We start from the raw sequence: 64112 nt of genomic DNA on the forward strand, positions 1-64112 counted from the left end.
CTCTAAGGGTATGTCTACTTGCAGCATGAAGTGAGTCTCCCAGCCCCAGCAGACAGACATATGCTAGCAAGGCACACGCTAGCGTGCTATGATCTCACACACGTCTTTCTGTAAAGTTCCCCCTGCTGGGCCAATGAAAACAGGAGATAAGCAGGTGCTTAGGAAAGGACTCCTAAAATCAGGAGCCTCTCGGGCTGATCCAGGAGGCTGAAGCGTTTGGTGGAGGACCCTGACTCCACAGTAATGCCCTGACATTCCAGTGACGGCATCGCTCACCGTTTGAGGGGTACAAAAGAAGGAATGAGGTTTCTTGAAGACTGTGTAGGAGAGGACAGAAGTGATGACGTTCTCTCCTATGGCCTCAGATGTATAATTCATTTCTGGCAGTATCACAAAGTCCTCCGAAAGGGGTGGAATGGGGATCTTCTTCCCATTGTCGGCCAGGTATTCCATCTGAAAGCAGAGATCAGAAAAGCCACTTAACACAATGAAAAGCCCCTTAACTGTGACTCTAAAATAATTATTCTAACTGGCAAAGGCACAAAATGAGGGACAAAGAAATTACTCATGCAGTATTGAGGGGAGGGATTCATGCCTCCTGTGCATATAACACTCTCCGTAGCCTCAGGTCACGATCCTTCAGCACTGACATGAATAATTTCCAGCAATAGAAGTGGCAGGTGTGGGCACCAAATCTGTGCAGAGAGGAGCAAAGCCCCTCAAAGTGTGGGTCCTTTGGGAGGTGTGCCCTTGGCATACAGAGCAGAACGAGAGGATTCACCCTCCACCCTATGATCCAAAATCACTTGCCAGAAACCTGATTCACCTTTGCTAGTAAGGGAGGTACAAATTCCACAACCATAAGCCAGTGGAGGCCACTGCAGGAGGATGAGACACCCCCCCTTCCCCCCTCCAGGAGAGCAAAGTGTGTGCCTGGGAGTTCGGCTGTAAATTGCAGTTCAGACTGTATGGGGGAGGGGATTGTATAAGTAGGGGCATAGCGAGCAGATCAAGGGACGTGATCGTTCCCCTCTATTCGACATTGGTGAGGCCTCATCTGGAGTACTGTGTCCAGTTTTGGGCCCCACACTTCAAGAAGGATGTGGATAAATTGGAGAGAGTCCAGCGAAGGGCAACAAAAATGATTAGGGGACTGGAACACATGACTTATGAGGAGAGGCTGAGGGAGCTGGGATTGTTTAGCCTGCAGAAGAGAAGAATGAGGGGGGATTTGATAGCTGCTTTCAACTACCTGAAAGGGGGTTCCAAAGAGGATGGCTCTAGACTGTTCTCAATGGTAGCAGATGACAGAACGAGGAGTAATGGTCTCAAGTTGCAGTGGGGGAGGTTTAGATTGGATATTAGGAAAAACTTTTTCACTAAGAGGGTGGTGAAACACTGGAATGCGTTACCTAGGGAGGTGGTAGAATCTCCTTCCTTAGAGGTTTTTAAGGTCAGGCTTGACAAAGCCCTGGCTGGGATGATTTAACTGGGAATTGGTGCTGCTTCGAGCAGGGGGTTGGACTAGATGACCTTCTGGGGTCCCTTCCAACCCTGATATTCTATGATTGAAACTATGACCTTGGGATGGAAAAGCATGGGCCTCTACTGCCTGAACTCGAAGACCCAGGTCAGACTCATACACCTCTATGTGGCCCGGGCAGGAGAGGGGGACAGAGAGTCACCATGCGTAAGTGTGGGTTACAAGAGAGATGGCCATCGACCATGCCAAGTCCTGTATGGTTGGTTAAACCACGTCATCTGGCCTTGCAATCTATGAATCCATAAGGGACCATTGTGATAATCTATTCTGACCTCCTGCATTGCACAGGGCCGGATCATTTCACCTACTGTTTTTCTGCCTGGATGCCCATAACTTTTGGTTGAGCTACAGCATCTCTTAGAAAGACACCCAACTGAACATAAAGACTTCAAGTGACGAAGCATCGGCTACATCCCTTGGGAACCGGTTCCAGTGGTTAAGTATCCTCGCTGTTAACAAAATGTGCATTATCTCCTATCTACATAACTGTGAGCCGTGAATCGATTAGGTTTCTTTATCTGCAGAGAAACCCTCTCACTTTCACTCTGCTGGGCTGCCGTGGATTTGAGGATGGACTCTGCTGAGGAGGGGGAAGGTTGCTGGGTCTTAACGAGGAGCGGAAAGCCCTTGCTGTAAGAACGGGGCAGTTGGGCCAAGTCACCCTGCACTGTACAGGTTTCCTCACACAACCAATTAAATTGTTGCATACAAATTAGCTGCAGAGTGAGGGTGGGGATGGTGTGAGTGATTGAGTGATCTCTGCTGCCACAATGGTTTAGGTCTCTAGGTATGGCACAGATACCTGCCTTTCTGTCACATGGGTGTCATTTGTAAAGTCAAAATGGCTTAGAACTTAAAAATTGGATGGTTACAGACTGCAAAACCCAGGGACGAGTGAACCTGGTGACATTCTGAACAAAAAGCTCGCACAGTGGTTTCCGTCGGTTTACACTGACTCTCGCATTCTCAGGCTTCAGCGTGACATGCAGAGTGACAACGCTGGATCCTTATATAATTAGTACAGTATTGGTGTCAGGAAGCTACCAAGTCACTCAGCAGGTCCAAGGCTGTTCTTCGCTTTTTCTCCTGCTCAGTCTTTAGCCCCCTTCACGCCAGCTGACATCAGGAAACAAAAAAATTGCTGACAAAGGAAGCCCATTACCATAGTCCAGTGACAAGAACCTCGCAACAGGACAAGCCTCTTGCTTCTGTCGCTAAGTGGGTCTTTTATTTCACATCTTTATCCTGCCTCTTCAATTCCACTGAGTAATAAACTCATTGAGCCTGACTCTGCTCTGCTGACTCTCACTGAGTAGCACTTACTCACGGGAATTGCCCCATTGCTAGAGATCACATAATTCATTCAAGAAAAACAGCGGGAAAGCATAGGGCCCTGATCCTGCAAAGACGTATGGAGGCACTTAGCTTTATGCACTGGGAGGAGTTAAGGAAGTGAAAAGAACGAGGAGTCCTTGTGGCACCTTAGAAATGAACAAATTTATTTGGGCATAAGCTTTCGTGGCCTAAAACCCACTTCATCGGATGCATGCAGTGGAAAATACAGTAGGAAGATAGATATCTTTACACAGAGAACATGAGAAAATGGTTGCCATACCAACTCTAACAAGACTAATCAATTAAGGTGGGCTATTAAGTCTTTTCAGGATCAGGGTCTAGATGAATAAGTGCTAACTGACATGAATAAGGGCAGCAGAATGGATCCCTATGTGAGACTGTGGCTATACTGACAGCTGATGAGTTACCCTGAGGTTTTTCTGTCACTCATTTCTCTGACCAACATCACAGAAGGTAAGAAAGCTCTGACACCTTTCAGAGTTTCAGGGCTGATCCAGCGTAAGAAAGTTGTGAAATCTCAGTCTCAAACATTACCTAGAGTCTACACACTTACCTGTACAGGAATTTCAATGAACCGGTTATTTACTTTTGGAGTTTGAGCCACATACAAGAGCTTTCCCTTCTCAAATGGGAATACACCTGCGTGGAAAGGAAAAAAGTTTACAACATGAACCAGAAACATGGAGGAGAATCACTGCACATGGAAGATGCACAATGTTGAGCTGGGATTTCAGCAAAACTCCAGATAAATTTAAAGATAGGAGGTTGGTTCCAATCAATGGAACATCATCTCCAATAAACTTGTCAGAATTAGATATCAGTGACACCGAGACACAAGAACCCCCTCTTCCAAGAGAGAGTCACCTTGTTCTCATGCCCAGAACTGAGAGAACATGCATCACAGAGTCATTTTCAAACACAGGTAAAGATGCATTCCATGCCCAAAGAGCATGTGATTGAAGTTCGACAAAGCAGAAAACCAGACAAGCCAAGACACTGGTCAATGACTGAGGCAAGGGAGGCTGAGACGATAATTTGGGACAAAAAGCAGTATATAAATACATGTTATCTTCAAGCCCTTACATACTCTGCCACAAGCTGGACCTAAGCTCTGCAGCAAGGAGGTTGGATTGTGACGCAGTTTAGTGAAAAGTCTATGGCAGCTTGTGATAATGCTGTGAAAGCCTGTGTATCTTAAACTGAAATGTGAGGCTGAGAAGTCAAGTCACAACAGCAGGCCCTGTGTCATGTATTAGGTAGTTACTGAATTCAGTTTGTTTTATGATTTTCCTGCATATTCAGGTTTTGATATGTTGTCGATGATTGTCTTTAAGGCAACCACCCACTGAGATGAACAGGGCTGTTCAAAGCTCTCAGAGAGATTGTTTCAGGATGGCTGTAGACTCAGGCAGACACCACGGTATTGGTTACACTTGGTCACATGTTCAAGGTTCTCTCTACAAATATGAAGGATAGAAACTGGATTGTTCTCACTGTGAGCTGAAGATTCTGGAGTCTAGTTCTGCTGCAAGGGATGAATTCCACAGACTCCCGAGATACTCTGGGCCCTCATTACTACTCCAGTCAAACTGGAAAGGACTCCATTCAGTCTTGTGACAAAACGCGGCCTCCCCCACCAACACAGCCCCCCACCCATCCCTGAACAAAGCAGAGACATGACCACTCCACCAGACAACGTGGGAAGGCTGTGCAGACTGCGCTCAGATCCGGTAATGCCTCTCCGAGGCAACATTAGGGACAGCGAGGGGGGAACTCCATATAGGCCCCTATTCTAGCTTTACTACACCCGATAGACCTTAGAAGCTGCAGCGGAGCGGCCGAGTAGTTAGACCCGGAGCACATGTGCACGCTGCAGCTCGGTGTAAATTCCAGCTGGAGGAGACATACCTGCTGTAACTCGCATCACGCTAGCGTGTTAGGAATAGCAGCGTGGCTGCAGCCGTGGGAGCAGCAAAAGGAGCCGTCTGCCCCAAATACAGACCTGTCCGAGAGCACAGGTACATACACGGGGCAGCGAGCCCTTCTGCTGCTCATGCCGCCATGGCTACGCTTCTATTTTTAGCATGTGAGCCGGATGGGAGCCAGCGTGGGTCAGTCTCCTCCCGCTGGAATTTACGCCTTCCAGCTCCAGTGCAGACAGACCTTGAACTGTAGAGAGGGGAGGATCCTGTCCTGCCCCACACCCCCCCGAAACGCTTCTTGTATTCCCTGACAAAAGCTCCTTTACTCTTACTTTCCACCAGGCTGGTGCCGTGTTTAGGAAAAGGGTCAGCAAGTAACATTCATGTATGAATATTGGTGACATCACAGCAGAATGGTCGGAAGCTTTCCCAATCCATCACTAGCTTCGAACGCTTGGCAGCTGACCTCCCAGCGATGTGCCGCACGCCATCTGTCTGTCTCCTTGCTGGCCATCCCCTACAACCATGATCTGTTGTGATGGGCTGGTCACCCCACACTAGCCCGGGAAGCGTTCGTGTGGCTCAGCATGGACTAAGTAATCAGATAGGCCACACCTGAGGGAGGATTAGGCTGATAAACAATCCCTGACTGAGGATGGGAGCCCAGCTAAGCAGGAGCAAGCGGGGCATGGAGGGCAGAAAGGGGCTGCAGCATGGGAGCCAGCAGTCACTGTGTCGGCTTAGAGAGGGAAAGGAGGAGACCAGGGGAGAGGAGACGCCCTAGGATCCTGCCCTGAAGGAAGGGTTTACCCAGAAGGTGGCGGAGCGGAAGCCTGATGGGGTGGAGTAGGAACCGGCTCAGGGAAACAGCAGCAAGGTTGGGGACAGTGCATCCTTTGGCAGCTGATTTGAGGGTCCCTGAGCTGGAACCCAGAGTAGTGGGCAGGCCTGGGTTCCCCTGCCAGCCCCCGGGGAAGTGGCATTGCCTTGGATTGGACAGCTGCTGGAAACGATACCCAGTCAGCCAGTCCAGGGCGACTTTGATACCCCAGAAGGGGGAAAACCCAGTGACTGGCCAGAGGGCCCAGCCACAAAGAGGGAGCACGCTGCAACTGCTGAAAAGGAGAGGGGCTGCAGCGTGAGCGAGACACAGGACGGGGGGGTCAGACCGGGCGGAGCTATTCCTCAAATGCAGCCACAAGGAGGAGCCCAAGCCGTGAGCAGAGAACCCAGGACACCTGGGACCATTCCTTCCAAGGCAGCTTTTCTCACAGTTATTTCCAGCTCTGCGCTTGAGGAGGCCAAAGTTTGTGCCTGTCACTTTCCGACAAAAGGGTCTGCTTCTCTCCAGTAACCTTTCTAACATAAGCACGTGTCTGCTTTTTCATCCAGGACACACGCAGAAGCCTTCACCAGCACCGCACCTCAAAGGCACAGTATTCCTTTGAGAAGTCTAAGCTCTCTAGCTGTGCTCACTGGGCTCTGTTCTAGGAACTGCCACCCCAAGCAGCAGTGTGTATACGCAGGTAGGCTTTGCATGCTGTGTATGTTCAGTAAACAGCGTTATTTGGACCCTACTATGCCCATGTGGTTGCCTCGTATTCTGTTTGTTGTGTAAAAACAAAAGATACAACAGCTGCGGTCGTCTTACTCAAAGGCAGCAACGCCAGGAGCAGGTCTCTACACATGTAGAGCTTCTGAATGGGCTGGCAAAAGCCCAGAGCTTCCTGCATGGAGTTTACTGGACACAGAAAGAAAACCCAAAGGAAGATAATCCGTGGCACTTACAGTTAATATCATTCAGCATCTTTGAATGCCCGAAGGAAATACAAGCTGAAAGTATTGTAGGGGTCTGTAACACAAAGCAAGAGACCCAGTCAGGGAGGAGGAAATCGCTGCAATGGTCTGGGTGACTTTCACGAACAGGAGTATTTCTGTCCCTGAGATTTGTACGGAGGTTAGTGAAATCTTAGGATAGGATTTTATTTTATTTTTCTTAAGGAGGCAAGTAGGGGTTGGAGCCACACGACATTGCCTAGCATCATTATCATTGGGGACAGGGGTTCTGATACTCATTGAGCTCTGCACTGTGCTCAAGGCATGGAGGGGAAATCCCCCGGGGAGCTTACAGCCTCAGTGTTAACAAAGACCTTCCCACCCTTTACCCAGGAAGGGGAATAACTGGCTACAGGAATGTGTTTGCCATCTCACACCAAGGGCTGGTATGAGAGCTGCCATCCTGGTCCACAGTGAGGATTAGAAGCCTGAGTCTCTACAGCTCGAGCTACAGAGCCCGGTTTTGTAACCGGGGGTGTGATGGCCTCACCCCCGCTACAGATCGGGCACACGGGAAGATGTCTAACACACACCAACCAGCGGGTGACGCTAGAGCGAACCTCTGAGCCTGGAGTAAGAGGAAGCAACATCCTAAAACCGTCTCTGCTCCAGAGGGAGAGGTAACCTACTGCAGTCCTCACAAAGGCGGCAGTACAGCTGACTGCTCCGGGCCAGCGACTGGGGTGGAGGTCACAGCCAATGCTCTGCCCCAACAGCTCACAGTGGGGGGTCAGGGAGGTAGGAGAGGAGTCCTGCAAAGCCTCTCCCCTCCCTCGCCATGCCTGGACTAGCCATCCAGAGGCGCTGGGGGGGCATGCTTTACACCATCCTTACTCCTCCACACGCGAGCAACTGGCAGGGTTGGGTAGGAAACTTACCTTGACTTGTAACGCCAGTACGATGTTGTTCCCTAGGCTGGCTGTCACGCTCGCACGGATATCGCTGCATGCAAAATTACAGAAAGTAAACCAACAAAACCCAAAACTGGCATCACGAGAGAAATGAGAGACACACGATCAGCATGGAACAGTCCAAGGCACAGTTCATGTTTTTAAACGGTGCCTAAATGGGACCCTCCTTCAGGATAGAAAAGGTTGGAGTTCTGATGAGTTTGGGGCACTTACTGTAGACAAAGAACAAATAACTGGACAGCTCTAATTTCAGTCCTGTCCCCTGGCCAGCTGAGTTTTGTGAATTAAAGCTTAATCCATCAAGATTGTATTCTGTAGCCATTCCACTGTGTGCCAGGATCCTGGTTCTGCAGAGTCAATTATTTATCGTGTTTATTATGGGAGTGTCTAGAGGCTAACTGAGAACAGGCCCCGTTGTATTAGGCACTGCACAAGCACAGAATAAGAGAGAGTCCCCATTCCAAAGAGCTCCCACACGAATCTAAATCAATGGCACTGTGATATACTGGATCATGTGGGAATCTATTTCTCTGGCTACTTGAACTCAACAGAATTCAGCCATTCTGCTGATAAAGACTGATGTAAGACGTAAAGATGCTAGGTAGGAAATGGAAACGTATCCAGTGACGAGTGAAAGGTTGATATTGACAGACCCAGCACAGAATACCGGCACTCACAGCACGTTGATACTGATGTCCTTGAGAACCACAGCACACTGGCAATCCCTGACGACAACGCTGGTGGTAAGCGGCAAATACTTAGGCAGCAGAACAAGAGCACTACAGTCTACGCGCATGTTGATGGTGGTCAGGCCAGATAAGAGGACAGACCAGCTGCAGAGACAAACACACATTAAACGGACAGGTTTCAGAGTAACAGCCGTGTTAGTCTGTATTCGCAAAAAGAAAAGGAGTACTTGTGGCACCTTAGAGACTAACTCTACATGCTCAAATAAATTGGTTAGTCTCTAAGGTGCCACAAGTACTCCTTTTCATTAAACGGACAGATACTCACACACAGCACGGCAACCCTCTGATCTGCTCCGGGTAAATGGAGGCTTGTTTCCAAATACAGGGTGTGTACATTGAGCAAAACCCAGTTTCCTTCCATCCCTGCCACCGCTACTGCTCTTCCCACCAATCAACTCACTCACTGTCCACCCCTCAAGGGCTCCTCGGATTGCATTCTGCGGAGTCATAACCCAGGGCCAGATTCTGACACCCTGACTCGCAGTGCATATTACCTCACCGCCGTGGGTACCCCCCCGATAGCAGGGGGAACAGTCCATGTGAGCAAGGATGGCAGAATCTGGTCCTAAAGAGTGCAAGTATTCCGTGTGTAGATTTGCTTTGCAGTGAGGATGGGTAGTAAATACTTTGATCCCCCTGAGAGGATTCCACCCCTGGTTTTCCTTTAGACAACGTAGGGGACATTGTTTATAGGCTCCAGGCCGTGGCATTGTTGAGTTAGTGCACGCTGGCTCAAATCCACATTTACAGGAAATCACAAGTGGTCAGTGGAGAAATTAGAGACAAATGACATAGGCTATTTAGTCCATCGTCTGAGATCATGGCAGGATTGTTCCCAGCGGCGGATTCACCAGTGCTTTCAGGGATCCGGGTTTAAATGACTCATGAAATGGGGCCTCCACTCCAGTCCTTGGGAGCCTATCCCCAAATCTTACAAACCTGGTCTAGCCAGTCCAGAAGGAGAAGGAGAAAGACAACCATCTGAGAAAGCTCAAGCCGCAAGCCAAAGGGAGCAAGAGACACACAGGAAACAGGGAGAAGCTGGCGGCCAAGGGAGCAAGAGACACAGGAAATGGGGAGAAGCTGGCCAGCCAGCTCTGCAGATCAGAGACCTGCTTTAAATTGACTCCTGTCATGGAGAGATTCTGAAATGTTAAAAAAATAAATATTACCAAGCAAAAAATCTGAATCTGGAGCTAAAGTTGAGAGCGGGGAGTGGGAGTCACTATAGAAGTAAAAAGGAAGCGAATGTTGTAGGTTTTTTTAAACACAAACATTAGAAAGTGAGATATTCAAAGTTAAATTCCCATGTTAAAAAAACAAATGACCATTCTGAAGTATGGACATTTATTTTTGCCCACACAGCCAGAGTGTGACCTCCGATATCACTGTTCAGACAACCTCCGGAAGCTTGGATCCAATGCTCACAGCAAACACGAAGCAGGGGCATTTCAGCGGTGACTCCCCAAAGTACGCATGCAGTTAACTAGACTACCCTACTCTTACCTTTAGAGTAATGACAGACTGCTGTCCCACTGAAGGGAAAAGCTACACTTGTCTAAATCACAGACTCATGCGATTCCTGGCTTCTTTAGGACCATATGGTCAATGGAAATATGCATTTGGCCACTTTGTGCTGAACAAAAAGCATCCTGGGAACATCTCCTCTCCATGATCGCTAAAGGGACCCGGGCTTCCAATAAAAGCGTGGTTAGACACTAAGTACTGAATCAACAGTGCACATTTCCAAGGCCCAGGACCTGCACATTAAGAGGTTAGTGTAGTGATGAAAGGAAGAAACCTGCCTGAAGCCAATGCCTTAAAATACACAGGTGCTGACTCTCACGTGGGAAATGCATGAATCCTTTCAAATACCTAGAATTTCTGCAGCCTTCCAAAATTTCATTCCAGGCCCACTTCTGTTTAATCACATCTTACATACCCGGCATGCTGGCTAAAAGATGGGAGGCTGGAAAGAGCACAGAGGAAGATATAAGGTTATCAGGTGACTGTGGTATCCTTCTGACTGGTGGCCTGTTCTCAGCAGAGTCCTAGTTCAAAGACTACAATTCCCAGTAGCCACTGACGCTGCAGTATCCGAGAGCAAAGGGACCAGAAGTACCATACGTCATGAGACCTCCCACTGCCCTATTAGTGACTTGCAGAGCCACCAAATGGGCAGGGCACAGAGGTTGAGGGGGTTTGGGTTAAAGCCATCTGTTATTAGAGAGTCTAGTACCTTCAATTTTTTTTTTTTTTTTTGCTCTTTGTCTGATGTTCTCTGAGCCTTGTGGGCTACAGGGTCTGAGTCTCACCAAGTTTTCATCATGGAGAGGGATCCCAGGTGCAGAATTTTAATTTTTGCAAAGTTTTCTGAAGCAACATGATGTTTCCTGCCTCCCCACCCCCATCCACCCAGACAGCTTCCCTCATTCAATTCCCTTCTACCATGGAAACGAACTAAAAAAGAGTCTAGCTCCACTCACCAAGTGCCAAGGATTTTGAGTTTAGCAGAAAATCCCACCTTGACCCCAACTCCAGGAACGTACTCGGATTTCACTGGGAGCACAATGGCTTTAGCAACATGCAACCTGCAAAATGAAATCAGAGTGGATCAGAAAGAAAACTAGGCCCAGATGTTCAGGGAGGCTGCTTCAGAGCCCCGCTCATAAATATTATCTGCTGACCTGACCAAGAACACCCCGTAACACAGTGACTAGGGCGAAAAGTTTTAAGGGAGTCGTCTTTCTCCTCCTCTTCCCTCCCACCCCCAGCTCTAGTCCTGGTTGAAGAGTGGGGCCTCTACACACTACCATGATACAGATACAGAATATTAATAGTGCAGAAGCCTTGGTTCTATTTTTCGTTACTCACCCATTGATAGCGAATAAGGTAATTGTTAATCCTGGGAATTTGAGTCTCTCCATTTCAGACTGGAAGAGGCCCGTTACTGACTCTTCAAAAGCTGTAAAGAAAAACGTTCCACGAGACCTACTGTTTCGGACACTGAGCTCAAGTTGGATATAAGAGAAGGCGGTTTAAGTCATCACTTTCTCTAGTCTAATAGGCCAAATAGACAGAGGAATCTTAGCCCAGCCTCTGATCTTGTGCTCTCCGTCAATTGTGGCTGCAGACTACAGGATTTAGGTGTCTTAATGAACTGATTTACGGGTGCAGCAAAGGAAGCAAAATTTCTGCCACCTGCACCTGTCATTTTGCTCCCATGTGTGACGGCAGGTGTAAATTGTAGGTACGATAGTACGGGTGTTTTAATACTCGATCCTGGCATGCTCGCACGTCACTCGTTCAGAATTCTCAGTACTCTCTCGACCTAGCAAAAAGCGTCAGAGTTCAGTGCAGTGCACGCCTTACTGAAAACTGACACAAGGTTAGTTTATTGGGCCTACTGTCTAATTCTGCTTCAGTCCATTGAAATCAATGGAGATCTACAGCAGCGTAAAGCTGCAGTAATAACGCACTGGTGTAGCCTCAGGCCCATATCTGTGTTTATGGAAGGGTGCTTTGCGCTCAGGGGCACCATCCACAGAGCCAGCGGCGAAGGAACTTCGAACCATCATTTGCATGGTAACAAGTTCAATGACCCTGATCCTTCACGACACACAAGTTGCACTGGAGCGTGGTGGCTGCAGGGCAGATCGGATTCGGGCTCTACCAACTCCGGAGCTAGTTGGGGCTGCACAGCCTGCCCTGGCTTACACCACTCAAGGGCCTCTTGCCAGTGGAGGATTGGGCCTCCTCTCTTCATCCCATCCATGCCCCCCTCCATCCCTTCAAGACAGGGAATGTAGGCAGTTGGCCTGCACTAGATTTCCAGATGTAAGTGCCCCTGCACATAGCGACTTCTCTACTGGCCTTCTCCAGCCACTGTGTGAGGCTTACAGAGTTCCGACTGGCTTTAGCAGATTGGAGAATCTGGCCCAGAGGCTTGCACAGTCCAAAAATGGCACAAATCCAGCAGGGACTCAAAGCAGCCCATCCATATGCTGTTCCTCTCAGCCTGACATAGCAAATGGGATCACCTCCATGAATGAAGAGAGCAAGAACAGAGTACAGCTGCCAGATTTCTCTGCTAATGGAAACTGTAAAGCATTTCCTTGAGTCCTTTGAGAAACCAATTATGCAAAGGACGCGCAACCTGGCCCTTGACATTTGTGCCTGCAATTTCACTTGCACAGCTGTTTGCAAACACAAAAACCCAGATTTGCGCACATAAATCTGGGGGATCTGTAAAAACACCTGCATCTCCTGACCTGCAAACACGACTTCACAGGCTGCTTTGTAAAGTTTGGCCAATAATGTGTTCTGGGAACGTTTTCATTTCACAAGGGACAAGACTGCCATGTTCCTTGCAGGGCAGATTATTCTGTTGCCTCTCTCTCTCTCAAAAGGAAGAGACAAATACCTTCCTAACTCATGGGCAGGAGAGGGGTCTTCAGTGCAGTAGCCTGTCTGAATTTCCTAAAGGAGACAGGAGTTCAGAGGACTTGGGACTGCCACAAAACAAATCAGTAAATGCAAGAACAAACAGAGCAGAAGTATTCAATAAGAGAATGAAAATGGCCTGGTGAGGCAGGTTTTATCCCCAATTATCCTGCCACACAGTGTAAAGATTGACATGACCTGAGTCACTTACCCTTTTCATATGACTCTTGAGGGACAATGCAGCGTCCTGTGCCTGAAACTTGCATTGGCATCAGCAGGCCACAGAGAACAAGGCCCAAAACCTTCATCATCTTCAGTCCTTGTACCTGCCGAGAGCATTCAGGATCAGTGCAATGTCACAGAGCAACGGGGGAACCTGCCCGCAAAGGAGAAAAGGTGTCCAAGGAGACAGGCCCTGTCTACACTACAGAAACTCATGCTCCATGGACAGAGTTACAGCAACAAACCCCTAATGCAGTCATGTTGCATCAGCACAGACTGGCACTTACATCAAGTATAGGGGGCCACAACTTTTCAACACCTCTGTCCTTGTCTACACTAGGTGCTAAGTGGTGTTTAAAAACATGCTAAACATACCTCATTTCCCCAGTGTAGACAAGGACACAGGGAAGAGGGAACAGAAGGCTAGAGAGCCACCTGAACAACAGCTCAGGCCAAACAGGAATACTAAGAAGGCACCTATGTGAATTAAGGACCAGAGGAAAGAAATTGTAAGCTTGATTCTCCATTGTGTTGCACCTCAGGGAGGTTTTATACCCATGCAGACTGGATAGCATTTCACACTCACTCTGCACAGGGGTGAATACTACACTATGTGCAGGGTGGAGAAAATTGGGCCCAGTGTATCTAGTAGAGAAAATCACACTGGAATTTTGAGAAAGAACATACAGAAGATGGCACCAAAGCGGCTTCTTTGCCTGCAGCAAGAATTTACCAGTTTATTTTTCAGCTCCTGTTTGATGCCTTCAGGTATCACCAAATTACATCTCCGTAAATGGACTTCCTACTTCCTCCTTGTCCATTGCTCCTTGTGCAAAGCTCAGCGATCACTGAGTAATGTGAACAGAGAGATGGAAGTTCTCAGTGGCCCACAGAGGTGAAACTGAGCAGCCCACATTAAAACGCTTTGTTAGATAAAAGCACCTGCCACACTTGGTTCTGTACCCAGAATAATCTTCCCTAATAACATCCATATTAGGACCTGAAAGAGTTTCAGAGACAAACTGGAGGCACATTGAAAATCTCCTTAGAAGAACATGGAGCCCTTTTTACTGATCCATAAAAAATAATGAATTGGACCAAATTTGAAGTCCTTATGCCGCTAGAGCAATGTGTGTTTTCCCTGAGTAATGACTATGGAACGTAGCTCTAATAACTATTCACTAAGCCACTCCCCAAAGCACAGCACTCTTGGCATGCCACACAAAACGCAACCAGCAAAACTCATTGATGCAAGTGGTTCATTCCTGTGTTCTTGACTCATTATTGCCCTGCCAGGAAGAATCAAAGGATCTTTCTCGTACAGTGTCCATAATCAATCCATAAAGGTAACAGGTTAGACAAAATAATTAATCTGGGCTAGTGGTCTCCTGTAATTCACTGTGACCAGAAAAACGCAACCCCAACCAAAATACCAAATGGCAAGCGCTGGGTACTCAGCAGGGCGCCATGACAACAGGATAAGATTGGTAAAGGCCAGGAATCCACCATAAAATCTTCCTAAAGCTGAAATCACAGGCAGTCAAAATCCTTCCTCCTCCCCATCCCATAATCACCACGTTCTTGTCCACCAGCCCTTCAGATGGACTCCCAGGGGCAGGTTCTATTTCTCACCATTCTCTTTGTTCTCTACTAGCTTGGCCAATCACCCACAAATTAGACGCAGCAGCCCACCCACACTCAGCAACAGCATGAAACACACGTACAATTTGTTACCAACAGCAGACAAATTGCAGGTGCAACAGCCCAAAGCCTTCTCCTCCCTGCTGAACCCGGTAGGCACCCGACGCTGGCTGGCAAACTCACTTAAATAGAAACTGCTCTGTGCCGAGTACCCAATCAGTGACCAAACCGATGAGAATCCCTTCATGCACAATCACATCAGGTCATACTAACCTCCCAGACAACACGTCCAGAACAAGCAGTCACTAAAGCAATGCCAACAGACCTAGGCGCCATTTCAAGAGATGGGCAAGATGCATTGCCATTGTTTGGATTTAGCCAAAGTGGGAGCTAAAGCTTTCCAGGGGAGGCTGACAGTATCTGCAGCTCAGGAAAGGTCATTGCAGGTACTCTAAAGGCAAAATAATTGCTCTGTAACCTTACTACATCTGAAGTGAGTTTTGCTTGACATGATTCGGGGGCCATATCCTCTAAGGAAGCACTCAGCGCATACCTGGTACCACCCTTCGGCCTGTGCACACCACACATGCTCAGTTTGCCTAAAAAAAAGAGAAGAAAAGGCTAATCAAAAATATTTTCAAAAAAGATGGTTTTCCATCTGCTGTCCCTGCCCAGTCCCTTGGGCTCTGAGTATCAAACCAAGCTCTTTCTGGACCTCACACCATCGCTGGTGATAAATATCTCGCAGCTCTCAATGTTGCTGGATGGGATAACTATGTTTGAGCCAGGAAAAAACTCCAGTGGCTGCATTTTCCTTCGCAACACGGCTGAACATCTCAAGCGTTCATCTACCATCCACTCAACACCTGCCCATCAGCTGCCTTCTCTGATTTCAATGCCTGTTTCTGTCTCTTCTCTGCATTGTCTCCCACGCTCAGCCTCGCTAACTTCAATTTCCATGTAACCTAGGCCGCATATTCAACTCGGGCCTCTCTCTAGGTCCTCAAACGCTGGCTATATCTAAATCTCACCAGTTCTTTCAGCACTTTCCTATCCATCCCCACAGCTAAAACTCTTACCGAGGCTCTCCACATCTTATGTCTTGAATATTGCAACATCCTTTTCTCTGGCCTTGACAAATGCAATCTTGCCCTGCCTGAACCCATCCATAATGCTGCTGCAAAGATCGTTTTACTAACCCATCGCTGTGGCCTCGTCATCCCACTCTGTCACATCAAACATAAGCTGCTTGCCTTCACTCCCAAGGCCCTTCACGGCCCATCCCCACCTTGTCAACTCTCATTTGCTATCGAGATCTCAACTCCCACCTCTAGTCAGCCCTATGACACCAGCCTCCATGGCCCACTTGTTACATTTTCCAACAAACACCTTCATACTGCTCCCATGCATAGGAAGAGTTCCCTTTAACTGTCTGCAAAGCCACCTCATTATCCTTCAAACTCTCCTCTGCCACAATGTCTACAGCAAAATTGACCATGCCTAGGCCACTGGTGTGCTGAGACCAGTACCTACTGTGCTAACCAATATTGTTTCTCTGTACTTCCCCCATCTATCTGTATCCATCTGTTGTCTCCCGTCTTCTACTCAGATGGTCAGCTTTGGGGGAAAGGACACTCTGTTTGTACAGCACCTAGCACCATGGGGTTTTGGCCCATGACTGGGGCTCCTACACACAACAGAAATACAAAAACAACACCTCCTCAAGGTCTGAGCTCTCTCCCATTGAAATAAATGCTAACAATGATGATAACCAATAGTAAATAACAAAGATCCTTTCAGAAATCAAACTCTTCATGGAGTAAAGCCCAGCCCAGCACAAGGATGGAAGAATTGGGCTCAGGCCAATAGCAAAATGTCCGTGAATACGAGAGGAGGACAGGTCCCTCTGAGGAGTTAATGGGGGGTGGAATCAGAGGAATTCTCCTACATGTCCACCAGACTCCTTCCCGCTCTCCCACACCACAGCACACATGATGCTGCGTCTCTGGGGAACGCCTCTGCCAGTACGGGTACAAACACAGCTGCCAATTTTCCATGAGACAGGCGACATGCCCCGTGCACCCAAGTTCCTAAGGAACTGGTGGCTGCGATGTTATCGGCAGCCATTGTCCAAGCTCCATTCAGTGCCACGGTTCAAAGCCACTTCACAAACAATGGGACACTTCACCACAGGAGGTACAATTGCGGCTAATGTTACCTCAACGAGCTTTGTACAGCAAAAGGCTCCTGCACACACTACTAACCACTCACATGGGCCACTGCACGGTAACATCACAGGCCCTGCAAATGGCCTTAGGGGAGAGTATGTGAAAAATCTATAGCTATAAATCTCAGGTAGAATAAAATGTCCACATGATTCACCATTTTCCTCTGCTGTGAATAAACAGCTCCATAGAGGGAAAACAAGGAGCATAGACCAAAAAAAACTATTTAGGGGTAGGGATTTGCCGGAATCAACTCCCTCCCCTTCCCAATCTGAACACTATGCCCTGCATTTTTGGATCCATTTATGAACTCCTTGGGTGGCTCTGTCTGAAGAGTTAATTCCACCAAAATCTCCGTTTTGAGACACCTCAGACTATAGGGATGTTCAGATCTGAATCCAGCCCCAAACTTCACAGGTGAGACTTCTCTCTTTCATGGACCCAATCCCTCTTCTCCAGGTGGGAAAGGTCTGGATCCAGCTTTGTATTCAGAATACATTGAGCCAGACCCCTCAGCTCATGGCAAGCTGCACAACCCCTTCGATTTGAGTGGAGTTATGCCCTATTTACATTAGCTGAGAATCTGGCTTGCTGTAATGTGTATACCAAGAATCAGCAACCTTTGGCTCACGGCCCACCAGGGTAAGCCCCCGGCGGGGTGGGCTGGTTTGTTTACCTGCCGCATCTGCAGGTTCGGCTGATCACAGCTCCCATTGGCCACGGTTCGCTTCGCCAGGCCAATGGGGGTTGCGGGAAGCAGCAGCCAGCATATCCCTAGACCCGCACCACTTCCAGCAGCCCCCATTGGCCTGGAGCGGTGAACCGCGGCCAATGGGAGCGGCGATTGGCCGAACCGGCCCAGCCCACCAGGGGGCTTACCCTGATGGGCCACGTGCCAAAGGTTGCCAATCCCTGGTGTATACTCATTTTCTTGATAACGGAGTGAAGGAGAAAAGGAATGAAAACAAATACAGACAAACCTCATGGGCCCGTTCCTCTTTCTTTCATTCTATCCCTTTATGTTCCACAATTTGTTTCCTACAAAAGAAAACTGAACTCAGACGGATGTCTACTTCTTAAAATATTAAGATAATTGAACAGAAGCTGTTCCAATCCCGGCTCAGCTCTGAGCTTTGCCTACACACACAAGTTGCACCAGTTCAGCTTAAACTGATTTTAAAATAGACTAAGTCCAAACCCTGTGTGGACTCTCTTGCTGGTTTAAAACTGGTTACGGTGGTTTAGTCTGCAAGCCAGGTTTAAACTGATTTAAGAGTGTCTGCACACAGACCTGCACTAGTTTAACGCCATCATTTTAAAATCAGAGCTTTAGTTAAACCAGTGCAACTCTGGGCACGGACCAGTCCTGAGATTTGAGGATCTCAGTGCAAGCTCGGTACTACGGGTTAGAGGGTTTCGGGACCTTGCACAGATGCTCAGGGAGGAAGAGAGGACACAATGAAGCCAATGGGAGCGGAGACCACTCTAGGAAGCATTGTAAGTGTGGGTAAGGCACAGTTCTGCTCCCGTCCCTGCCACAGGCTTACTGGGCAACCCCGTTACCTTCACTATAGCTCAGTTTCCTCCTCTGGAAGAGGAACAACTTTGAAGGAAGTCATGAAGCTAAATCCGTGAACATTTGGAGAATGCTTTGAGAACCTCGGATAGAAGGAGCCATAGAAATGCCAAGTACTATTATACTGCATTGGACGGACTTGCAGCTCAGCTCAAGGAGACTATCTGCATGACAGGCTATATAAGGGTTACCAAAAAGTGTAAGAAAAGGAACAGGCCTTAGGCGTCTGTCACAGGGAGGTGCCATCTGCAGTGCAGGGGTGTTATCCCCTGGTGCCATGTGTCCGTAGCCACCAGATCAGGGTGCTACACAGTGCAGTGTCCGCTCTCTCCTTTGTAAATGTCCTGCCTGGATTCCTCATGGCTAGCCCCATTCTCCCAGCACCCCTTCAACAGAGCCACGGGATGGGTTCATGGCTGGAGGCCAGCCAAGCTTTTCAGAGAGGCCGACTCTATATTTACTTTGATAAACTGGAAAAACCTGCTGGGCGAGCGCCTTTTGTTTTATATTCCCCACCCAAGCTCTGGGAGTACAAAAGGCTGACATGCGTGCCATAGGGGTGTCGCTGTCAGACAGCAGGGCCGGCCAAGGACTGCTCTGACGGGATTTCCGCCAGTGGTCCAGGCCCCGGTGTGGTTGTAGGACAGCTTACCCTGGTTTCAAGCAACTGCAGTGTACAGCAAGTTACCAAGTCTCCATTAGGGGGTCTAGCTGTGGGCAACCATCGGAGGCTGAAATTCCCAGTGCAGCAGGCAAGGCCTAAATCAAAGGCTGAAAGCGTGGGTACCTGCTCACCCACTAGGCCCAAAATATCTACATTTGTCTACACAAAACAGGCAAATGTGCACTCACATGGATACATGTGGATAAAGGCCACAACGGCTCACCCACCTCTCTCATATCCTGGGACCAACACAGCTACACCAACACCGCAAACAATTTCTCCTGCAATCCATCCACGTAATGGATTTTAGCAAGAGTTTCTGGATGCAATTTCCTGTGTGCACCTATGTTTTACACTTAAAATTAGGTCATAAGGAGCAATAGATCATTATGTATGGAAAAAAATTAAAACCTATAGGCTTGTTTCTGCTGCTCCCTCCCATTCACGGGTGTGCCCACTGTGCATCTGATACAGTCAGCTTTGAGTACGTGTACAAACCGTAGTCAAAATGTACATGCTACAGGCGACATGCCCCGTGCACCTGGAGAGTCCAATCAACCCCCAAATGGGCAGATGGCCGTGATGTTATCAGCAGCCATTGTCAAAGCTCCATTTAGTTCCAGAGTTCAAAGCCACTTCTGTAAATAATCAGACTCTTCTAGGGAGAGCTATAATTGTGAGCTAGTAAAATGCCAAGGAGCCCTGTGCAGCATAAGGCCCATGCATTGTTCTATCAGCTACTTGTGTCTGCCTCTGTACATTACAATATCCCATGCCCTGCAGATCTTTGACTTGGATAAGAATTTTTTTTAATTATTTATTTTTAAAGGGTGGGATTTTTTTTTATATATCTCATCATTGGATATTTCCTTCCACAACATAATGCCTCTTCAAAAACCAAAGAGGAGAATAAAATACTTCTCTCCCCGAACAGCCTTCTCTCTATCATCTCACCCCTTCTTTCTTACAACAGAAAACTGAAGACTTCAAATGTTAACTCACACCAGCAGCCTTTTAGAATAGTTACATCCCTGAGAAAGAGTTTACCCACTGCTGAGTCCTGAAATGCAAAAGAACTCTCAAGTCAAGCACTGAGGGGTTTTTCAAGCAAGCAGTCAGACTTACCGGATGTGTATATTGATGATGTAGTGGAAGCTGCCACATTTTATAAGTTTTCATAACTGTTCCCTGGGGTGTCCTTCAGTATAATTACCAGATAATAAGCCTGGTATCCTTAGGAATCCAGTGCCATGGCAGAAGGGTCACCAGTCACTTAACTCTCTTGCTGAGGATAGCGTCTCCCGCCAACATAGCTACTGCGGCTCACTGGGGGCGGTTTAATCATGTTGACTGGAGAGCTCTCTCCCATCAGCATAGAATGGCTACATGAGAGATCTTCCAGCGGCGCAGCTGCATCAGTACAAGTTCTCTAGTGTAGACACAGCCTAAATACCACTGTTGTGACTGGACTGGACAAGGCTGATACTGTAGGCATCCTAGTGATCCCCATCCTGAAAAGGGATTACCAAGGCAGAGAAGTGAGTGTTGGCTCCTGGTTTGATCAGGGAATGAAGAGGCATGACTGCTGGGGTCCATTCTTGGCTCTGTCATTGATGTGCTATCCAACTTTGGGCAACTGACTTCACCTCTTTTGCCTCAGTCCCCTCCGACTGGAAGATGATTGTGATGACTTACACACACTCCACATGGGAACAGAGTTACAGTTAGTCAGTGTTTGTAATTGTGATCGCACCTATCTCAAGGTTTTTCCTTTTGTAGTCTACAGGATTCTCTCCCTTAAAATGGATTGATAGCAGCAAATTAAACCCAAGAGAAACTCTTCACTTATTTGCAGTAAAACCCCCTTTTCTGATAGCTGGTCCATGGGGAGTATAAAAATAATTCTGCTCATGTCACCCCCTCTTTAGATTTCAGTCCGAATTTTTTAAGATCAGAAAAGGACGATACATGGCACAGGAACCTGGAAATATTGAGGTAACTTGCAAACATTTAATGGAAAAAAGAGGGATTTTCCCCAGTCAGGTTTTGAACTAAGCTGGTTTGGCTTAGCTCTCTCGGAGATCTTGAAACGTAACTAACCTGGTTTTCCCCAGTATACACATATTTCTGCACATGCCGAAAGAGGAGCTGAGACGCTCAGCATCAGTAGGCAGCGGGGAGGAGCGGCAAGGGGCTCTACAGTTGATATACTGAGCAAGTCCATGCGATTCAGCACCTGTAGATCACGTGCCCTCTGATCTTTGATGCCTGCCAGGTGGCAGCAATATCCCGTCGTATTCTTTTGTTTACCAGATTTATTCCAGAGCTGTTTTTATCAACTAACACACATTTTTACCTCATGATTTAGTGAGGACACCACTTGGGTTATACCTATATGCCCTGAGACACCTGCTCCCTGAGTCACAAAGATCCCTTTAAAGCTTTTTTTACCACTTTGTCTAGTCAATATCAGCAGAATATTACACTTCTTTGTAGAAGAAGCTAATCAAGTAAGGGACAGCATTGTCTAATGGCTAAAAGGTGGGGCCATTCTCAACTCTTCCTTTGGCCCACTGCAGCACTGGGCAAGTCACTTACCCTCTACCTACCTAGAAAATGGAAACCCTTGCCTGTCTTACAGAGATGTTGTAACAGTCTACACAGCTCTTAGGAAGATATTAGTATTAAATACTTTAGACATATGATGAAGTTGAGACTTTTTCCTCGTGATTACACATCACACTAACTGTTGGGAGCAGAGGGGCGCCTCGCTACATACCCAGGACAACCCTGCCAATGACGTGTAATGTATCTAGAAGCTGCCAACCCTAACTTCTTTATGAAGGCCGCTGCATTCTGGTATTGAGAGCTCTGTGAAAGATTCCATCCTGGTTTTCTGCAGCTCTTCAACAAGGTGCATTTAACAGGTGGAATTACTCCAACTGGCAACATTTCAAGGCTCCATGTCTCATTCACGAAGAAAAACATGCAGTGCATTAAACTCCAAGCTAGCACATAAAATAAATGTTTCCTTTATTTGCAAGATCCTGCATTTTCTCAAATACGTTACCTGTTCAAAAATTGTTTCTAACATTTATAAAACCAGATGGCTAGAATGTCTATGACTCTTACAAGCTATAAATGATGCCCATATATTGTATGGACTCTAGCATCTGTTAAGAAAACAGAGTTAGGTTTTTCACATATCCTACACATTTTTCCCCTATTACATGTCAATCTATTTCAAAGGACCATATCAGCTTCTTTCAGTGAAGTTCAGTCTTTTGTGCGTGAAGACAGTTTACTTTGTTGATGGGTTTTCAGATTTAGCTTGTGAGAAATGACAGCTGATAACCTTTTCCCTGACCTTGATTTTCTCCTAAAGTTTGCTTGAAATTGTTGCATCTCTACCAACATCTCAGGAACTGGAGGAGGAGTGACATTCTGCAGGTCAGCATACTGGATACAGTGATAGACCCTGGCCTGGACGAGACAAAAGAAGTCTTGTTTGGAAATTTTTAGAGGCTTTTTTTTGCACTTTCAGGCCTTGTTCTGTAGCAGTCGTAGAAGGAAAACAGGCAGCAGTAGCACAAAAAAATGACTGTACTGCGCCCCCCCCCCCCCCGGCCCCCATCAGCCTCCTGTTCAACATCCAAAAATTGCCTGCCTTCCTTTAGAACCTCTGCTCCATCCTAAGTCCTACCTGCCTCTACCCAACTTCTGTTCTTTTCACATTCCTATCATTTGCCTCCTTTCTGCTCCTGTCCATCTTACCATTTGTGCAAGATCCCTCTCCTCTGCAGTGCCTATATCTGAAACTATCTTTCCATTGTCAAGGACTAAAGACATCTCCCTCAGATATTCAGGCCCTGAGGGTGTAGCTTCCAGTGGAAAGACATTAACTTACCTGCTCTTTGTTGGTAACACAGGCTTTTACATCTGGGAGGAATTCAGATAAATGACGCCTCATTTTTTGCTTGTAGGAGGAGCCCAGGATCTCACTCTTCTGTGATAATTACAGTAAAAAGAAGGCAGTTTACTACATTTGTTTCCCTGTGCAAGATTCTCCCTCCAGCCCTCTGTACATTGTCCCTTTTAAACAGCATGTCAGACAACATCACTGGTTTCCTCACCAGCTTCCCCTTCTTTTCCCACTGGTGCCACTCGGCCTCAATTTGTTCATCCATATAACGGGTCAGTCGCTTCTCTTTCTGGATCATTTTTTTAAAGTTCAGATTAAAATCTAAGATTAGGTCTGATTTTCCTCGCAATAAATTCGTCAGCATGGAATGCTGCCTCCTCTCCTGGCTAAGCACATGCATAATGCTTCGAGTATCTCTGGGCACAAAGGCATAAGGAGAGGATTAAACTTCCACAGCAAACTAATAGCCTTTCCCCTCTTCCCTAATGCAGCAGAATGGAGCCCACCCTACTCATTGAACTAGGAAATATTTAAAGCAGATGCTGCATTTGGACTACGCAAAATAATTAGGATAAAATAAGAGAGGACTTGAACTGGAGCCTCTCTGGGTTTAGGAAAAGTCAGCATCGTTTCTCATTCGCCCCTCCCTGCCCTCTTATCTAATATTTTCTCAGCTCTCTGCAATTCCTAGTTCGTGGTGGGACTCAGCACTTCTACTTCTAACACTGGCTGCTCTCCCGAGGCCCAGCTCTGCCCTCACTACTCTCAGTGGTTTCAACCAGAGCTGATGGGTGTATGTGAGGACAGGACTAGACCTATGGAATTTAGTGTCCAGTCAGACAAAGAACAAATCTTCTCAGAGCAGCCCTAGAAACAGAGACATATCGAATGCTTTCGATAAGGCTCCATACATTTTTCTTGTGAATGGAACCCTTTGGGAATGGAAAAATTGATTGAATTTATCTCAAGTCTAAATATTACAGACCCCCAAAAGTCCAAGGCTATATGTCTACACTGCAGACCTTACTGCAGCACAGCTGTACCTGTTGTAAGGTCTCCCATGTATGCTGATGGGCAAGAGCTCACCTGTCAGCATAATTAAACCACCCCCAACAAGCAGCGGTAGATATATTGGCAGGAGACGCTCCACACCAGCACTTTTGTCGGTGAAACTTGTGTCAGTCAGGGGTGTGGTTTTACTGACAAAAATGCTAGTGTAAATATAGTCCAAGAGAGACAGCCCTAAAAATCCAACTTGGAACCATGGAGAAAGAGATTGAATACCTGCTGAACAGAGATTTATAACAAATCATGGCAGCTACTGGGTTTACCCCCCACCCTGCTGACAAAAAATGAATGAGTTAATCAGTTCCTTTAACCATCCCTGTCCATTATTTTGAGTTCAGATACAGACTGCACCAGCATACTGAAACCAGACGTGACAAAGACAGAGGCTATCGTATTTACCCTCCACACAAGAAAGGCATTTGCTTAAATGTGACTCTTCAAAGACGCATTCCAGTTCACTTACTCCCAGTGCGGGAACTTGCCCTCATTGAGCACTTTCAGGGTTTGAGTGGAACCAACCCTTCGGATTTCCGATGGCACCTTGGCTGGCCTCAGATACTGCAGCCCAACGTTCCACAATGACTGCCCAAAGGTCCCTGCCATTTAAACCAGCAGAAAAGAAAGGTCAGAATGAGGGCTGAATGGATAACCCAGACACAGCAATTAACAACTGCCTACAAGCAAACCTCTCACTCTTGTTTGCCTTTGGAATGACTGGCAATTCTCCTATCTCTGGAGAAACAAAGGTTTTTGCAAGTGAAGCCGATGATAAACACAGGACTTTATGGTCATCACTATGCTACAGATCCCTAGAGCTGGGTGGAAATGTATTGACAAAACATTTTTTCTTCAGAATATGCCAATTCATCAGAACTGAAGCTTTCCATGGAAACTTATTGGCTGCGACTAAAATTTCATCAGGAAGATTTCTCCAATCCAGGATGGAATTTCTGGTCAACATTTCCTTCATTTCCCTCAACAAATTAGATTGTTTTTTAAAAATTGACAAATTGGATTGAAATCTTCTTTTTCTCTTTTAAAGTAAAATTTACAGAAAAGGGGGAAATCCTAGAAATGGGAGTTGTATGGCATCATTTTTCTTAACTGCAATACTGTATGCAACTGGTGTTATTTCTACAACATGGAGGCTCCCAGTCGAGCCTTTACTAAAGACCAACTTTATCTTCCTAAGGGCTGTCACATACTTATCTTTAATGTTTTAGTAAGAAATAGCACTATGCCTGGGATGGCTTCAGGCAGCAGCTGGGCATTGCTAGCTCACCTACAGAGGTTCGTTCCCTCTAAGGCACCTGGCATTGGCCGCTGTCAGAAGACATGACACTGGGCTAGATGGATCTTTGATCTGACCCAGTTTGGCCGTTCTTATGTGCAATGTTCTCCCTGAAGATTTTCAGCTGGGTCCTGAGCCATGAGACAACTTCCTTGTAGTTTTAGTTTCACAGTCTTTGGTGAGAGTTGGCTGACACTTTCCGTTCTGCAGCACTTTCCTCACCTTATAACCAAAACGGCATTGATGGGCTCAGAATATTTCTAAGGATGTAGTTTTTTGGTGGGGTCAGCTGTGGTCCAATTTAGACTGAGCTGAGAGCCAGCCATCCTACCCAAATAAAAATCCGTTAGAGTTAACAAATTGCACTTAAGTTAGGAAGCCAGTTTTATCTAACAAGACAGCAAAAGTGACACATCTATTTGTCTCTTCTGTTTCATAACCAAGGTGGATGTCTAGAAAACACCAGCTGGTATGAATGGCTTTAGCATTCCAAACCATTGTACCTATGTGCCTGCCTGAGAGCATCCAGAGTTTGACGTTGCAGTCATAGCTAGACGTGACAATTAGTCTGAGCTTTTCCACATACACAATGTGGGAGACGTTCTTCAGATGACCCCTCCAAGAGTTTAGAAGATCTGGGGGGATAAGGGTGGTACTCCAGCCATCCAGGACCTGCAGAACAGATGACATGAGAAATTAATTTGTGAAGATGCTCACTTGGGAGGTCAACAGCTTTGTTTAAACATGACACAAACCTTTATAACCGATAAATAATCTCCACACCTTATCTCAGCTATTTTTATGGCAGTTATCACCATGGTATTTAAATACCATGAGAACGTAATCTACCAAGAAACAAACTTTTATCCCTTCAGGTTTGTGGACAGCAATGATAATGGTATAAAGCTAGACATAAGAACAGCCATACTGGGTCAGACCAAAGGTCCATCCAGCCCAGTATCCTGTCTACCGACAGTGGCCAATGCCAGGTGCCCCAGAGGGAGTGAACCTAACAGGTAATGATCTAGTGATCTCTCTCCTGCCATCCATCTCCACCCTCTGACAAACAGAGGCTGGGGAAACCATTCCTTACCCATGCTGGCTAATAGCCACTAATGGACTTAACCTCCATGAATTTATCCAGTTCTCTTTTAAACCCTGTTATAGTCCTAGCCTTCACAACCTCCTCAGGCAAAGAGTTCCACAGGTTGACTGTGCACTGAGTGAAGAAGAACTTCCTTTTATTTGTTTTAAACTTGGTGCCCATTAATTTCATTCGGTGGCCCCTAGTTCTTATATTATGGGAACAAGTAAATAACTTTTTCTTTTTCACTTTCTCCACACCACTCATGATTTTATAGACCTCGATCATATCCCCACTTAATCTCCTCTTTTCCAAGCTGAAAAGTCCTAGCCTCTTTAATCTCTCCTCATATGAGACCCGTTCCAAACCCCTAATCATTTTAGTTGCCCTTTTCTGAACCTTTGCTAATGCCAGTATATCTTTTTTGAGATGCAGTGACCACATCTGTATGCAGTATTCAAGATGTGGGCATACCATGGATTTATATAAGGGCAATAAGATATTCTCAGTCTTATTCTCTATCCCTTTTTTAATGATTGCTAACATCCCATTTGCTTTTTTGACTGCCGCTGCACACTGCGTGGACATCTTCAGAGAACTATCCACGATTACTCCAAGATCTTTCTCCTGATTAGCTGTAACTAAATTAGCCCCCATCATATTGTATGTATGGTTGGGGTTATTTTTTCCTATGTGCATTACTTTACATTTATCCACATTACATTTCATTTGCCATTTTGTTGCCCAATTACTTAGTTTTGTGAGATTTTTTTGAAGTTCTTCACAGCCTGCTTTGGTCTTAACTATCTTGAGCAGTTTAGTATTCATCTGCAAACTTTGCCACCTCTCTGTTTACCTCTTTCTATAGGGTTCTATAGTTCTGACACCTTTTTGACCATAATCTGTAACTATCTTGATAGCGGTATGCATCAGCTGGCCAGGTCTTCCTTTTGTATCCCAGTTCCACTGGGTATCTCCTAATGGGTTGTATCCAGTACAATACTAGGGAGTCTACAAAGTCAGGATCCTCTTGGCCCATATTTCTCAATTCAAAGAAGGCAAGTATATTTGTTTTTCCCCTCTTGCTATGAAATCACATCTCGCTGAGCCAGGAAGGGCTGAAGAACCTCCTCCCTTCCTCACTGAGGTGGTGTCAATTTAGTGCAGGTCACCTCCAAGGGTGAGGAGAAAGGTATGTTTTCCTAATGTCACTCCAAAAAGAGAAATAATCCTGGTATTTATTTTGAAAATAATGTCATGCATCAGCACATCCAGTGATACCTTCCCAAAAGCAATGAGACCAATCCACATAGCTTAATTAATCTACCAAATATTTCAAGAGGTGGTCACTGTGACGCTGGCAGGCCAAGTGCCAGCTCACACCAAGGCCCCTAGGCCTCACAGTACGATGACAAATGCACAGCTGGAAGCCAGTCTGACTCACCTGTGTGTTAGTATTGTTAAAACAGGTATCAGATTAAGAAAAATGGGTTTAGAATTTATTAAATGCTTGTGAGTTGCTGCCTGCATTAATCTCACTTCTAATGTCTGTATCCTAGGTTATAAGATAGCATTTAAGCGTTTACTCTGAAAGTGTAAACCTCACAGTCAGAAGAGAAGCCTTACCAAGTGTGAAATACTAGTTTTCCACAAGGGGTGTCATCTCCTGCCCAGCAAAAGAAGAACCACAGACATCAGACACGCCATTGTGGAAAATCCGGGGACAGAAGACTTTGCTAATTGCTCCCCTCCCACTCACAAAGAGGAGACATGCACAAGCACTCGTCCCACCAGCTTGAACTCTGGGAGGAAGGCAATAAAAATCCACCATGAAGAAACTGATATCTCTATGCTGCTTGAACAATAAGGGGCAAAGATTTCTAAGCATAAGCAAGGGATCCCCAGCTGTTTGCCCTGGGTTAACCCTAAAGGGCTTATAGAGCTTGCATATTACAACAGCTTCTATTACCTTTTGGAACTTAAGACTAACTCATTCGTATGTGTTTATCTGCTTTAACTTTGTAAAGAACTCATTTCTTTTTCTTAGTTAATAAATCTTTAGTTAATTTATTATAGGATTGGCTACAAGCATTGTCTTTGGTGTAGGATCTAAGGTGTAGCTGATCTGGGGTAAGTGATTGGTCCTTTGGGACTGGGAAGTTGTAATTTTTGGTGTAAGGGAGCATCTATCACACAAAGGCAAGTTTACTGGGTGGCAAGATAGATAGGAGTACCCAAGGGGACTGTCTGTGACTCCATGTTAAGCCTGTTATAAGTGCTTGAGGAGTTCACACTTGATCCTTTGTTGGTGAAATCTAAGTATAGAACTCTCAACCAGTTTGGGATTTGTGCCCTGCTGCTACGCAGTCTGACCTGAGGCTGGTATTCATGCTTGAGTGCCACTCCAGACAGCTTGACAGTCAGACTTCCAATAAGCTTCTAAAAATGCGTGGGCAATATTTGTGGATATAGGGTGGGATTTTCGAAAGCACCTACATGATTTAGGAGCACAAGTCCCATTTATCATGCAGAGACATCTTAGAGGCCTGCAGAAAATTCAGTTCACTACAGAAAACTCTTGAAATGCCAACCCCACCCTGAATGTGATGAGAAGAGTTTAAGGAAACAAGGCTATGCTACTGCTAATTAATATAATGTATAAACTCTTTACAGCACAGATTCTGAAATGCACTACCTCATTAGTTTCCACAGATGGATTTTTTCCGGCAGGAACTCTGCAATATTTTGGGATTAGGTCACGAAACACGTTCTCATTTCTATGAGATGTTTCTGTCTTTCCTGCCCTGGAAACTTTCTTTACCTCTTTTGATTTGCAATAATTCTCGATATCCCAGATCTAAGGAGAGACTTTGTTAGTAATTTTTTAATTTTCATTTACAGAAACACCATGTTGCACATTCCCCTGAAACTGGCTAGGAAGTGACCAGTCACAATGCTCCCATTCACCATAATATGAGTGATGCATATAACTCACCCCCCAGTTTTCATTCTTGTGACATCTCTAGGGACTAAAGATAGTCCCATTTGCTCTGCAGCTTTGTTCATTCATTCACTGGGTTTTAAATTAAGGTCTCAAGTTTTCACACAGCTCATTACTTTCCCAGCCTTTCAAATGGAACAAGCTGTTTGGTCTGTTTTGAACAGCAGACAAGTTACAAATCCTATGACTTTATTCCTTATCTTCAGAGTCAGACTCTCAAAGAGGCTGTTTCTCAGATATCATAAAACAATCACCTTAATATAGCCTAGGGAATCTCCAGTCAACAAGATGAAGTCCTCTGGATCCGTGGACATGGTACCGACTACTGCATTTACATCATCACCATGTACTGCCTGAAATTTGCCCAACATCCCCCCTTCACTACTGACTGACCAGGCATAGATGTAGCCACCTGCAGAGCTGGTTAGCAGAATGGCTGTGTCAGGGGACTGCTCACGTGTCTCCAGGAAAAGTATCTGCAAAAGAGAAAGCCATAGCAACACGTTCCCTGTCCACTCTCACATCCACTCTGATTGCTGGGTAGGTCAAAGAGAAATGTAGATGTCTAACCTTTTCCACAGCAGCTGGGAGGCCCTTCAACTCTTCCTGCCAATTTGGATAGTTTTGCTTTTGGTTGCTGGTTTCAGCAGTATCTTGGTCTTTGGGAGAATCACTGTCTCTGTCAGTATTTTCCCCTCCTGGAGGCTTTGCCTACAGAATCAAAAACACCACCACATACCTATAGCCAGGCCTTTCACCGGAGGCTGATTAGGTTCTGCTCTTCTTGACAGCAGTCTCTGCAGGGTGGTAAGACATGACAGTGATTTTTTGAGGGGCCAATATTTCTTTCAACCTTAACTACAAGAAGTTCTCGTTATAAGGCCAAGTCATGAGACCCCCTTACAGAGGTGAGTAAGGGCCAAAAGAAGCAGAGAGCTGTGTAAGAACCATGCAGTGGCAGCAGGGGGTGGGTGGGGAGTGAAAAGAAGCAAGAGTACCAGGAAACCACCTTGAATTTTTACCATTTGCTGTTTATGGTGTGGTTCACTGTGTAAAAGACAACAATGCTTACGCTGTGACATGTCTTCACCCCAGCTTGGAACAAGCCAGAGCTTGTTGTGGGTTTAGCCTAAAGCACAAGAGCCTTCACAGAACCATACCTGCTGTGCTTTAGCTTGATCCCGTTGCTTTTCTCTGGACTGTCTTATAACAGATGGAGCAGGAGCCAAATTTCTGCCTTGGCCAAAAAAGGAAACCGAAGGCTTCCCAGTCGCTGAAAGCCTAGTTGAGGCGTTAGTCCTCGAGCCTGCCCAACTCTTTTTCCCAGATTCAGCATAACCGCTCAGCTTTATGGATACTGATGGTTTCTTTGGGATGTTTCCTCTGCTGGGATCTTCCTTACTCTCAGTAAACACCTAAGCAATGGGAACAAAAATTGCATTCAGGGTGAAACTGTCCCTAGAGACTTTTCCCATCTTCCTTCTTCAAACTGCTACATCCCATCCCACCTGCTGGGCTGCATGACTGAAGCAGCAATGGGTTCTTCACTTGCAAAGCAGACCCAGCCATTCTGGCCAGCAACATCACTTTTCTGCTGCAGTAGCTTAAGGAGAAGTAGAATCCCTGTTTCTATTGAGAAGTAGCTGCCAGTGGGACTAAATTAGGGTCTGATCTTTCTCCCATTCATAACTTCTGTGACTTCAGTGAGAGAAGGATGAGCCTTTAACATGTGGAACAGATACCAATGCAATATATTTTCAATACAAGATCTGAGGGTTCATAGTGGTCAAAGCTTCCCACAATCCAGCCTTGTAAAGCATTGGAACAAAAGGAGGGGGGAGAAAAATTGTTGTTCTTAACCTCTGAGGATAGGACAAGAAGCAATGGGCTTAAATTGCAGCAAGGGTGGTTTAGGTTGGACATCAGGAAAAACTTCCTACCTGTCAGAGTGGTTAAGCACTGGAATAAATTGCCCAGGGAGGTTGTGGAATCTCCATCATTGGGGATTTTTAAGAGCAGGCTGGACAAGCACCTGTCAGGAATGGTCTAGATAATACTTAGTCCTGCCATGATTGCAGGGGACTGGACTAGATGACCTCTCCAGGTCCCTTCCAGTCCTATGAAAACATGCTGCATCTTACAAAGCACACCACAGATCTATGCTGTCCCCCAGTGTGCAGATGCTAGCTCTGTTCTGTAAGAGCTAAACCAGAATTCTGGGCACTGACATGCGGATGAAACATCAAGTGACTCTTCATGCTCCACAATTTCAATCTGTTCCAGTGATAGGACAGCTGCTGTTTCAGCTGAGATGAGCGTGCTCTGATGTGGACAAGCACAGACTTGTTCTGTGCCTCAACCAACTAGAGACCAAGAGACTGATTAAAAACACAATTGACTGTACTTTAACTATCTTGTTTCCGATTGGCTGGAGTATTATTAATATTCATAATTTTATTTGGATAACTTCTCTATCACTCCCAACTTAGTGTGTAGAGGATCCATCTTGTGTCCAATAGCACAAAACAACTGTAAAATTCATCAGATCTCCAGGTCCCCATTCAGGAAATGGAAGAGCGGGGACGTTATAAATCAGGATTGCAGAACGTTCGTAGAACTAAAGGCACACAGCCTGGCTCCAGCTATCATCCGTACCTAATTTTGATGAGCAACAAATTAAACTTTTTTTTTAAATAAAATAATATAATATATTTTCTAACTGTAAATCATAACAGCACAAGAACGGCCATACTGGGTCAGACCAATGGTCCTTCTAGCCCACTATCCTGTCTTCCAACAGTGGGCAATGCCAGGTGCTTCAGAGGGAATGAACAGAACAGGGAAATTTATCTAGTGATCCATCCCCTGTCCTCCAGGCCCAGCTTCTGGTAGTCAGAGGATTAGAGACACCCAGATCATGGGGCTGTGTCCCTGACCATCTTGGCAAATAGCCATTGATGGACCTATCCTCCATGAACTTATCCATGAACAGACTGGCTGAGACCTTGGGATTTGCCTTCCTCTGCAATTTGGGCCATGGGTCACTTGCAGATTTAAACTAGTGTAAATGGTGGGTCCTCTGTAACTTGAAGTCTTTAAATCATGATTTGAGGACTTCAGTACCTCAGCCAGAAGCTATGGCTCTATTTCAGGAGTGGGTGGGTGAGGCCCGCAATGCACAGGTCAGACTAGATGATCATGATCCTTCTGGCTTTAAAGTCTATAATGCTTTTTGAACCCAGTTATACTTTTGGCCTTCACAACATCCTGTTAATGACTTCCACAGGTTAAGCTGGACAAGCTGACCCTGTTATAATGTAGTGCACGCATCCCCTCAATTTAACAGTAATTGGAAGGCATCTTTAACATACTGCAGCACTGAATTGTGTAGGAAACAGAGCTGGGCAGCTGTTCTTGAACTTACCCTGTTTGGCTTAAGGGTCAAAGGACTCTGGGATGCGTTAAACCTGCAGACTGCCTGTCCCGAGTCTGTACTCCAGATCACTACATCTCCATCGCAGGAGGCAGTAGCCAAGAGTTGACTGTTGTATTTGGCTATAGATAAGATGTCCTCTGAGTGGTAGGATTTCCAGTGTTTGTATTCAATTACCTCATTTTCTTTCACATCTCTGGTAAGCAAGATCAAACAGTCATCCAGGAAGAACAGTGTATTTAATAAAAAGAAAAGGAGTACTAGTGGCACCTTAGAGACTAAACAATTTATTTAAGCTTTTGTACATCCGATGAAGTGAGCTTTAGCTCACGAAAGCTTAAATAAATTGGTTAGTCTCTAAGGTGCCACAAGTCCTCCTTTTCTTTTTGCGAATACAGACTAACATGGCGGTTACTCTGAAACCAGTGTATTTAATGAAGTTAGAAGGAAGTGGACTGTAAAGTACAACAAATCCCTCTCCAGACCATAATCTACTTCACCTTTTAGGTATTGGTATGTTTAAGGAAACATTTGGTACACAGCAGGGTTAGAGATAACGAGCCAGCAATGGGAACCAAGGAAATACATTTTTACATTGGATCGTGTAACCCCTGCCCACTTCCTACTTACAGGTACCATGTAACTCTTTTACTCCACCCAGTCACATATATCTTCAGATTGATATACAGAATTCCACTGATCTACAGGAAAGACACAGACACAATGCTAAGTTATAACTAGTAATTGCCTGGAAAACATCTGCTCACATATGCAAAATCCACACTTCCCCCATTTGTGCAAAATTTGCACAAATCAGATAATTGTGCACCAAATTACCCATCACTGCTGTCACACTTGGTCAAACTACATGTAGGAAGGCAGGTTTTATATGCACAATGGATGCCTCTGCAACGTTTGCAGGGTTTTTACAGACAGTTTGATAGTCTGGCCCTAAAAGGGCCCCTTTTCCAAGTAAAATTGTTACTGGTATTTCAGTCTGTCAGTCTTCTCCCACTTACTTATCCTAGGAGATAAAACACTATGGTAGCACCACCCTCTGCTCCCTGGCAAGCTGAATCAAGGATAATGAAACGGTGTTTCTACTCCAGGCTGGAGCAGAGGAGAGATGGACGTGACAAGCGCTGATAAAACACATCTCTCTCCTTTCATGCGGTGCTGACCTCCGTTTTATCCAAGTAAGGCATCTCAAGCAGACAGGCCCCATTGTTGAAGTTCCAGAATTTGATTGTCCCATCTTTCAAAGCAGTGATGAGGCGTCTCTCCGGCCCATCAAAAGCCATTGCTGTTATTTCAGTGTGCTTGCCCTCCGAGGTCATAAACTGCATCATCTTTTGCCCAGTCATGATATCCCAGACTCTGACCATCCCACGATGGCAACCACTCACCACCTGCACAGACCACCATGAAGAAGTACATATTGTCAATCTATCAAGTTCTCAGCATTTCAAGGTCATAAGATATAAAGGAGGGGAGCAGATCAGTGCATTAGACATTGATATGTCATTACGGCAGTTTATTAGTGACCACAGATATTAAGGCAGTTTATAATCCTGGCACTCACCTGTTTGAAGTTCCTGTTATACAGGGCTGTACATAGCGGCTGGTCATGGGACGTGACTTCTGAGTTAATGGTTTCCATGAATTCTAAATCTCCATAGAAAATTCCAATCTGGATTGAAATAGATTTAAAAAACCATAAACTGCAGAAACAAACATTTCTGCAAAAAGAACCATCAGGATTTGAATAAAAGATGAATTATATGAATCAGAGCTGCCACCTCTAGGCAGTGAATGGAACATAGACTAAAGGTATCTACATGCTTCAAGAACAGGGAAACCATCAGCAAAGATAGCCCCCCAATATTACTATACCCCCCAAAGAAAAATAAACCAGGACCTCAAGAACATCTGCACTGCTGTGTTACTGATACCAAAGTGCCACTTTCCTCCATTGAAATACCCAGACTATAATGTTTTTTCAGGATGGCCATCCTCCTGCAGATACACTGGAAGGAACGTTCGGTTACATCCAGCTATTCCTTCTTCTAGGGGGGGATATCTGGAACTGATGTCAGAGCATCAGTTGGCCTGCAGAGCCCTGCGTGGATACAAAATTTGTAACCATGTCTGATCTGCAATCCTCAAAGATGGTCCACATATACCCAGGGATATACGCAGATCTGCAGGGCTCCAGATATAGAATTTGGATCCGCGTCCATCCCCAGACACGGTCAGTGAATATCTGCATCTCTATTCCAAACCGCCTACTGAATAAAAATCCAGCATTTACTAATACCGCCACCATGTATCACTGACAGCATTTAGCACTTTATGTCATCAAAGCACTATAAAAACACTTATGGGCAGGACCTTGCAAAGTGCTGTGCTCATGCAGTTCCCATTGACTTCAATAGGAACTAATGGCACCCTGTGGAAAGCACTCAGGACTCTGCAGGATCAGACCTCAACAGAGGGCCAAACCCTGCTCCCCTGACGAACGTGAGCAGTCCCACTGATGCTCTGTTCACTTGAGCAAGATGAGAATTTCAGTCAAAATCTTGTTTACAATATCCCTGTGAGGTAGCTAGAGAGTACCACTGTCCCAGTTTTGCAGTACAGAGAATGAAGTTAGTTGACCTCCACTTGGCCACAAAGCATGCCAGTTGCAGAAACGAAACTAAAAAGTACATGCTCCTGAGTTTGTCTCCACTAGGCCATGCTGTGTCTCAGTGGGTGGACATTCACCTCAGGCACAAGGCCCCATGAAGGACTGGTTGGGATTTTTTGATGGTTTTTCAACAGAAATGTCAATTTGGTGAAACACAACCTGCTGATGAAACGGGGTCTGCTTCAGCAAGTTTCCCCCTTCAACAAAACGTAGAGGAAAAAAAACTTTGAAAAATAGTTGGAACATTTCATTTTAACATTTTCAAAAAGAAAAATACTGGTTCTGCGGTTCAAAACAACTTCTCATTTTGAAACTTAAGCGAGACGGACTGAAAAAGTTTAAAAAAAAAGAAAAAAAGGGCCAAAATCAGACATCTCAAAATTATCAAAACAAAAAAACATTTCAATTGACCCCAACCAAGAGCTTACACGACGTCTGTTCGAGCCGGGAGGCGTGATTCCTTGCTGGTGTACAAAAACCTGCCCTGGTTCTGCTCCGAAGCCAGGACAGCACAGACAGCAACTCCGGTTCCCTGGGTTTGTACTTGAGCCGCTAGCCCCCACAACACCTCCAACCACACCGCTATGTTTGGGTGCTCGCTTGAGCAGAACTAGCTCAGGTATGTCGATGCCAGACCTCCCGGCTCAAACAGGGATGTGCTTTCCGGTTTTTTTCATTTGTGAACAGTCAAGATTTCAATCTTCCATTCCCATGCTGATGGTAACATTTTCAAACTCTCAAAACCATTTGCAGGTTGGGAAAGACATTTCCTACCCAGCCCCAGTCCCATGTAAGCCCTAAAGATTTAAACGGTGCATAAGCCTTGAGTTGGCCCTTTGCACAAGAGTGAATTTAAATCAACAAGACTAAGTCTTTGAACTTCAGTCAAAAATTAATCCCTCACTGATGTCTGCGAGAAAGATGAGCAAAGAAAGGAGAAAAAATATGTTTTTTCCTTTTGTGAAAGAAAAGGGTACATTATGTCTTCTGTTAAATGGTAAAATAACTAACTCACCTTGAAGGTGGTGCAGATAAGCATATTGTTTAACTCGCTGTAATAGGCATCAACAATCGGGCAATTTCCTAACGAGATAGTCCTGCCAGGAATGGACTGGAGACAAAAGTGATCAAGCAAATCCCAAACACGGATATTCTGAAGGATGCAGGAAAGAAACCAGAAGTCAAAGGGATTAAGGCATTTGTGAAGCACATTAGAGAGTTCATGCTGTTTGGCAGTTCAACCCAGAGGAAATACACTTTTCCCATACGTTCAGGCCAATATCCAAACATATGCACAATCCCAATGTAAGGTTTCGTTCACTGCAATAGCCCAGGAATGGAGGCAAAGGACCTACCAGATAGACACCGCCTTCCCCAAGGAAACCAAATATCAACATTCTCCAGGAAATTTTTGTTTTGCTTGCAGAATTCCAGAGAAGGCAGCATTAAAGTATGAAGCTGCACTAGCTTTAAATTACAATACAAGCTATATGAATGGAATGCTTAGGGGGGTTGGTTCAAACCCACAACCTACAAGGAGATTCAAAGCTAAAGCTAAAATCTTAATATTTTAGCCTTTTCTACTGCCCTTGTTCTTCCTCCCACCAATGTTAGTGAGCTGAGCACAACAGACAAGGATACAATAACAAAGGCTCTTTGTACCCGACATCTGCTCAAGATGGAGCTACAAACAAAGGTGGAATGGCATCACTGAAGATGGCCAGGGACTGAGCAGTGTTACTGATTTGCTCTGGGTTTTGATGGGGTTAAGACAAACAGGGCCAGAGGAAGGCAAGGAGGAGCAAACTGCATTTTCATGTTTTGGGAGCCCCTAACTAAACAGATGTGGGAGCTTCCCAGGCTCCTGGCAGCTATAATATTTGACTAACTGATTCTGGTGCCCCTCGGTACCCTGCACCTGGCCCACAGAGGATGCAAAGATGTAGTTTTCTATTCAGCCAAGCTAGTTTCACCAACGTTTAACCTCTTTTTGAAGAGCACGTACTAATTACACCAAAGGCTCCTCTCTCCTGATCCCACGTCTAGCACTAAAGAATCTCTCTCAAACCTAATACAAATCCAGCTGGTCATTCAGGCACAGCTCCTGCACACATCATACCCACAGAAGTGTCATCTAGTAAGTTCTACTGATATTTAGAGGACGATGCTTTCCCATTGCCCGAGCACAGAAATATACGGCTGCAAATGCAACAAGCCATTTTTCCTTTAATCCGGACTTTGTACTTTGTCTTTGGAGATGCTGAGGATGGTGTTTCTCTTTCCATTGACTATGATGTGAGTCACAGCAGTAACGTGGCCTTTCATCAGCGTTATGGGGCTGTTGGTAACAAATGGATTCCATATTCTAACCAGTGGATCCAATCCCCCGGTCACTAATGTAAAGAAAATACATTTTAGTTACAAAAGAAGGCAAGGACGTACCTAACTTCTCCAGCATCCCATGAAGGAAACACTGGAACAGGACATCAGAAGACGCTTAGGCCCAAACCTAACCTGTCTCCTTGTTCGAATTCAAAGTAATTACCACACTTGACACACAGAGGAGAAAACCTAGGACCATGAGATGAGTAATAGGGGGTGAAGCACAGATTGGGAGAGTTCACTGTATCCAAACAGTGTGTGTTCTTCCACAATCTCCAATGGATAGTTATTTTAAAATAGGTTTTTTTCCTACATGTGCTATAAATCTTAAATAAGGCCAAGCCTGTGTGTCGTCACTAAGTCTCCTATTTCTAGTCTGAAATATTACAGCATTCTAAAACTGGCTTAGAGAGCGACAGATTCCACCAGAGAAACACAGTGTCACATGCTTTAGTCTGCAATGCAAGTACACGTAAAGGGATTCAGATGTCAGGTGTCTCACATTTCTCTACGGATGATGACGTAGGGAATTTGTATTGATTTTTTTTGCTGATTGATAGCTTCACTGAAAAATTTACTCAGGCCACTAAGAGCAGGAGGCAGAAGAAAAATCTCATTGCCCATGCTCCACTTAACCCCTATTTTGAGGGTTTCAGTGGGATTGAAATGGAATACCATATAGGCCGTGTGCTGGCTTTTACATGAGGTAAATTTCACACATACAGAATACAATCAACCTATGGAACTCCTGCCAGGAGATGATGTGAAGGACAAATCTATAACCGGGTTCAGAAAAGAACTAGATAAGTTCCTGGAGGATAGGTCCATCAATGGCTATTAGCCCACGTGGTCAGAGATAGAACCCCATGATCTGAGAGTCCCAAACTCCACCATTATGATGAGGCCACTGCCATTAAAGTAACCAGAAAGAAAAGGAGTACTTGTGGCACCTTAGAGACTAACCAATTTATTAGAGCATAAGCTTTCGTGAGCACAGCTCACGAAAGCTTATGCTCTAATAAATTGGTTAGTCTCTAAGGTGCCACAAGTACTCCTTTTCTTTTTGCGAATACAGACTAACACGGCTGTTACTCTGAAACCTGTCATTAAAGTAACCAGTTTCTGCTTGTCCCCTACATGGCTGCTTAAGACACGGCTCTCTGTATTTGAACTCATACTCTTTCCCAACACTTGCCTTTTTATCAAAGCTTTCAACACAGCAACTATAGATGGAGTGCAGAGATCAGTGGGGTGAAAAATGGGCTTTGATGATGGTGACTTACCAAGCACGTTCATCTCAGGTGAATAATCGAAGCAGAGAATGCCTTTCTTTAAAGCAATCGTTGATGATCTAGAACAGAGAAAATAAAATGAACAGACTTTTGCAAGAACCACAGCTGGCCCTTTTAAAACATATTCCAGATTTGGTGGGCAAGGCTGTGGAAAATACATCACTTGTGTGAAGGACACTTTATGCTGATTAAACAGGGGACCTCCTGCATAGGTGGGGTGGTCAGAAAAGGGGGAAATACAGACAGAAGCATGGAGAACCAGAAGGAACAGCAAGAGAGCTCTATAAAATTAGCGAAACTCTGTAACCTGCCCTACAATGAGCTCAAACTGAAGCCCCCGATCCAAAACATCCCCAAACTTTGGAAAAGACCCCCTCCGAAGGGTGTAGCTCAGACCCATCTCTAAGAAGAAACGATTAAGGAAGAGAAGGGGCCAGGGCTGGCCTTCAGCACAAGCAGAACAAGGGACTGTTTGGGTCTCCACATCCCATACAAGTTCCATAACTTACGACTGTCACCAGCAGGAGCCCAGGGGGGAAATACTGCAGGCCCTTTCACCCTCTGCGAGAATAGGACAGGAAGGGGAGGCAGACTCACTTCCCGACTGCTAGGGCCTCTTGCATTGGGCTTCTACATATGGTTAGGGTGACCAAGCAGAAAAGAAGTTGCAAAGAGAGAGGAAGAGCAGGGTGAAAACTCAAGGCGGAGAAGTGCTATGTCGGGGGGAGAAAAAGAGAAGTTAACCAGGAGAGGCAGGATCACAGAGAACGTGCCCCTTGGTGGCTGGCAAAGAGGAAATGCAACAGCATTCATATAAAGAGAAGAAATGGAGCAGCCTGTAAGGAAGGAGCTGAACACAACCATCCCCGAACCCATTCTTATGGGTAGTACAATAGTCAAGAGCAGGACAAGGCCCGGGCTGGGACTATTCAGTGATTTATTATCTGAGAGCCGGGGGTCATAACAGAAGAATAACGCCCGACACTCGAAGAGAAAACACCTGCAGAGAAGCTTCGGCTCACCTATTGTCAGAGGGATTGTTCTCTGAGAAGGAAATGAAATAAAGATCTGGGCAGTGTGCTGTTCTATTATTTTTGAGTCCTTGGAGCTCCATCTCAGATGATATTCGGACCCCAGGGGGACAATTCACCCCACTGACAGCTGTCAATTCCGTGACTTCCACCAACCCATTTCAAGGTACACAACCCACTTCTAAAAGCAAAAGCAGCACCCGTTAAAAATAATGAGTTGGGGGGGGGAGCACAAGGGTGAAAACCATAAAAATGGGATTGGTGCAGAGCAAAAGACTCAGCTGCATTGGAACAGTAACCTCAATAGCTAGCTCACGAGTGGAGACCATTAGAAATGAAGAAATCGGTCTTCACGAGAGAAAAAACACTTGCAAACAATTAGATGATTTCTAAATAAAATCTCTCTCTGACTGTGTCCTTTTTATCCCCTCATCATGAACACACACGAGCAAAGATTTGCAATACAAATGGACACAGAGCAAATTCTAAGCCTGCCATATGACCCAAGGTCCGCTCAATCACTAACCAAGCTACTGTTTGAAAGGAAGCTGGATCAGAACTCATAAGCGTTCGGCCACCTTGCCAACAAACCAAAACAATACCATGAAACTTAGTTAACCAGCAGCACAACTTAAATACCAAGTTATGAATACTCAAGGGGTTAGTTAGCAAGTGACCCGCAGGCTGGAATTTATTCACACAAAACTTCCATACAAATAGCATAATAAAAATGCTGCAATGATCCAGGCTAAAGCTGCCAAATAAACTGTTCAGTGTGAATTGCTCACACAGCTCTCATCTACATAAAGGAACAAAACCAGTAATTCTCTCTTCGCAGGTAAAGGAAAGCCCCGTAGCACCACCTGCTGGTAAATCTGCCGCTTCGCAACCGGGGGTCATGAAATTCTGAAATAGCTATTTTAGCATTAATCCAGATTTTCTTGAATTAGGCCAGAGAAAAAGAGAGAGAGAGAGACACACACACACCACCACACAACTCTTCAGAAATTACCCAACATACAGATACAGCATGGGACAACGTCTCTGGATTTAAGGATGCACAATCATCAGAACTGCAGACAAATCCATTAATAAAGCAAGTTTGTTTAGTATTAAATGCAGACGAACCCAATGTAGTCCCGCACACACCATCTTTACATTCACAAATCACTGGAATCCTTTCCTTTAAACCCATCTGTCACTAGAGGAACATATTTCTACAGTAAGAACACCATGACCAAACAGAGAGATTGTTAAATTATATGCATTATCAACAGAAGACTTGGCATTACTCTCTCCAGAGGCTCCAAAGACAGATGAGTTTCAACACCCAGGTGTCAGCAGCATGCGATTGAGAGTTTAAACTCGACTCCTGGAGGTGGTTATTTAGCATTCACATCTTTTGTTATTCCATGATCGTTTGGACAGATTGCAGATGCAGAGGCCTGCGATTTCCAGGTCAACAGATAACTGAGCCTTTTCAAGAGCAATAGCCACCATTGTCAGAGGGATTGATTTCTGAGAAGGAAAGAAATGAAGTCTGGGCAGGGTGCTGCTCTAGTGGAGCAAAGCATTGCATGTATTGGGAAAGGGGAGAGAAAATGGTGATTACCAGGGGCCAGGGAAAATTGCAGAGGGAGTAAAATTGTGGATTCAAACCATTGGCCGCTATCTGCACAATTTACAGTGAGCCAGCTGCTGAAATATGTATTTGGCCTGTTGCCAGGATGCTAGCTAACTACTGGGCTTTCTGCTGCACCCCATTAGCTTTCAGGAGGCGATGGACTGCTGCCAGCCCTAATGCACTTTGAAAGCAGAGAAGGACAGGGACAGAATACAGAGATGACAAGGGCTGGGAAAGAAGGAATGAAAAAAGCAGAAAGGATTGAGGAAGAAAAGACAAAGAAGGAGGAGAGAGGGGTATGTAGAAAGCAGAAGGGGATTAAAGGAAAAGGGAGATGAGCTAAGGCTGCAAAGAGAATAATCAGAGGAAGGAGTGAAGGGTAGAGAGAAACGAGGGAGGTGAATGGCAGCTGGGGTACACAGTGTATACAGCTTGTGAACACTAGCAATGTATTCAAGACAACCTCATCTTCCCCTTCCTTAAACACTTTCAGAAACATGGTCTTCACCCTGTGCTTGTCCTGCCGGATGTGTATTACTCTAGATCCAACCCCTGAAACATTTGAATTAGCGATAGGCCTGGACTGGAAACATTGGATGCAAACTCCCCTCCCCATCTCTGATGTTAACTTTGGGGTGAGCTGAACTTTGGATCAGAATTTTGCTGCCCAGTTCCATCCAATTTACATTCACCTGCCCAGTCCCCCCACAGCCTGCTGGGCCTGCCCAAATCCCACCCCCTCCTCCTCACAACATGGAGAGTCCTACCTGTGCTGCTCCCCAATGATAGCTCAGCTCTCGCAACACTCAGATTCAGCACCACTGCCTACAAACAAGCACTGCACGCTTGGGCCCAACAGACCAGGAGCAGCAGCAGCAGGACGGGCACCCACCCCCAGAAAACAGAGCAGAGGACTGTTCCCAAGCTTCGCTACACTGAAGCCCCACTTCACCTTGCCTTGCCTCGCCTCTTGAAGATGGGAAGAGGGAAAAAACAGGAAGTCAGACATCACTGCGGCTGCATTTTGCTTAATTCCACTTCAGCAAATCTAATAATAATTTCTTTTTAGCTAAAAAGAAAAGAGTCTAAGAGACTTCCATTTGTTTGTTCACTTTTCCTGTGGAGTACAGCACTTGAGGTTTACAGGACACTAGAAAGAAGTCCAACCCAAGCAAAATTTTAGATCCAAAGCCCCCCAATTGCTAGGGAAGTTTGGACCAAGATTGGGACTTCCCAGCTAGACCTTTGCTCTGTGACAGATCAAACCAAACCCTTCAGCCCAGCAGCTCTGGGGACATTTGGGTCTAGGTTAGACTTCTCAGGTCAGGCCCATCTCTCTAAAATATAGACGACATAATAGAGCTGGAGCAGTGTCTTCCCATCTTCTCTGAAATTTTCCTCAAGAAACTGTTCCGTATCCAGCCATTTTCCCACTGCCTAGAGGCCCCAGAAATGACTGTACTTACAGCCTGAAGTCTGTTGGAAACTTCATCTATTTACAGGCCACTGAGTAGTGTCCGTTATGGGCCCCTTTACCCCCGTTCTGTAATTTAGGTTTCCTGAGCCCTGCCTGAAAGCTGAGTCCCAACAGGATTTTCCTGGAGGAAATGGAATTTTAAGAGAACTGTAACATTGCCTGCTACCATTGTGTGATGGATAATTTACAGAACAGACAAAGAGACCTGTCTTACTGGGGTTTACCCATGATATGTAGTGGAAGTGAAGTAAGCACCATTGCTCTCTTATCAGCTGCTGAGCAGGAGGCAACAAGATTGAGCTGAGGAATGAATCTTATCTGGTGGCACCAGTCCCCATGGAGACCCTGGAAGAGAGAGGAAAGACTTTGCTTAATGACACTGCAGGTCATAAACAAGAGCACAGAGAGCTCATTCTGCGTCATTACAATCGTCAGTGGGGGCCAACAGTGCCACTCCCATTCAGACATTCCTGGGTTCACGTACAGTTTGAAGAAGACAGAAAAACTCCAGCGAAAAACAGTGAAATGTGAAGCTGAGGAACAATAAACACAGGAAAAGTGGGACAAGGAGCAGAGGCAGAAGAAAGAGGGAGAAGAGAAACATTAGGGTGGCACACACAGCAGAACCCTGAAAAGGGAAGGGCATGGTATTTGATTGGATGAGTGCAGTTTTGAATTAAGAGGAGATGGTTCATCATGTACATCAAGAAATGTGAAGAGGGTCATAACTTGGACATGGGGATTGAGAGGGTTCAGACCAAAAGGATCCTTATAGACAAGGCTCTTCTGGGATCCAGGAAGCAGCGGTGCTTTGCATGTGCATTAGCCATTGTAGCGAAGGGACGTGGTCTCCCCCTCTGATTGACGCGGAGAGACCCACTGTCTTCCCTTGGTGGGCAGAACCGGGTCACTCGTGGCTGTCAGAGGAGCAGGACATCTCTCTCCCCACAGCTGCTGGAGCCTGGCTGCTATACTTCCAGAGACCTGGAGTTGCTGCTGGGGCTGCCAGACAAAGGGGGCACTGAGGAGCTGTTGGGGCTGCCACGAGCTGTCTACCCCAGCGAGGCAAATGATGACCCCAGAACCTAGGTACCCCCCAACTGGGAGTGTAGGAAGGAGCCCAGGGAAGCTGTATAGTGTTCAGCTGTGTGACTGACTGCAAGCTGGTCAGCGTGTGATGGACAGATTTCCCCGCTGACCCAGTGGCGGACCAGGGTTAGGGCCTTGGGCTGGGATGCAGTGCAGTGGGTGGGCCTGCATCCCTCAACCCCCGCCACCCTACCATCAGGGGCGGCAGCCTCCACGCCTTTAGGCCGAGAGGCCTGCATTGGTCAGACACCCACCCGAGCTAGGACACCAGATGGTTTTCCTGACTCTCCCATCAGAGAGCTAGTCTTTCCCTAGACTACTGAGTTGCTCTGCCTGACAGCAGGCCAGAGCCCTTTAACTGATTACGGCCCCATCCTGATTGAAGAAGCCAGGCCTAGCGATGTGCCACTACCCTGCCCGACCCATTAACTATGTGCTGCCCCGCTCTGGCTGAACGTTGGGGCTACCAGACCCAACTGCTGCCCGGCCTGGACTGAGGGCCAGGGCCTATTAACTGTTGGCTAATCCCCCCCCCAAACAGAGCCGCCCTAGGAGTATTACAGCGACTGACAGGGAGAGACCCACAACCGCCCTACAGCCAGCCAGAATGGTCTGAATTGGCTGCTTGCTGAGCTGCAAGATCCTGAATGGCTGGCTGGCGGAAGGATACAAAACGGCCCAGGTGTAAGTCATTGTGGTTTGCAGAGCCAGCCTTCGGGATGTGTAAACGGCGCAGCCCCTGGTGGCGCTCCGCAGCCCATACTCCGCTCCACGCAGCGAGCGGCAGCAGGTCCCAGAACCCAGCTCGACAGATTCAGACTCCCAGAACTTGCACTACAGGACTGAAAGTAGCTGTGCAGGGTTCAGGCTCCGGCCCCGAAGTCCACCCCCTTCCTGAGGCTTCAGACTCCGAGCGCCCGCCCAAGCTGCAACATTTATGCAACCACTTTTAACGCTATAGGGAAAACCTTGCAAGCCTGACTCTGTAGACCTGCGCTCCGAGACTCACCACTGTGGGCTGCTCCTCAGTGTAGACACACCCCGAACGGCCAGAGTTCTTGGTCTACGAGCAGCAGCAGTAAAGCACACTTTTCCTTTTTACGTAAGAAGACGGAAGGAATGAGAGCAATGGGCGTCCCACAGACCTATTATTAGTAATGTTTGATTATGGCAGCACCCAGAAACCCCACTGTGCCAGATGCTGCACACAAACAGGAAGATGAGGCCTCTGCCCCAAAGAATTTACAGATTAAGAAGGCGAACAACATACAGAGGCTGTGGGAAAGAGACAATTCTGCTAGACATTGTACATAATGGCTTTTAAGTTTTTTAGTTTGTAATTTAATAAAGATCAACTTTCCTCAACTTTCTTCAGGATAGGGGAGCAACAGGAATCTATGCAGGAATGGGGTTTGTCCCAAAATGTAACTTTAGACAGAGAAACTCACTGGCACTCGGAAATTTCTGTACAGGCTGGCCTTTCCTTTCAGGAGAAGATGCACTGGAATTCTGGCTAAGACGCCTGATGGAGAAAAGCCATATATTAATCCTGACCTAACACCTGCCCCATTTCTCAACAGAAGTTATTTTAATTGTGCTGAAGTGCACTGAAGGCAATAATAGTAACCTAAACCCCATGTGTGACCTAGGATATATGGTGTACAGGATAGCTAGTCACAAGGAACATTCATTAATGCCTGGAAGGATTACATGGTATTTTCATAGATCCACCTTAAATGTCAAGACACAAGCATGGCACTAAAAGGTTTAAAGTGTTAGCTACAATCCATGCTTAGAAGAAGTATTAGCAAATGCATTCAAACAGGATATGGGCTAAAAGATGAGGATTTGGATCCAGGTCACATTTTATCCAACCCCTCAAAGTTCACAGATGTTCAGAGAAATGGTTCCAATTTGGCCCCACTTGTGTTTCAAACAAAGATGGACAAAAAAGAAAAGTTACTTATGCTACTGGCCCTCTGAGATGAGTAGTCTAGTACATTCCACTCTTGGAGCGCATGTGCCCTTGCGCTGGAGATCAGTCTTTTGGCCAGCAGCATTCACTGGGGCCACATGTGCCTTAAGTGTCCTCATGCTCCCTTACCAAAGGCATAAGGGTGGAGCAGGCCCAACTGCCCCTCAGTTCCTTCCCCACTGCAGAATCCAGGTGTAAATGGCCTCCGTGGTAGTGGGGAAGGAGGATGGGTCATGGAAGTATGGCAAGAGACCACCCTGGCTTAACTAGGAGATCTTCAATGATCTAAAAATCAAAAGAGAGTCCAACAAAAAGTGGAAACAAGGTCAAATTACAAAGGATAAATAAAAACAAATAAAACAAGCATGTAGGGACAAAATTAGAAAGGCCAAGGCACAAAACGAGATCAAACTAGCCAGAGACATAAAGGGTAACAAGAAAACATTCTACAAATATATTAGAAGCAAGAGGAAGACCAAGGACAGGGTAGGCCCGTTACTCAATGAGGGGGGTGAAATAATAACAGAAAATGTGGAAATGGCAGAGGTGCTTAATGACTTCTTTGTTTCGGCTTTCACCAAGAAGGTTGGTAGTGATTGGACGCTTAACATACTGAATACCAGTGAAAATGACGAAGGATCAGAAGAGGCTAAAATAGCGAAAGAATAAGTTAAAAATTACTTAGACAAATTAGATATCTTCAAGTCCCCAGGACCTGATGAAATGCATTCTAGAATACTCAACGAGCTGACTGATGAGATATCTGAGCCGTTAGCAATTATCTTTGAAAAGTCATGGAAGATGGGAGACATTCCAGAAGACTGGAAAAGGGCAAATATAGTGCTCATCTATAAAAAGGGAAATAAGTACAACCTGGGGAATTACAGACCAGTCAGCTTAACTTCTGTACCTGGAAAGATAATGGAGCAAATAATTAAGTAATCAATTTGCAAATATCTAGAAGAGAAAAAGGTGATAAGTGACAGCATGGATTTGTCAAAAACAAATATAGTGTCAAACCAACCTGATAGGTTTCTTTGACAGGGTAACAAGCCTTGTGGATGGGGGGAAGGGGTAGATGTGGCATATCTTGACTTTAGTAAAGCTTTTGATACTGTCTCACATGACCTTCTCATAAACAAACTAGGGAAATACAACCTAGATGGAGCTACTATAGGGTGGGAGCAAAACTGTTTGGAAAACCGTTCCCAGAGAGTCGTTATCAGTGGTTCACAGTCATGCTGGAAGGGCATAACCAGTGGGATCCCACAGGGATCAGTTCTGGGTCCGGTTCTGTTCTATATCTTCATCAATGATTTCGATAATGGCATACAGAGTACACTTATAAAGTCTGCAGACAATACCAAGCTGGGAGGGATTGCAAGTGCTTTGGAGGATAGAATTAAAGTTCAAAATGATCTGGACAAACTGGAGAAATGGTCCGAAGTAAATAGGATGAAATTCAATAAGGACAAATGCAAAGTACTCCACTTTGGAAGGAACAATCAGTTGCACACATACAAAATGGGAAATGACTGCCTAGGAAGGAGGTCAGGCTTGACAAAGCCCTGGCTGGGATGATTTAGTTGGGGATTGGTCCTGCTTTAAGCAGGAGGTTGGACTAGATGACCTCCTGAGGTCCCTTCCAACCCTGATATTCTATGATTCTATAAGTACTGCGGAAAGGGATCTGGGAGTCATTGTGGACCACAAGCTAAATATGAGTCAACAGTGTAACGCTGTTGCAAAAAAATGAGAACATCATTCTGGGATGTGTTAGCAGGAGTGTTGTAAGCAAGACACGAGAAGTAATTCTTCTGCTCTACTCCGCGCTGATTAGGCCTCAACTGGAGTATTGTGTCCAGTTCTGGGTGCCACATTTCAGGAAGCATGTGGACAAATTGGAGAGAATCCAGAGAAGAGCGACAAAAACGATTCAAGGCCTAGAAAACATGACCTATAAGGGAAGATTGAAAACATTGGGTTTGTTTAGTCTGGAAAAGAGAAGACTGAAAGGGGACATGATAACAGTTCTCAAGTACATAAAATGTTGTTACAAGGAAGAGGGAGAAAAATTATTTTTCTTAACATTAGGAAAAACTTCCCAACTGTCAGGGTGGTTAAGCACTGGAATAAATTGCCTAGGGAGGTTGTGGAATCTCCATCATTGGGGATTTTTAAGAGCAGGTAGACAAAGACCTGTTAAGGTTGGTCTAGATAATACTTAGTCCTGCCATGAGTGCAGAGGACTGGACTAGATGACTTGTCGAGGTCCCCTCCAGTTCTATTATCTTAACAGTAATCATATACAATTACCTAGAGATTCGAAAAAGTGGTGCATCAGGACAGAGACACTGAGGAACAGGGATGATTCTGGTTTTGCAAAACCTGCAACAGAGTTTGTTTTTTCAAAACCAAAACCAAGTACTTTGGATCTAGCCCTGCTTAGGGAATCAGGATGGTTAAGGAGCAAGCAGAGACCTGAGGGCCAGGATTCCTGGATACTACCCCGACCCTGTGTGACTTTGGACAAGTCATGGAAGGTGTCATTTTCAGAGGGGCGAAGCACCTGTCAGCTCTCTGAAGTCAATAAAATCTCAAAGTCAGTCTCATAACACCTCTGTGTTTGTAAAATGGGTAACACTTGCTCTTCCTCCAGGAAGGGCAATTCAGATAAATCCTCAGTCCTGGCTCATCTCTCTAGTATATCAGACAGGAGAACATGTGATGGTCCAAGCATAGCTATAAAGTATCTGTACCTGGTGTAGTTATATAGTGACGGACATTGAAGATCCCATTTGCCAGAACGTCCAGCGAGGAGAAGATCAGAATGTTTCCTTTCACATCGCCAATACAAAACACTCCTTTGTGCCCATCTGTCCTGACTCAGGGAGAAAGGAAAGAAAACAGATCAGACCCCCCCCCCATGTACATTGCCACTTCAGGCAAGTATTAAACTAGAGCACTAGTGGGGATCACAAATAGAAAACCCAGTTTTCAAACAGGGCCAGCTTAACTGAACATTTGTGCTTCAATTGGCTCACAGGCACATGTAGTAAACACCCATCTTATGCACCTAAGTGCCAATCTAAGCATGCATAGGCAGGACCTGGAGAGCCTATTTGAGAACTCATCTTTGGAAAGTGAACACCTAGTACCATAGCTGTGCACTGGGCACAAGACAGATGTAGGAAGCAAGGCCGTCGTCTCTCTGGAAGCAGCTTTTTTCAGATTGTCTGAAATTTTTTTTCCAGGTAGTATCTGAAAGCTGAAATGTTGCTCCATTATACACAGCTGCAATTCAGATACAATAGTATTTATTTATTATAAGCATGAATTTGAATTAATAAAAGTGACCATCCCACACTCGGCCCCCTTGACAAAGTTTTAAGGATCCTAAACCAGACTCCAGCAATTATCCAGTGAAAACACTACTGCCAGGCAACCTAAATATGGTGAAGAGGGAGGATTCAATACATTTTCCACTTGACTATGATTTTGGTACACTCCAATGCTCACTGAAGTCTCATGAACAACTGAAAGAGAAACATTCAAGAATAATTCTCTGTCCATGATAGTCACTGTCCCCTCAACATACGTGACCGCACAAGCGGCATACCAGAGACAGTGATATTGAGATAAAAGACACTGAGTCCTTCGGGAAGTCATTGAGCGACACAGAAGTGTCAGGCCTATTGGAGGAGCCACACAAAACATATGGCCCTTGCAAAACACATTTTCTTGTTTTTAAAAAGATTCATGAGCAGTTGAAAAAGGGGTGTGTAAAAAACAAAAGAATAGGGTTGAACCTCCCCTAAACTCCTGTCACTACACTATTTAGTAAGAAAACAGAAAAGGAGAGAGTCTCACTATTTAAAGTAAGAGAATGTAGGTGACAAATCTGCGGCATCTCACAACTTGCCATTGTCTCTACAATATATACGGTGGCCGCTCAGAGCTTCACAGCAGCAGTAGATAAAGAATTCAGGTCTCTTCTACTCCAAAAAGCACAGATCCATAGCCTTTAAGTGTTAGCCAGTACAGGGGCTGTGGTTCAGTGAGCAGTTCTCTCTCTGTCCAGTAGAGGGTATCTGTGCTCACGAACATCCCCCAGTTCATTACAATAGATGCATCCGATGAAGCGAGCTGTAGCTCACAGAAGCTCATGCTCAAATAAATGGGTTAGTCTCTAAGGTGCCACAAGTCCTCCTGTTCTTTTTGCGGATACAGACTAACATGGCTGCTACTCTGAAACCTTACAATAGACAGGTAATCATTTCTCCTGCACCCCGCACAGCAGAGGAGCCATGGGACTGTGATGCAAGTATCTATTTTAAAACCGGTAACAGCCCTTTCGGAGAAGCAGGTAACCTACCAGTAATCCAAGGCCGTAACACAGCTGTCAAGCTCAATGAGGGAAAAGAGCCTGTCACATTTGTTGCCACTGATATCAAAGAATTCTGTGTAACAGAAAAAAAGAGAAAATCCCACGAATCTCAAAATTAGCATCAACATCTTGACGTTTGGTGTTCATGCAAAGACAGACCTTTTGAACCTATCACATGCATCTGTGTTTATTTAGACATTCTGCCACGCAAACATGCCGGTTGCTGAACAGGTACTGCAACTGACTGACACTACTACAGCCATACAGAGCAGGACCTCGTGCTCGCTGCAGACAATGGCAAGGCTTCCGTTAACGTCAGTCAGTGGTGCGGGATAGGGTCCAGATCGTCACAGGAGGGAATGATTTGTCTCTATTTACCAATAATCTGATCAGTAGACGCTATCGCCAACAGGTTGATATTAGACAGACACACCATGTCAGTGACCCACATCTGCTGACTGGGCCGTCGTCCAGACTGGTCAAGCTACATAGAAATGGAAACATACATTGAAAACTCAAGTAACCCCAAAGTAGTTGCAAATCCCACTCAAAGCTCACGTAATCAAGCACTACCATGCATCAGTCTATGGGCTTAAGCAGGGTGTAAGCAATGCATAGGCATTGGGCTCGCTGTCTGACCTGAGGAGAATTTCCCCCTAAGTTAGCAGCAGCTCTGGTATTTTCCACCCTGAATGAGAGCCCCAGACCAGCACTTATTTTTAAATAGGAAGAGTTTTACTGCTGAAATGGTAGAAAGATGCAGTGATTCAAGGGTCTAATTGATCTTGTCCTATAGTGCTCATCTCTCATTCATTATCTTATGTTTAGTTTATAAGAGGAGAAAACTTAGCAGATAGATCAAAACTTGAGCTGAGACCAGGTGCTTCTGTTTAAAGAGATTCTCCAGGGAAATTAATGCACAATATTCCTTCCATGAGAAATGGTTCATTTTCCCCTTATACTCCCTCAATATTAGGGTTTTTGTGAGTGCTGGAATCCAGAAGAGAAGGCTTTGACCCCACCCTCTGCATCCAGTGTAGCAGAGCACTGCCTTGCCACTTACTAAAGTGATTTGGTGATTTAGAAATACTTCATACAATGGGCAAAACTCTCCCCTCCGATCCATGCTGTGGGTCTCTCATCTGCAGTGGGGGGCTCTGTGGTGCATCCACACTTGTGGAATCGCCACTCATGGCAATGGGATGTCGCACATGCAGAACGAGCACTACATATGCCAAGGAGACACCTGCACCGTGTGTTCAAGCTCCATGAGGGCATGGGTTGAGACCCCCCAGGGAGGCCACATCCACCTCATTTCTAGAGGGCTAAATGGGAGGGTGTCATGGTCTGGGAAAGGTTGAGAGCCCTGCATTATGTGGATTAGAGAGAATCTAGCCCTTCACTTCGATCAAGTTCATGAGCCACGTACCTGGACAGTGCGGAGTAGTTTGAACGTGTCACTCCAGTAGAGTAGGATTCCATCCCGGCTGACCGTCAGGAATCGCCCTGAGAGATTCCAAACACTACTTTTCTTGGCCTTTTCATTCCTGTCCATTGCCTGGCCCTGGTTTAGGAAAAACTGCACCTTGATGATTTCCTGGCCTTGGATCCTGAGCAAGGGAAAGGAGTGAGATAGGAGAAATGGAGCAGAATGGTCAGGAAGCAGAAGGGTAACGTAGGCCTGTAAGAGGGCAGGAATGGAGCAGGTGGGAACACAAGAACTGAAAGGTGATGACCTTATACAGTCTGATGGGGCACTCAGCACTTAGCAGAAATTTGAAACTCCGGCCCCTGAGCTGAGGAGCTTTTGATGCAAGTTAAGTCAGTCTCAGCCTCACAGAGAGAGAGAGAGAGACAGAGACACAAGGCAAAGTGGTGGGAGTGAGAAGGAGATTGTCACACTATCAGGTTATAAGGTTACTGGTGTTCACACTGCAATGTCTCCAACCCCTTAGCACAAAGATACATTACAGCATATAGAGAAGAAAATACCTGTTGGAGGGACTGTCACGTGTGGAAATAAATTGAAACCTGGACACATCACGTGGGATGTTTTTTTTTCAAGCTGGAAACAAATTGTTCGTGAAGATGGGCTGAGCCTTTGGGTGCAGCTTAAAAAACCCTGTATACACAGGATAAACTAGATGATCGTAAGTTTAAGATCAAAAGAGACACTAGGACTGAAGTATTTACAGCGTACCCTTTTTTGTGAGGCCTGGACAACAAAAGACCCACCTGTCCCTTTATTTAATACCCTAGAAACTGAAGCCAGCCAGAGTCTCCATGGTTCTGGAGCATGCTTCTCTAGTCGCTAACCTCCAGTTCATGCTGCAAAGCTCATCTATTGCCAGGCTCTATCCAGGTAGGAAGGAAAAGGGATGCATGACTGGGGGGAGAGTTTTGGCTGGGTTGGAGAGGATCTGAGTTTAAACAAAACAGAGTCAGAAGCAAGTGTGCAAGAGAAGTTAGCCATATTTCACCACACTCGCTCTTTGTTCTTCATCATAGCACCAACCCCAAGTGGTATCACACTGGCAGGTCTGAGAAAGAGGCAACACCTCACTTTCAAGTGACCCCCAGAGAAGGGAGTGTTGTCGTTTCTCATGCTCTGATTTGTTGCTATAACAGCAATAATCTACTGTGCCCCTAGTTATACTCACAATATGCTACTGAGACTGAATAAATCCTGACGGGAATTCATCTCAAGCAGCCGTTTCACCTAGGCTATTATCTTTCATAGAGGTTGTTCCTTAAATGATTAGAGGCTAGTTTATTAAGCCAATTTCATATGGGAAGATGCACATGTTTGTCATTTGCTGTTAAATGATTTTTAAAAAGACATTTTTCGCAGCTAGGATGTCACAAGAACACACTAAACTGGAAGACAAATACAAGCGGCTTTAATGTGGCTCACTCCTCCTCAGACAGTAATGGCTAAGAGCTTACACTGGAATGATTTTCATGGGGGTCTGAAAATGCAGAGGAGATTGGCTTTTCAGCATGTCATCCTTTCCTCTGTACTCTCGTAATATATAGTTCAGATATTCTTCCTGTGAGAGAGAACAATTTCATCAGTATAGTATAAAAAGGAGAGCAGAATTAATTATCTCAAGTCCTATGGTGCTGACAGATGCAGCAAGAACTATAGCAAAGATAATAGGAATAGCAGGAAACTCTGCCTTCCCCCATCATTAAACCAAGGTAAATAAAAATCAGGAAATTTTTGCAACTGCTACATAGCCACCATTCTCTTTGATTAGAGTACAGTATTACCCAGCCCACGGAGCCATCACAATCAGTGTCAATTTTCATAAATATGATATCAATATCTTCTTCAGTAATATTCTCCATTATCTTCTTCATTGCCTTGCGGAACTCCTTAATATCCAGCCCTGGGAGAATAAGCACAGTATATTCAGCCCTAAACTTTTCCAGACAATTGTATCTATTGAAAAAAATAGACTGAACAGAGCACATCAAAATGGCAATTAAGTATCAAAAGCAATTCCCCCCAAAAAACAATGTGGGCAGATTTCTCGATAATTTGTGCATACAAAAAACATATGCAGTTGGATATCTAATTTGCTCATACAATCTATTGCAACTGTGTAAGTAACATATCGATGGGTGCAAATGCTTATAAATTACCTGTTTACATATGCAATTTCCAAATCTGCATGCACATCTGCAGTAGTTGTGCACACTGGTAAGCACCAAATATGTGCAGAACTTCTTTGAAAGTCTGATCGTGGGCAAACAGATTTTTGAACAGGGGCCCCTAACTAAGATTTTCCTAGAGTGTCTAAACCTGACTCACAACGTGGAGCAATGCTCTTGCCCCTAGAAAGCGTTAGCCCAAGTTTTATTGCCTACAAACCTTGGTCCAGTGCCTAAAGAAAGGAGTGAGGCAGCTTACAGATTTTCATGGCGAGCAGGTTATAAAATAGGAGAAAAATAAGAGAAAATGCTTTTCTGTTTTCATCTAGTTTTCATTTCAATTGAAATTTTCCAGACTGCTCTATTTTCACTTGTACCCTATTGTGTCTGCTGTTAAAATAATCCCTCTGAAACCTAAACTTTACCATTGCAGAAAAATCATCCTGCTGGGGGTGACTGGGTACAGTACATGGCTCTCAGACACGCTACGCACAATGTCTCTGTCAGCCAGTATTTAAACTTAGGCTGCTCTTTGACAATACTAGAGAACTACACCCAGGATCATGCAGGGATGTCCAAATCAGCATCTCTCAAAGTCAGGCTACAGATCATCCCTCCTCAAAGACCAACAAAAAACTCAGCCATAGGAAAAAAAGCCTAAGCATAGAGGAAGGTTAATATCTAGCCACATGTCTAGGTAAGTACAGAACTGGGAACCCGAGAGTTGGGGTTTAGCCTTGGTTCTGACCTGTTGCGACACCTTGGATTAGTTACATACTCTGTGCCATATTTTTCCATCTGTAAACTACCCTGCTGCCACACTGGGAGCATGTGAGGCTTAACTTATGCTCTTAAAGCAAGTCAAGATTTTCAGCTGGAAGATGCTATGGAAGTATTCGTGTCATTATTACAATGTGTGATTTTACCCTATTTAAACCAAACCTAATTAGAGAGAGTGGTAAATTTGTTCTCTTGGCTTCCTGACATCTAGCAACTGAGGAAGAGGAAATCAGAGTCTGCTTCACCATATAGAAACCCAACGCTATCACAAAGAATGGGTGATATAGACTCACTGAGAGAGGTAAGCTGGAAACCTCTCTAGTGGAAAAATCAGGTCCAAAGTAACGAATGAAGCTTGAAGGGGCTAATCTGGTGGATGCTGTTGTGTAGACTGCATGCTTCTTAACAGCAACAGAGATAGCTATGAAACTAGAAAAGTGACCAAAAGAGCAGTTATTTAGAAACTGAAATGCTTTGGGAAATGCTGCATCATCACCTCCACCCTTGTCTAAATCCGCTTCCCGGAATGATTGCTCCAATTTTTGCAAATGCTCATAATTGATCTGGTCCTCAACTTGCTGGGCACGGGAGGTATCGGTGGATTCTGGGAACCTCCGTATTTGTTTGGGAGATGAGCAGCTCGAGACAGATTTCCTCAGAAGTCCAGTGAGCTGAAAAAACAGTTGGGATCAAGAACAGCATGTGCAGAGTTTTTATTCCACCCAAGATAGCCCTCTTTACTCAGGTCTTACAGAAATGGGGCAAGAGCAGGAGGCCAGGAAACATCTTATAAGCAGTATACTTATGAGCGCATGTACAGATAAGCAAGAGAAATGGCCCCTCTGCCAAAGACCTTAGAAACTGAAGGTCCAGTTCTCTAAACTCTTGTTCATGGAAGTAGTCCTCACTATTGATAGTAGCCCCATGGACTTCAACAGGGGTAAATCCATGACAGTGCAGAGACCCCACACAAGGTCTTGTGCACCACAACTCTCACTTAAGCCCCACTGCATTACTACAATATCATTAATTTTAAATCACTTAAGAAATGCAGGACCCAATTTATAGCTTCCACCAAGCAATTACCTTTACATAGAGGGCTTCATTGGCTGGGGTACAGCCGGCATAGCTAGCTCTCTGCCATCCTCCTGGCACAAGGGGCATGGCAAAGGCAAGACCAGAAATAAGCAGGCATGGCTAAGCTCTCTCTATTCCCAGCTGCTATGCGGGCCCATTTGTCCCAGGCAGCTGGGTGCAAATCAGCACAGCACTCAGGCTGTTTCAATCTGTGCTGTGAGCTGAACTGGCCCTTCTCTGGTCGAGGATAGGAAAGGAGCAAGATAAGCATAAAGCCAACATTCCCTGCACCTACTCAGCGACTGCACAGAGTTTAGCCCCAAAGCCAGGATGAACTGGGCACATTGTGGTTTCAAAACAGGAAACACTGTGGTAAGTTTCAAGTTTAAAACAAAATATTTCCCTTCCCCATCTGATACCTTAAGGTAAAGGTATAACCATTAAAGCTTGCTTTAAAAAAATAAACACATGACCAGCAGTTCTTAAAGTCATTTAAATCTGAGGGAAAAAAATATAGCTGGATGCAGATATTAAAGGGGACATGAAATACGGCACTTGAGAGAAGCAAGGATATCATTCAACCTTCCAAAATATTGATGTGTACAGTTAAGAAAATAAGACCACCACATCAATTCTGCTCCATTTGCATTTTAGGAACACTTGACAACAGCCCTTTTTCACATAACACTCTGTCCATCAATACCATTTCTGCTCATTTACCTTTTGCCCCATTTGATGCTGTTTAAGGCTTCCTTCATCTTCAGAATCGTTGCCTGCCCTGAAATGTTAAATGTAGCTGTATTTGCTTTGGGGGTGGGAAAGAGATTGTAATCATTAATAAGACTGCAAGTCTTTCGACCCTGAAAATGGCTATTCAGGTAATATTTGTATTAAAGTAATTTCAGTATAAATTAGCATAACCTGAAGTGGGACATGGCCCTCTCTATACTGCCTTAGAACTATGGACATCATAGTACTTTACTGTAGAGCTATGTAATCCTGAACTCACATCCTGGTAGCTATGGAAGAATTTGATCATGAGAGGTGCTAAAGCAGCTTGACTGGGGTCTCAAACACGCAGCCTGCAGAGTTATTTGCTGCAGCCCGCCAAGCTCCCCGCCCCGTCCCCCGGAGTTATTTCCTGCGGCTGCCAAGCTCCCCTCACCTACAGCTCTCCCCCCGCCCGCCCCACACCAGCACGCCACGTCCCCGCTCCTCTGCCTACCTCCAGGCACTTCCCGCCACCAAACAGCTGTTTGGCAGCGCTTAGCACTTTCCAGGAAGGAGGAGGGGGGAAGCCACATGCTCAGGGGACGAGGTGGAGAAGAGGCGGGACAGGGTCAGGGATTTGGGGAAGGGGCTGGAATAGGGGCAGGGAGGGGGCAGAGTTGGGGTGGGGATTTTAGGGAAGGGGTTGGAATGTGGGCAGGGAAGGGGCAGGGCCTCATGAAAGGGATGGAGTGGGGGCAGGGCTGGAGGCAGAGGAGGGGGCTTTTGTATCTTTATATGAAAAAGTGTCAGTGATGTGGCCCTCAGGCCAATGTAGATAAGAACGGCCAAACTGGGTCAGACCACAGGTCCATCCAGCCCAGTATCCTGTCTGCCAACAGTGGCCAATGCCAGGTGCCCCAGAGGGAGTGAACCTAACAGGTAATGATCGAGTGATCTTTCTCCTGCCATCCATCTCCACCCTCTGACAAACAAAGGCTGGGGACACCATTCCTTACCCATGCTGGCTAATAGCCATTAATGGACTTAACCTCCATGAATTTATCCAGTTCTCCTTTAAACCCTGTTATAGTCCTAGCCTTCACCACCTCCTCAGGCAAGGAGTTCTACAAGTTGACTGTGTGCAGAACTTCCTTTTGTTTGTTTTAAACCTGCTGCCATTAATTTCATTTGGTGGCCCCTAGTTCTTATATTATGGGAACAAGTAAATAACTTTTCCTTATTCACTTTCTCCACACCACTCATGATTTTATAGACCTCGATCATATCCCCCCTTAGTCTCCTCTTTTCCAAGCTGAAAAGTCCTAGCCTCTTTAATCTCTCCTCATATGAGACCATTCCAAACCCCTAATCATTTTGGTTGCCCTTTTCTGAACCTTTTCTAATGCCAGTATATTTTTTTTGAGATGACGGGACCACATCTGTATGCAGTATTCAAGATGTGGGCGTACCATGGCTTTATATAAGGGCAATAAGATATTCTCAGTCTTATTCTCCATCTCTTTTTCAATGATTCGTAACATCCTGTTTGCTTTTTTGACTGCCGCTGCACACTGTGTGGACATCTTCAGAGAACTAACCACAATGACTCCAAGATCTCTTTCCTGATTAATTGTAGCTAAACTAGTCCCCATCATATTGTATATATAGTTGGGGTTATTTTTTCCAATGTGCATTACTTTACATTTATCCGCATTAAATTTCATTTGCTATTTTGTTGCCCAATCACTTAGTTTTGTGAGATCTTTTTGAAGTTCTTCACAGCCTGCTTTGGTCTTAACTATCTTGAGCAGTTTAGTATCATCTGCAAACTGCCACCTCCCTGTTTACCCCTTTCTCCAGATCATTTATGAATAGGCTGAATAGGATTGGTCCTAGGACTGACCCTTGGGGAACAACACTAGTTACCCCTCTCCATTCTGAAAATTTACCATTTATTCCTACCCTTTGTTCCCTGTCTTTTAACCAGTTCTCAATCCATGAAAGGATCTTCCTACTTATCCCATGACTACTTAATTTACTTAAGAGCCTTTGGTGAATGACCTTCTCAAAGGCTTTCTGGAAATCTAAGTACACTATGTCCACTGGATCCCCCTTGTCCTCGTTTGTTGACCCCTTCAAAGAACTCTAATCGATTAGTAAGACACAATCTCCCTTTACAGAACCCATATTGACTTTTGCCCAACAATTTATGTTCTATGTGTCTTTCCTATTGTTTCAACTAATTTGCCCGGTACGGATGTTAGACTTACCTGTCTGTAATTGCCGGGATCACCTCTAGAGCCCTTAATAAATATTGGCATTACATTAGCTATCTTCCAGTCATTGGGTACAGAAGCTGATTTAAAGGACAGGTTACAAACCACAGTTAATAGCTCCGCGATTTCACATTTGAGTTCTTTCAGAACTCTTGAAGTGAATGCCATCTGGTCCCGGTGACTTGTTACTGTTAAGTTTATCAATTAATTCCAATGTAGTGGCCCTTGTAGTGATTTGAGTTTGAGATCCCTGACCTTGACCTTGAATTGAAGTCATTTAAGGCCTGATTTTCAGGCATATGCAGAAAGTCCAGCTAAAGTCAATGGGAACTGCATGTGCAGGCCCTTCGGTGTTTCACAAGTTTGAATTAACCCTTACAATGCCCCAAGAAGGTAGAGACATTTTTATTCCCATTTTACAGACGGGGAAATTAGGGGAGAATTTCAGTGCACTTACACATTAATTTACTACATCATCCTAGCAAGGAAGCAGGATGGATTAAGAGAAGGGTTTACTATACTGGAGGGTGGCTCAGAGAAGAAGCAATAAATTAACTAGGTATTGTGAGAAGCAAAAGGTTCCTTGGGTGTTCTGTCTTTCATCACTCACCATGCCACAGAGGGATGAATACTGATCCTATGAGTCTCTGAGCCCACCAAAAAGCTGCTCAACTTCTCAGAAGTAGACATTCTCCCTGTTCCTGCTCCTGCTGTGTATCCACTGGGGACTTCCAGCCCAAGGCCCTCAGCAAACTCAACTATGATGTCACCTCTGGATTTGTGACATCACCCGCAGAACATCAGGCAGACTTCTTTCCCCAGCCTCTGTTGGAAGGGGTTCTCTTCCTTAGAAGGGCTGGGTGGAGGTCTCCATGCCAAGAAGCCACGGAGCAGCCCATTACTATCCCTCTCCGTCAAAGTAGCTGGATGAGGAGAGGGAATTCCTCTTCAATTGCGCCATCAGGAGCAACACATGCACATGTATGCACCAGAGATGACTTGAGGCAGGAGCTCTACAAAGGATCCATAGAACACAAGAGAGGAACATAGCAGAGGCCATTTCCAGGGATTTATGGCTAGAGATCCTTTCCTTTTCCTGCCCTTTTCAAGGACTGCTAGGAGAGCAGTCTCTGCAATGGATCCATAGTCAGGACTCCCATTGGTCTTGGTCATTAAACCAGCCCCTCACCTTCCAGTGACAGGATGATTGAGAGAAAGCCAAGCAGAAATGAAGTTTGTATTTAGATTTTTTTGAGCTGATCTCACCTCAATTGTCCCTCCATTTTAGGCAAACGTGCTGCTTGTTTATTTGATATAAAATATTGAATCATGAAGTTGAGGTTATGTTGAGACTTATGTTAATGTTATCCCACATTATTTTATCCAGGAAGCTTTACAGTTCTTGTAGCTCACATTGGAACAGCAGTAGATTCAGAGAGATCCTGGAAGATTAAGAGGCAACCAGTTTATGAAGCTACTTTGCAAAAGGACATCACTCTTCCGGGGCCTTGCTGAAATTTCTTGCAGACCTCAGAAAAAGCACCCTCAGTTCCTGTTTTCTACATTTCCTGACAGGTCAGCCACAGATTTTTAAAAGGCTGCTGTTTGAAAGCTAGCCAAGCTTACTAAGAAAAATTTGCTTTAAAGAGAGAAGCACATCTTCTGACAAACACCACTGTCTTCCAGATCACGTCTCTATGGCCGGCAGGCAAAGAATGGGTTTGTGCCAATATTTTACTTCTATACGATGTAGAAATAAGGTGGCTGCTTCAACCTTAAACAAAGGGTTTTTTCCCTTCACTTTCGTAATATCAGGAAGGTCAAATTTAGCTTTGTACCTGTTTGGGTTGAAGCCTCTCTCGGACAATGCCGACTTGTGCACTGGAAGTTCTTGGCCTCTAGATAAAGATTCAACACCCACATCCTTTTCACAAATTATTTTTTAATTCCAACTATTAATTCAGCTAGTTGAGTGAAGTAGGGGTTTCCAAAATGAGTTTTAAACCTCCCATTCCCTTGTCTAATATAAAAGCTATAGGTTTTACCCATGCTGTCTCCAATTTTTGGTATGTATTGCTATTTAGGATATCACACATATCCCACTCTCCAGCTCCAACCACCAAATACCAAGGTCTTCACCCATCCCATCCGGAGAATATACTGTTCAACATTCATAAATGATACGGGAATGGAGGTAAAGAGTAAGGCGGCAAAGTTTACAGAGGATACAAAACTACTATCTTGAGTAGTTGCTGACTGCCAAGAGTTACAAAGGGATCTCACAAAACTGGGTGACTTGGCAACAAAACGGCAGATGAAATTCAATGTTGATATGTGCAGAGAACATACGTTGGAAAACAATCTCAACTATACATATAAAATGATGGGATCTAAATTAGCTGTTACCGCTCAAGAAAGATCTTGAAGTCATTGTGGATCGTTCTCTAAAAACATCCACTCAGTGTGGAGCGGCAGTCAAAAAATCAAACGGAAAGTTGGGCATCGTTAAGAAAGGAATAGATAATAAGACAGAAAAGCTCATATTACCTCTATATAAATCCATGGTATGCCCACCTCTTGAATACTGCGTGCAGATGTATTGGAATTGGAAAAGGTTCAGTAAAGGGCAACAAAAATTATTAGGGGTATGGAACAGCTTCCGTATGAGGGGAGATTAATAAGACTGGGACTTTTCAGCTTGGAAAAGAAATGACTAAGGGGGGGATATGACTGAGGTCTAATAAAATCATGACTGGTGTGTAGAAAGTAAATAAGTGTTACTTACTCACTCTCATAACACAAGAACTAGGGGTCACCAAGTGAAATTAATAGGCAGCATGTTTAAAACAAACAAAAGGAAGTATTTCTTCACATACCACACAGTCAACCTGTGGAACGCTTTGCCAGAAGATACTGTGAAGGCCAAGACTATAACAGGGTTCAAAAAAGAACTGAAATTCAAGGAGGATAGGTCCATCAATGGCTATTAGCCGGGCTGGGCAGGGATGGTGTCCTTAGCCTCTGTTTGCCAGAAGCTGGGACTGGGTGACAGGGGATGGATCACTTGATTGAATGTCCATGTTCTGTTCATTAACCCGTGAAGCATCTGGCACCAGCCACTGTCAGAAGACAGGATACTAGGCAACATGGAACATTGGCCATACTGTGTGTCTTGAAAACTTCCTTCCTTGTGTGTCTTGAAAACTTAAGAGTGGTCTGTGAAAATGTTTTATCCTATGAATGAACCACTAAAGCAGACTGGTCTGTGAAAATGTTTTATCCTAAGATTTCAAGACACACTAGGAAGGAAAACTGCCCAGTTGTGAGACCAAGGGGCTAGTAGAACAGTAGGATTACCAGATGACCACTAACATCAAGCTTCCCCCTCTCAGGGCAGGAAAATCACCAAAGTTCACCATTGAGAATCAGGCAATGAAGCCCATAAAAAGAAAGCTAGAATGTCAGGGGGACAAAGTGTGCTCTGAACCCATCTAATAACAGCACAAATGCTTTTCATAGGAATACGCCACCATAGTAAAGGAAGCAGAAAACCTTCTATTCGATCATTATAGCTGGCAGAAACTACCCCCACCTAATAAAACAAGTGGCTGCAGATTCCAATCGTGGGCCCGCAAGCACCAATCCTAACTCCCATCCCAACTTTACAGGAATTGTTAATGAGCAAGAGGTGTTGCTAGATCACCCTCTTTCATAAAGCTCTTCCACCATAACACAGGGAGAACAAGACACAGACACTGCACTAATCCTGAGAAGAGTCCTATCACCAGGGAAGGGAGAAAAGCAGAAGAATGCACACAGGCCGTTAGGGATCCTCCACCAACACATAAATTATCTGGATAAGAGCTCAGGTTTTTATTTTAATTTTTTTTTTTAAGTTTTCGAATCTTCATACATCAAAACCCAAAGATGATCTGCAAAGGGAAAAATTAAGTTATCTTTCAAAGATGGAACTCTGAGAATAATTTTTGAATCAATTAATACCACCCAACTTGTAAGAAAAAGCAGCAAAGGAGAAGGAAAAAAACTCAGCCATGATTTTACACCTGGCAATTCTAAGCTTAAAGCATCACACCTAAGCTATGCTGCTCTGGAACCCACACCAGTTTGCTGCCATCTTTTGTACAGGTGTAATGAAGCTGCTCTGGAAAGTCAAGCAATTTCCAAAAACAAGGGAATGGCACCCTCTTTTAACCAAAATGCAGTAGGAGTTTCTCTCACAGTGACTAGGTGGGCGGCTGTCATCCTCTGCTCTGTATCACAAGACTATAATCACATGGCAGGCATCTGTTGAAGAGCCCCATTTTGCCAGAGTAGATGTATTGCAAACCATGCGTGGACAGTATTAGAAGACTTCAGTACTTACACATTATGCCTTCAGTGCTGTAGAAGCAATTGGACTCGAGTTTAAGAGTTCCTGCACAACAGGCCAAGTTATTTTCTTAATTGCACAAGTGTAGATGAGCTGTTTACACTAACGATGGGAATAGCTACAGAATTTTCATTATTAAGCTCAGAAATCCATAGAGCATTGCATAGTGCCATTTTTCTTTACACTGGGTTCTTAAGACTTGCGTAGTTCCAGTCAGAGCACTGTACAAACAATTCCCAGCTAATCCTCAAACCCTCTGAGATATAGCCACATCTTAGTAAGCACAGTAGGGGGAAGAGAGCTATGATCAGAACTAAAGGAGGACTTGTGGCACCTTAGAGACTAACAAAGTTATTTGAGCATAAGCTTTTGTGAGCTCCATGCATCC

At 45.2% G+C, this 64112-nt stretch overlaps 1 protein-coding gene across 1 annotated transcript; it reads right to left on the reverse strand.

The window, feature by feature from the left end:
- Window positions 1-22067: 22067 nt before the first annotated feature.
- On the reverse strand, window positions 22068-60024 carry EFCAB8 (EF-hand calcium binding domain 8). The gene is made up of 27 exons (XM_073308876.1): window positions 59945-60024; window positions 57068-57125; window positions 55767-55941; window positions 54107-54225; window positions 53780-53883; window positions 52263-52443; window positions 51212-51317; window positions 50822-50906; window positions 49206-49327; window positions 45920-45993; window positions 43597-43727; window positions 39242-39309; window positions 37821-37969; window positions 36592-36729; window positions 34470-34577; window positions 34069-34296; window positions 33518-33588; window positions 32879-33083; window positions 30615-30869; window positions 30025-30165; window positions 29709-29930; window positions 29149-29310; window positions 25873-26041; window positions 24542-24674; window positions 23222-23426; window positions 22996-23094; window positions 22068-22571 (listed from the first exon to the last, which is right to left on the reverse strand). The coding sequence occupies exons 1-27, from the start codon at window positions 60022-60024 to the stop codon at window positions 22365-22367; spliced, it is 3795 nt and encodes a 1264-aa protein (XP_073164977.1). The 3' UTR covers window positions 22068-22364.
- Between the last annotated feature and the right edge of the window lie 4088 nt (window positions 60025-64112).

This window comes from Lepidochelys kempii, chromosome 13, assembly GCF_965140265.1.
Source record: "Lepidochelys kempii isolate rLepKem1 chromosome 13, rLepKem1.hap2, whole genome shotgun sequence".
Lineage (NCBI taxonomy): Eukaryota > Metazoa > Chordata > Testudines > Cheloniidae > Lepidochelys > Lepidochelys kempii.

Bases quoted from the DNA above. Each gene is read 5' to 3' on its own strand.
- EFCAB8 (XM_073308876.1), bottom strand. From the start codon at position 60,024: ATGTCTACTTCTGAGAAGTTGAGCAGCTTTTTGGTGGGCTCAGAGACT. The intron at 33,589-34,068 runs GTCAGCACCGCA...TCTTTCCTGTAG, and splicing joins CTTACTTGGATAAAACGGAG to ATCAGTGGAATTCTGTATAT. The intron at 29,311-29,708 runs GTGATTGTTTTA...GTCTCTCCTTAG, and splicing joins ATTCCCTAGGCTATATTAAG to ATCTGGGATATCGAGAATTA.